Raw genomic sequence first — 60,948 nt, 5'->3', positions numbered from 1 at the left:
ATATATTAATTAACGTTCAATAGATATAATGCTTACCTCTTGTAGTGCAGATCGGTTGATTAGCTGCGGAAGAAACAAACCGTGACTCAGTGTCAGCAATCTAGATGAAGACTACACTAGAGGAGCAGTGACCGTAGTTCCCGAACCAAGAACACACACTGCAATAGGAGTGGGCAGCAGCTAGTGCAGGGAGAGAGGAGAGCTTTTGCCTTTTGGAGTTATTGGCAGTCTTTGTGTATTGTGAATATAGTATTAGGTTTAGCTCTCTTAACTATCTATTTATAGCTAGCCTAAACTGTAACTCATAAGATTACCGGCGGACTTATTAGATCTGTAAATGGGTCGAAGTCCGTTTACTCTATTAATTCCTACAATATATTTTTTTTTTAAAATTGACAATAATATAAACCGTATTTAATTACAAAATATATCGATATTATTTCAAGGGTGTAATTCAAATTAAAAAATGCCAACAAAAAATTTAAAGTGTCGTTAAGTAATTATAAAAAACGACACTTTTAATGTTTTAAAAGGAGACAAAAAAAAAATAAAAAAATAAATATTTTCAATTTACAAAATAGCAGACAGTGATCTACGGCAAAATCTGTATGGTCTTTAATTTCAAGTAATGTTATGCTTTGCTTTTACAAATTTGTGGTTAAATTAAAAAAAAAAAAAAAAAAAAAAAGTGTTGCTATGAGATTTCCAAGCGCCATACGAATATAAAAAATATGGCTGAATTTCTAAATATGAGAACAAAACTGTTTCACCGATATTTTAATTTGCGCAAATGTCGTAATTAATCTACTTAATTTGATCCAAATGGGTAAAATTAATGGAGTTAGGGACAATGAGGCAATTTAATTTAAATTGGCTTGGATTTGGTTTTATTTTGCCAATTGTATGTTTTTCGTCAAAATATGTAAGAAATTAGAAGTATTAGATCGATTTGGTAATTTACCAATTATTCTGACTGATTGGGTAATTAGCCAATTAAATCAATGAAGGAGCTGCACAAAAATCGTTGAAGTTGGAAAGTGGGGTAGTGGAGCTGAAACATGGGTTAGTGGGGAAAAAGCAGTTATGAAACTTCCTTGCTTTGCAGTTACAAAACTTCATTGCTGAAACGTGGAACTTTCTTGCTGGGCAGTTTCCAACATAATTTTTAAATTTACAACAAAAAGATATAATTCAGCAGCAAAAACAATTAGTAGATGAGATCAGTTACAGAACTTATTGGAACTTCCTTGATGAAACGTAGAAGTCAGATTTCCAATTTTTGTAAATTTTTCACAAAATTACTGGCATGCACCCAATATGATCCAATTCACTCAAAAAGGGCGTTAAACAATTTGGCACGTTCGGTGGGACCCAATTACGATGCCAACACTCAATCATGGATTCAATGGTGAATCTCAGTTTTATTGAGTCTTAGGATGCAGAATTTGTACCTAGTAATACAGGACAAAAATTTGATTCAATGGAGAGTTCTTTGGAGATTGTCACCGCTTTGCGCAATATGTAAAAAACGGTGGAAAACATGACCAAACTGCTCATTGATGGTTTTGTACAGAAGCAGATAAAGGAGACTCCAATAAGAACTAGGAGGGTTCAAGCGGAGCCAAACATGGTTATTTCTCCTACAAAAGGGAAGGAATATGTGGTGGTGCTTGATTCACCACAACAAAGGAAAGAGGTTACAGAAATTCATCTCAGTTCCCCATTGGAACGCTATCCCACTCTTTTACCAAAGAAAGAGCCGCATCGGAGAAAGCATGCTTGGGGTATCGATCTTGGTGCAAAAAACTGAACAAAAATTGACCCAAAAAAATCTCCCTAAGCAGAAGCAGAAAGATTCTATTAAGAAGAAGCCTAAGGATTTAATCGATTCGGGGGGGCATTCTTGAACCATTTGAACAAATGTGCATATTTTTGGTTCTAAGGTACTTCATTTATATTTCTGCTTATGATTATGTATCCATTTGAACTAGGCAAAGACCAATGGATATTTTATTATTTGAGGAGATCACTTAGAAGTGTTGTTGGGGAAGAAAGCAATAAAGAGCTAATAGTAGCTCTCTGTTAGTTATGTTAGTTCTTTTTTCTCAGTTTGACGAATTGAAATTAACTTTATTTAAGTGTCTGACCTAATCTATTTGACAGTTAAGAATAAGATTCGATGAACTAAACGCCGCAACCCACGCCGTCTAGGTTCCGCCGCCTGCTTCGGTTTCGGCCGTCACCATCGCCTCGGAATCGGCGTTCTCTATTGCTCACCTATTCTCCCGTGAAGCTTTTACTAAACACAATCAGCCACCTGCTTCAACCATTCCCACAGATTGCATCTCCCGGCTCTTCAGCATGGATTCTTTCTCCTCGGCTATGGCTTCACCGCCCCTTCCATCTCGGCCGCCTCCTTTCAAATCCTTCACCGCCGCTGTCACAGGGCCAGACGATTCAGTACCAGTGCTGGACAAGCCCATGATTTCAGAAGACGGGGGTTTTAAAGCTATAAAGATTCAGCAATCAATGTACAATGAACGGATTCAGGCTTGCCAGCATTCGGTAATCGGTAGAATCACCTTATCCAAGGAAGAGAAGCCTTGGAAACATCAGGATTTAAAGCTCAAATTGAAGCATATTTGGGGATTAGCGGTGGATTGGAAGCTCATTTCTCTGGGTCGCGGTTTCTATCATATTATAATGCTGAGGTTATCAGAACGATTTGGGGGCAGGGTGCAATTCCTTTATGCCCTAGTATCATGAGATTTATCCCCTGGTCACCCGGATTTGACCCGGAGGCTCACCAGTCCACATCAGCTCAGGTATGGGTTCGCTTTTGTAATCTTCCATGGGAGTTTTGGGATAAACGGATTATGACTAGCATAGCCAGAGCAGTTGGGGTACCTTTGAGATTTGATAGGAATACTATTGAAGGGGAATTAGGCCATTACGCTAGGATTCTTATTGATGTAGACCTTGCAAAGGAACTGCAATATAAGCTTAGAGTTGACACAGATTCCTCAAGGCAGTGGGTTACTTTGGAGTATGAAATATTGCCTAGTCTGTGCTCCATCTGTCGATCTATCGGACACTCGGCTATCAGTTATCGACGGAATCCGGGAAAGGAAGTTAATGAGGAACGGCAACAGAGAGAGGTAAGCAAAGGATGAATTCGCCAGTGAGGCGTGGTAGGTCCAAATCGAGGAGCGAGATGCCCTCAACTTCTTGGCGCCCAGTTAGCAAAGAGCCGGTCAATTCAAATCCATTAACAGGATCCATCCCAAGGAGGTGGGAAAACTACTCGGCCTCAGAGGCTGATTCAGACAGTGAGGAGGTGAATCTTGATGCACATCCGATTCAGGTTATTCAGAGGTGTCCACCAGCAGCTCATAATGTGCCATTGAATGGGGGTTGGCAATTTACAGTTCCTCTAGGCATAAATGATCCCATGGGAGTCTCGTTTAGCCCAATCATGATCCCCACGGCACAGCGGGAGGCTTCAGTTTTATTGATCACACAGGGTAAAGAGGGATGTAGTCAAGGAAATCCTACCATGTTGCTGGAGGAGCCGGCCACAGTTATTGGAGAAAAAGAAAATGAACAGTCTTGGTCCATTGTCAGTAGGAAAAAGCCTAAACAGATTAGAACTCGGAGCTTTCGCAGTAAGCGAGAGAGCCGCATGCCCTTCGTTATCAATGATCACACTATTTTGGAATTATAGAGGAATTTGGTACCCAAGAACTCAAAGAGCCTTAAAGCTTCTGTGTCAAACACATCGACCTGATCTTCTCTGCATCGCTGAGCCTATGGTTGACTTCTCTACGATCTCGGACGGATTCTGGTCCTCCATTGGTATGTATTTCATTGCAGGTAATATCCCTTCCTCACTATGGTTGCTTGCTAGGGACCCTAGCAATGTCTCTCTTCTCAGTTGCCATCGACAATTTCTTACGTTTTCCTTTCAATTTGGGAGCTCTCTTATGAAAATTGGTGCGATTTATGGTAGCACTTCTGCATATGAAAGATGTGATTTATGGGAGGGGCTTTCTCATATTGACAGTAATTCACCTTGGCTGATCATTGGGGATTTCAATGCCGTTACTAGAGCTCACGAGAAGTCTAGTAACCCTCCTTCTTCTCGTTCTTGCAGGGAATTTCGAAATTTTATTGATGACTGTAATTTGCTTGACATTGAGGCTGCGGGTCAGTTTTACACTTGGTCAAATGGACGTCGGGGTAACTCGCTCGTGGAATGCTGATTGGATAGGGCGCTGGGTAATTCTGAATTCATTGATCTTTGGAACTCGGTAAATTGTTGTGCGCTGGCCCGTTACAGATCTGATCATAGTCCGCTCCTCTTAGACTGTAAGACCCCGTCCCCGAGGATTACTAGATTCAGGTTCCACTCTATGTGGTTGTCACATACTACACTAAAGGAGGTAATCAAATCACATTGGGTCTCCTCCTCTCTCTCGTTACCCCCGGGGCAGCTGCTCTGTCATAAACTCCGTACTCTACGGCCTATCCTACGGAATTGGAATAAAATAGTATTCGGTAGGGTTGAACACAACATCAAACTCACGAAATCTAAGATTGCGGAGCTGCAGAAACAGATTTTAGATTCGGGTTGGTCGGTTGAACTCTCTGATCAGGAAACAACGGCTAGAGAAAACCTTGATGTTCAGTTTGCAGCATTAGGAATGTCTGTACCGTGAGAAAAGTCGTGCTAAGTGGTTAGCCGTAGGGGATCGCAACACTGCGTTATTTCACATGGCAGCCAAGGTAAGGAAAATTACATCCCACTGTAATTCCTTTATTATTTCTGGTGATCAGCCTACCTTCAATCAAGATGAAATTCTTGCGCATGCTGTGGATTTTTTCTCCTCTCTGTTCCGCAGTGATAGGCGTGAAAGTAACCTTTCACAGGTGTCTGAGGTCGTCCCGGCGGTTGTAACTAATGATGACAATGATTTCCTCACTGCTAAGCATAGCGCATAGGATATCAGAAACAAGGTTTTTAGTATGAGTGCGGATAGCGCTCCGGGTCCGGACGGATTTGGTGGCGCATTCTATCAGCATTTCTGGGATGTGATCGGCGAGGATGTCTGTAATATGGTCCAAGCTTTTTTCTCTAATGGTTATATCTTCCCTCGGCTTAACTCCAATTTAATGGCTCTTCTTCCAAAAATACAAGGGGCGAATAGAATTGAGAACTTCAGACCTATTGTGATGAGCAATTTCTCAACCAAGATTATTTCCAAAATTCTAGCGGATCAGCTAGCGGTGATTGCTGCTCGAATTATCTCCCCGAACCAATTCGGATTCATCAAAGACCACAGTATTCAGCAATGCATCGCGTCTACCTCGGAAGGTATAAACATGCTTGATAGGCGTGGCTATGGGGGTAATATGGCATTAAAAATTTGACATTCGGAAGGCAATTGACACCTTAGATTGGAATTTCTTATTAGTCGTGCTTGAAGCTTTTGGGTTTTCTTTACAGCTTAGAGATTGGATTCTAAATATTATATCCTCTTCGTGTATCTCAGTTTTAATTGGTGGCCAGGCTAAAGGGTACTTTGGCTGTTCGAGGGGGGTCAGGCAGGGGGATCCGCTCTCGCCTATTTTATTTGGGTTGGCAGAAGATTTTTTCTCACGCTGGATCACCAAAATAGAGGAGGTTGGTTGCTTCGCTCCAATGAATTACACCGGTAACACGCCCTTTCCCTCTCACTTACTCTATGCGGATGACATGTTGGTATTTTGCAAGCCTACTCTGAATAATGCTAAAGCCCTGAAGGAGATTTTCCGGTTCTATGGAGAGATTGCTGGTCAGGAGGTTAGTTGGGGAAAATCAAATGTCTATTTTGGGAAACAGGTCTCCCGTGTCAGGGGTAATAGGCTCGCCTCTTTCCTTGGAATCTGTAGGGATTGTCTACCCCTCCATTACCTCAGCGTCCTGCTATTCAAAGGAGCACCGAAGGCGCGCTATTTTTGCAGTATGGCCTATAAATTCATATCCAAATTCAACAATTGGAAAGAAAGTGCCCTCTCATTGGCAGGACGACTCTCATTGATCAACTCAGCGATAACGGGTTCCATTGTACACTCGTTTTTCGTCTATAAATGGCCTGCTAATGTCATTCATCGGATTAATAAGGCGGTGAGGAACTTTTTATGGACTGGCTGTATCGATAAAGGGAAAATGATTTGTGTTAAGTGGAAGGTCAGCTGTCTTCGAATGAAGGAATGTGGCCTTGGCGTGAAATTTTTTGGGAATTTTAATTCTACGCTGTTAGGGAAGGTGTGTTGGAGTTTGATCCAAGGGAATGGTTTTATGGTTGATCTACTGAAACGAAGATTCTTTACGGCTTCTGGCAATCCAAAAAATTGCATCTACCTTTCTTCCATTTGGTCTTCTTGCAGGATGATGTTTTCTATCATTAACAACAACACTCGTTGGTGGATTGGGAGCAGTTCGTCTCTGAAATTCTGGACGGATCGATGGATAATCCTGACAATCGCCGACCGGCTCTCCATCCCTACTGCAGAACAGCGGCATCTGGGTGATGTTGGTGTGCCCTAGTTCTTAGGCATTGGTTCATGTATATTGTATTATGCTTTTTGATTATTCTTGCATAGATACACTATTTGTGTTACATTAATAAAGGCATTAATCTAGTTCATTTATATCTTGTGCTATAATATGAATAGAGAATCCATTGATTGATAATCGTAAAACCATATCCCAAGTCCATTCTATCATGGGAATGATTAGGACCACGGACTTGTATATTCGACGATTGTATGGTAGTAATTGATACTAGCCATAGCACTTGATAAGTCAGTTGTGAATATGGGTACATGTTGTATACATGTGACTGGATCGATCCGCCCGAGAAAACTACATGGTGGTTGTGTCATTAGTTTTCTTAAGTAGGTCTCTAACTATCTTCAGACCAGATTTCATTATAATATCAATATGGGATCCGGTTCACTTTGACATACGCCTAACAGGTCTGTAACAAGATGCTAAATACGGGTATGATTGGGTGAACAGGTGAACACGTTGGTATTGATATTGAAGTGATGGAATTACCACTCATGTAATAGTGAGATGATATCACAGGCCACTTGATAAGTGAGATTGATAAGTGTGTGGCCACACCCTGATAAGTAGTTTACTTATCTGTTTCATCAATCTACTTAAGATCAAGAAATATCATAAACATCAGAGAGGATGACAGCCGCCATGCCTGTAGTTTATAATATCGATATCAAATGGTAAAAGAAGTTAAGAGATAACTACAGGGTCTCTGCATCTTTAGACTGCTGAAACTCTGTCTTGGTTAGGGGCAGTAATGGTTTGCTAGAACCCACTTACTGTCTGTGGACCGTGAGCCCACTGCTAGCTAAGGACAGTCTCATAGGATCGTGCACATCGAACATCTGAGTTAGAACTTATAGAACGGTACATTGGAGAGATGAAATTAATTAATTGATTGATAGTAAAATATCAAGGTAATTAATTGGTGGTTAATTAATCGATTAATTGATACTTTGTATCAAGGTAATTGATTAATGGTCTTAAGTGTTGAGTATTTAATTGATTAATTAGTTTACGGGGTGTAATTAATTAATTTGTAAATTAATGAAATTGCATTCGGTGAATAATTAATTAAACTAATACGTTAATTTATTAATTGGTGTTGTTTGTTTAATTGGGGTAATTAAATTTAATCTAATCATAATTAATTGCATAGAATAAATATTATTGATATTTATTTATGTAATTAGATTAGGATTGGATTAGTTTTGTAATTAACCAATTAACCCTAAACCAATTAGGTTTAGGAATACACTATATATATAAATTAAAACACTCTAAAACCCTAATTAACCTACACATATTCGGCCACCACTAATCTAGAGAAAAGTTTTTTCCGCCACTCATATGGAAAGTGGAGGAATTGTTTTGGAAAAATTCAAAAATCTCTCCCGTTCTTCGTTCGTTCTTCGGCTAGCACCGGTTCTAGCTCGATAGCTGTTCGTACACCTGACTACGGAGATCTTACTACCTTATGGATTCTTCAGCCGTCTCTAGAAGAGACAGTCCGGGTATGTTTATATCCTTAAACAGATCCAAAAGGTTTTATTCAATCAATGGTTAACGGACAAAGATCAAACTAAAAGGGATTAGAAATAAATTTTAAACCACAATTCCGCTGCGCTACAGTTGATTAACTGGCAATAATCCCTAACAGGTGAGTCGGTTGAGGATTACCTTTCCGACAATGCTTGGGAGAGGCTGGATCAGTTGCCCGCCGATATTCAATTTCAGATTGAATAGATACAGCAGGGACGCGACACGAACGATGTCTGCATTTGGGAGCCAAGCAAGAAAGGCCAGTTCACGGTCAAAAACCTATATGCTTCGATTAACAGCTCGATTTCGGGGAATGTCTGGACGCGGTTTATTTAGGGGAAGAATATTTCGCCCTCTCGATCAATAACCTGCTGGAGTGTATTGCAAGGCAGAATACCTACTCTTGACCGTCTTTAGAGCCGCGGGGTTCAGCTTGCACCGCGATGTGTGTTGTGTAGCTCGAGCTTGGAAACGATAGATCACCTATTTGTGACCTGCACTTTTTCTGCTAAGCTTTGGCGAAAGCTTTGCTGTCTGTTCCGGATAAACATGCCTAACAATGCAGATTTTCTCAACTTTTTCATTAACATTTGTGATATTAATTTTGGTTCGCAGGTAAGAAGCATTTTGCGAGTCGATGTGGTTAGTTGCATTTGGCTTATTTGGCGTACGAGAAACAGAGCCATCTTCGATTTTGAGCCCCCTTCAATCCAAAATTCATTCATTATGCTCCGTTTAGCTATTCGGGAAGCAAATATCGGGTTATCTGGGTTCTGTAGCACTAGCACTGATCACCTGGTCCTTGATCAACTTCAAATCACCCCACGGCCCCCGCTGGCTCCAAACATTATGGCTGTCCGTTGGAGATTCCCTCCCTACGGCTGGTTAAAGGTGAATACGGATGGCTCGGCACTTGGGAGTCCAGGTCTTGCAGGTGCAAGTGTCGTCTTTCGCACTCACAGGGGCTTCGCTAGAGGTTGTTTTGCCTTCTCAATCTCCGATTCATTTGCTTACATGGCAGAACTAAGAGCAATCATCTTTGCCGTTGACGTTGCGTGGGAAAAAGGGTAGTACTGCCTTTGGATTGAGTCAGACTCATCATATGCTGTCAATTTATTGCGGTCTCGTTCAACATCGTTTCCCTAGACCATTCGGCAAGATTGGCTGCAATTGCCTGTCTCAATGCTCGGGAATGATGATTTTCGTGTCTCACAGTCCCCGCCTCTGATGTCTGCTGGTGGCCCGCGGTGCCGGTTTTCTGTAATTCATTTATTCTGGACGACATTCACAATGTTTGTCAGTTTCGTGGTTCTTAGATCAACTTTTACCTTTTCTTTACATTCTTCTTGTATACTCTCTCCATTTTTTATTTAATTTATTCATTCGGGTTTGCTTGGTTAGCGGCTGGGGTACCAACCTAGTTGGGATGTCAGTCATAACCAGGTATCGTCCCCATCTTCATTCAAAAAAAAGTTATGTTAGTTCTATGTTTTTATTTATTTATTTTTTTATTTCCCTAAATAGAAAAGGCTGTAGAAAAGAGAGGGAAATTGAAATATTGATGAGATTTAATGGAGATTGTTTTGGGTGGAAGATAAGCAGAAGGTAAGAAAGACGAAGAAGAAGTGGCGTATGTGTTTGAGCCATTTTATGACAAAAATGCTAATCAACCACTTAAGTTTCTATTTTTTTTTGCATTTGATCAACATGTGTTTATTAATTTCATTAACGAAACACATGGGAGGTAATTGTTTCATCCATATTTTAATTTGGGCCAATTTCGTTATTAATCTACTTAATTTGATCCAAATTGGTAAAATTAATGGAGTTGGATACAATTAGGCAATTAGGTAATTTAATTTGGCTTCGATTTGGCTTTACTTTGCCAATTGTACATTTTTGTGAAAAATTAAAAGTATTGGACCGATTTGGTAATTTATCAATTATTCTGGCTGAATTGGATAATTAGCCAATTAAATCAATGATGGAGCTGTACAAAAATCGTTGCAGTTGGAAAGTGGGGTAGTGGAGCTGAAACATGGGTTAGTTAGCGAAATCAGTTGAAGTTCCTTGCTGAGTAGTCACAGAACTTTCTTGCTTAAACGTTGAACTTACTTGTTGAAACGTGGAACTTTCTTGCTGGACAGTTTCCAACATATTTTTTTCTAGCAGAAAAATATAATTTAGCAGCAAAATTAGTGGATGAGAGCAGTTACAAAACTTATTAGAACTTACTTGCTGAAACATGGAACTTACTTGATGGACAGTTACCTACTTTTTTTTAGAGCATAAATACAAGTTTTGGCAGCAGGAAAAGCTATACAACTCAACCAACAATAAAAAACCAAAGAACAACAAAACAACATAATGACTCAAAAGTCTTGAAAAAATCTCCACAACAATTGTTGTCAATTTCTTTCAATTTTCAATTGCGTTAAATTATACACTTTTTTTCAATTGTCAATTCCAAGTTTTTTCTATCTGTAATCCTTTCAATTTTAGAATCTCAATTTCGATTATTCAAGCATTCATTTTTCTTCTCAATTTCAAATTTGGCATCATTTCTTTCAATTAATCTCGATATCCGTAGACATAATTGACGAACTTTAAGCTTTTTATATCCTTTAAGCTTTCACACAATCTTTTGATTTAGAAGTCAGATTTCCAACTTTTGTAATTTTTCTACACAATTACTGGCACACTTGCAATCCGATTTACTCAAAAAAGGCGTTAAACAAAAACTAAATGGCGTTTTTAAGTTAAAAAAATTGGGACACTTTTTATCATTGTAATATCTAAACCACTTATTACTAAACAAATGTTGACGCTTTTTTCTAGATGTACAATTCAATTTTTGAAAAGAGAAAATTTCATCAAAAATCAGATTTAAGCTTTTATTTACAATTATGAAAATCGTTTTTATGTATTTTATTATTATATGATTCTTAAAATATCAAAATATTATAACTTTATTTTTGTTTTTCGTCAAATTTTCAGTTAATTAGTTGTATGGAAAAATAGAGTTTTAAAAAAAATCACACAATTTTTTTTTTTTTGGTAAGAAGGAAAGAAAAAAAAACAAACAAACAAAAACCTAACCCGGGATCAGTCTAGGAAGACTGACCCCAATCCTATCCTCAAGAAGAGAAGGTAACAGAAAAGAAGGAGGAACGGAAAGGGTAGAAACACCTAACATCCCCCCATGCCCAGCAGCTGCCAAGCGATCCGCCACGCGGTTTTGCTCCCTATAAATATGGGAGAAGGTAAGAGAATCGAAGGCAGGACGAAGCCTCAAGATGGCTTTAATGAGATTCTGACTCTTAAGACAAACAGTCTGTCTATCCGAAATCCTGTTGATAGCCTCCAAATTGTCAGACTCCACCGAAAGTCTTTTAACACCCATGCGAATGGCGAAAAAAAAAAAAAAAAAAAATCACACAATTTGATATTTAAATAAATTGTTTAAGAGTTTGAAAAACTTGTAAATAATTTGTCTAGTCAGATTATTGTGTAATTTACCCTTTCAAAAATGACAATAGGCAATTAAAAGTGTCATTAAGTGATTATAAAAAACTATAAAATTTAAAAAATGCGATCCGATTTTTAATTATGGGGATAAAAAAAAATATTCACTTGAAAAAATATCAAGATACATTTTCACGATGTAAATTGTTTTGAAAAGCGTGGGTTGTATTTTAAAATTTCACAAATAATATAAAGCGTTGGTAAGTGACAGTAAAAATCAACACAAATACAAAAGTACGATTACTTTGAAAAATATGGACAGACATACCAACCAATGTTGTAAAAAGTGTCATAATAGATATTTTTTTCTTTTTCTTCTTTTGGAGTAGTCAGATCTGATTAAGTCTCAATGATTATTTCAATGAGATAATCGTGATCTATCTAGGCTTGGCTGAATATAATACTGCTACATTAGTTCATAGCAAGAGAATGTTTGGCTTCTATAAATTATAAAAGCAATATAGAGTATATAGCAGCTTAGGGGCCCTTTTTTAGTAGGAGAGGTTTAGGTTTTAAGACATTTGGGACCATATCCAGCGTGAGACTAGTTAGTTAACTCTATGGATAGACTAAAGGTAAGAAAGCTTTAAATTAAAGTACATTTAAATTCCTCTCATTCATTTCTTTGAAGCTTTCATTGGCCTGGGATAAAAGATGCTCTTATACCCACATATTTTTAGTGCCGACATAATAATATTTATGTTTAATTAAATGGCTGATTGCTGAATTCAGCAGATTAATTTCAACTAGGTTGGTATCATTAGGGTGACAGTCCTGATATTCCAGAATCAAATTTATTAAAATAAATGAAAACTTGAATATTGTTAACAGAAAATTTAAAAAATGAAAGAATAAAATGGAAATTAAACAAGACAAAATTACTCTTTGCAAACCAAAATTATAAAAAATAAATCTCACCAAAAAGGTAGGTGTTAAATCCCTTAATAAATTTACATTGCTTAACTTAGGAAATACAATATTTGGAAAACTAAAATGACTTATAATTTGAAAAAAATACATTTTTTGAAATGACTTATATAATGACCCTTTTTGCTAAATAGTTGTTAGTTGATTATGTTAGTTGATTTGACTAGTTGATTGTTAAACTTGTTCGTAAAACTTAAGTGATTGTTAATAGATGTTTGCGTAAAATGATGAATAAAAAAATGGTAAAACATTTATTTAGGTTTAAAAGGTAGTAATTAGGGGTTAAAATGTCATTCAAAAGAAATTAAGTAATAAACTAATTGAAAAAACTTCAAAACCCAATTTTTTCAAAATTAGCTTTTTAAACCCTCTTGCAAATATCTATTCACCAAACACAATATTAAAGACTTTAGTTTTATAGTAGTTCATAACTCTAATTTTACTCGAAAAAAATCTTTCTAAATGACCAATAAAACTGAGGGAGTAGTTATTAACTGAACCCAATGAGTTTAGTTATATTATAATTCCTATATGTAACCCTAGATGTAGAGTGAACCCTTAACCCTTATATATAAATAAACACAATCAATTTAGTCTAGCATGCTTCATTCATTTTGCTCCTCTAAAAAATGTGCATTCTTCTATCATCACCAATTCTTAATTTATCTTTTCCCAAACTGAAGCATAAAACTACCAAACCTACTAAATCTAAAACACTATGCTCTCTTAATCCAAACACTTCCACTCAAAGTATGGTCAGACGCTCTGGAAATTTTAAACCTACCATTTGGGATTTTGATTTTGTTCATTCCTTGAGGAGTGAATTTGTGGTATTCACTTTCTTATTCTTCTTTCTTCTTTCTTTGACATTGTTTAGAAAATAATTATTAAGGCCAAAATTCATTTTCAAAGACAAATAAAGTAACAAAATTATCTTCGAGCATTGCAACAGATTTTTAAGTCGGTTCTTAAGTTAAAATTTGAGGATAGAGAATGAAAAATCAGCTCCAATACCCTCTTAGTCGCTACTCAAATCACTAAGAGCTTCTCAATCCTCTCTATTAATAGAGAGCCTCTCTCTCCACCACCTCCTAGAGTCTATTATTGAAGAGTCTCTCTCCCCATACTACTATTAGTAAATATAAAAACAATTAATAATTTTAATGGTAAAATAATAAATAAGGAGGGAATACAAGGAGTATTGCTCAAGATTATATTCTTACTCAATCTTAAATTACTAAAAGTCAATTTTTTATATTATTTTTAGAGAGTGCATTAAAGTCTTGTAGATGGTTTTAGTTGCAGCTTTCTTTCTTTTCCTACTGCCTGCTGCTCCGACCATAATTATATATAATGCAGGAAGAAAAGTATACAAATCGTATTAGAAAGCTCAAGGAAAAAGTGAAGACGATGCTCACCAAATCCATAACTCCTTTGGATCAACTTGAGCTGATTGACATCTTACAAAGACTTGGATTAGCATATCATTTCCAAGATCAAATAGATGGACTTCTGATGAATATTTTCAATAAAAGACAACATAGTGATAAATCAATCAAGAAAGATTTGCACACCACAGCTCTTGAATTTAGACTCTTGAGACAACATGGGTTTAACATATCTCAAGGTTGCATATATAAAAATTAAAAGGGAAAAGTATTGAAGAACATCACCGACTATGAATTTTCTAGAGTTTAGAAAGAGATTATTTTGTTGTGTTTCAACATTAAATGGAGAAGTATGGGTCAAATTGAAAAATGAGGCTTGAATGGGTAGGTGGAAGATGATTGTTGGAAATCAAGTAGACAAAAATAACATGTTTGGCCGACCAAATTGACTAATATTATAATAATAGTATCTAATACAATTTGTGGTGAGAATTGATTCAAGCACCGACCTAAAGGTTAATTGGCCATTAATGATCTGTATAAATGCTTAACATATACAAATATTGAAAAATTTACATCGTTCCTATGATTTCAGATGGGATGTGAATGAAATTGAACAACTTCCGGACTATATGAAGATATGTTTTGTATCTCTCCATAATACAATCAATGAAATAGGTTATGATGTGCTTAAGGAACATGGTTTTCATATCATTCCCTACTTGAAGAAAGCTGTAAGTATCAATTAATATAATTATTGTTCCTTAACTTGATCATTGGATTCATTAATTAATGGTTATATTGTTCAGTGGGTAGATCTATGTGAAGCCTACTTACTGGAGGCTAAATGGTACCAGATATACACCAACACTCGAAGAGTACACTCAAAATGCATGGATTTCTATTTCTGGCCCAGTTATATTAGTCCATGCATTTTTCCTCACACAGGATAAAATCACAATTGACAGCTTGAAATGTCTAAAGGAGTATCCCGAGATAGTGCGGTTGTCATCTATGGTTCTTCGACTAGCAAATGATCTAGCAACATCTTCTGTAAGTATGCATCTTCTACATCTTATCTTTATACATACAAAAAAATAATTGTGTATGAGTTATTAATCAGGATGAATTGAAGAGAGCCGATGTTCCAAAGTTAATACAAATGTTACATGAATGAAAGTGGAGGTTCAGAAGAAGAAGCACGTCAATATATTCGACTTTTAATTGGAGAGACATGGAAGAAGATGAACAAACAAGGGTGTATAGGTTCTCCTTTACTCTCCAAAGTGTTTATAGGCATAGCAATGGACCTAGCTCGGATGGCACAATGAGCATATCAATATGGAGATGGGTATACTATTCAGGATGGTGAGACCAAAGATTATGTTTTGTCGGTACTTGTTCAACCTATTCCAATTTAGACTACATTTAGAAAAGCTCGTTCAAGTGATACAGGAGAAAAGATATATGAAATAAACATGGTTGTGTCAAATCCATCTTATTTTGTATGTTATATATCATATATATTAATGAGCATGAATATGATTTAGAAGTGAGCATTTTAGCTTGTTCTGTAGTATTTGATATTTAAGAGTTTGGAACCAACATATATTTCTATTGAACTTCAGGAAATTTATACAGAAATACAGACATCAGTTACAACTGACTTCCATAACTTCTCCTTAATCTATGCAATAACTAAATAACTTCTCCTGAATTCAAAATAATTAAATAAAACATTATCTCATAATAAATTAACTAAGGCATATTTCCAACAAACTCCTCCTTGCCTTAGTATTTACAAAACCTTCTGGCTGCTCAACAAAAAATTTCTTCATGAAGATAGCCATTTAGAAACTTGACTACCCTTTATCAACTAGCCTCGCTTTGTGTTTGTTGTTTGTTGATAGAACCATCAGCATTGAGTTTGGTTCTGAAAACCCATTTAACTCCAATTTTCTTTCTATTTTGAGGCATGTCAACTAGCTTCCAAGTGTCATTCTTCTCAATCATACGAAGCTCCTCTTTCATGGCTTCTATCCATTTGTCATCCTTCTCAGCTTCTTTAAATTCTGAAGGCATAAAAACAGCAACATTACTTCTTTCATAGATATCATATAGAGATCTTGTGCCAGGAACAGGAACATCATCAATATTTTCATCAATAATCTGTAAATTAGTTGGTGATTGCATTTCAAATGACTCCTCCCAACTCCATTGTTTATCTTCCATGAACTTGACATCTGGGCTCACAATAATTTTCCCATTTTCTCTAGTGGGCAACCTGTTTTGTAGAAAAACTGCAGTACTCGTTGCTTCTGTCCAAAGATTTTTTGGCAATTCCTTTTCATGAAGCATGCATCTATCCATCTTCATGACACTCTGATTCTTTCTCTCACTTACACCGTTCTGTTGTGGTGTGTAAGGTGTTGTAAGTTGATTGCTAACATGACTTGCTGGTATTGCTTGCTTATCCTCCATCAAATTCAAGGCAAAACTTTTGGCTTTCATCTTCACTTTAAACACATCTTTGCCCCTTGTATCCTTGATGAAGCACCACTTGTCTTCAAAAATAACTTTGAAGCCCTTTTCAACAAGTTGTCCAACACTAAGCAAGTTTTTATCAATGTTAGGCACGTATAAAACATCAGTAATATGTTTTACACCTGCTAAGCTTTCAATGCCCACTGTTCCTTTTCCTTTCACTGAAATAAACTCACCATTTCCAATTTTGACTTTAGAAATGAGAGTTTTATCTATTTCTGTGAAAAGAGTTTGATCGTTGGTCATGTGATTTGTGCAACCACTATCTATCAACCACGCATCACTGGAGGTGTTGTTAATTGCAAAACACGTTGCCACAAAGAGTTGCTCTTCATCTTGTTCTTCTGCTTCAGTTTGTTGTGATCTGCAAACCTTTTCCATGTGGCCCATATTACCACATTTCCTGCACTTGATGTCAGGCCGCCACCAGCATCTTTTTGCCATATGATTCATCTTCTTGCAATATGGGCAAGGTGTGCTCACATCATTTTTGTTATCACTGCTAAACTTGTTATTCTTCTTCTCCATGTAATTTTTGTCTGTGCTGCCTCCTGAACTTTCAGTTTTGGCCTTGAAAGCACCCTCTACCATTTCTTCTTTTCTCATGATTCTCCTTTGCTCTTGAGCCTGTAAAGCATTAACTAATTCTGCCAAAGATATGTTTGACAGATCTTTAGACTCCTCCAAAGAAGAAATCTTAGACTCATATTTTTCTGGCAAAGTAACAAGGATTTTTTGGACAATTCTCTCATCAGAGAACTCCTTACCAAGTAGCCTGACTTTGTTAACAATGCCCAGCATCTTGTCAGAATAGTCTTTAATTGTTTCTGACTCCCTCATCTTCAGCATCTCAAATTCTCTAATCAAATTGAGAACCTGCATGTTCTTGGTTCTTTCATTTCCCTGGTACTCCTTCTTGATGTAGTCCCATATATCTTTTGCTGATTCCAGACTCATGATTCTCGTAAATATGGTGTTGGAAACAGAAGAAAAAAGACAGGCTTTAGCTTTTGACTTCCTTGTCTTTCTCTCCTTATGATTCTTTATCTGTGCCATTGTTGGATTTTGTGGAAGCGGAGCAACTTCATAATCTTCTTCTACAGCCTCCCAAAGATCCAATGCATCAAGATACACCTTCATTTTAATAGCCCAAACTTGATAATTCTGGCCATCAAAAACTGGTGCAGTAACATGATTAAAAGAAAGTGCATCTCCTTCCATTCTCACAGATCCCTCAAGATAATATGCTCTGATACCAATTTGGAACCAACATATATTTCTATTGAACTTCAGGAAATTTATACAGAAATACAGACATCAGTTACAACTGACTTCCATAACTTCTCCTTAATCTATGCAATAACTAAATAACTTCTCCTGAATTCAAAATAAATAAATAAAACATTATCTCATAATAAATTAACTAAGGCATATTTCCAACATGTTCAATGGTAACCCATTGATCATATATATTATTCATTTCCTACAAGTTAATCAAATCATGCAAACAAAGCAGGAAAAAACCATGTCAGATACACATACAATTAATTGTACATCAACATTATAATATAAGAATGGTAATTTTCCACAGATTCAGACTCAATATTCTGCAAATTGTTGATCAATATTCTGCAAGATTATAAATATATAGCGGACTGATGAGATATTGTTGGATCTGTGACTTAGAAATCTAGTTGTTAGAGTCACGATCTAACCTCTCCAAGACATGAAATTGATCGAGAATGGTTTGAATTTTCCTTATAGATGGACCAATTTGTGTCTCAATATCCATCAATCGCCCCCTAAGTTGATTAACCTCATTATAGATCCACATTCTAGCTTCAGCAACCATTTTGTTCAACCTCTAAGCTTTGATGGGAAAGTGAAGCATGAAAAAAATTAAATTGCAACAAAGCAGGAAATTAGTAAGGTAAACAAAAAAAGGCAGCATAAATTTTGTGACCTCAGAATCAATACACAACTACAAGTAATAGATATGTCATACAGTTGAAGCAGATTTGAATCAGTAATTTAAGTACAGGATATGAAATAGTAAAAAAGGTTAACAAATGTAGACGAAAATAGTTCCACATTTTAGCATTTTCTTAGTTTTGATTGTCATTTAGTGTTTCTACAAGTTTACCCCATATACCAATTAAATCGGACTGTACAAAGTCTCCCTACTTTTTTCATTTCTATTAAATGGATTGTACAGAGTCTCCAACTTTTTTCATTAAATCATATGTGAAATTGTCCCAATTATTCATTAAATTGATACTATAATTGATACTTGTTGGAATAGAAATAATTGAAGCATGTGCAATTATACTTTGTCCCAATTTTTCATTATAGTTGATACTTGTTGTTGGAATAGAAATAATTAGTTGATTGTATAAGATTAAAGCTTTGCACCATAGGAATCAGAATTAGCTCCCCTTTACAAAAATAAAATTAAATCATTAACTTAACAAGCTTAATTGATAATTTGTACCAGGTTTAGATCCTTTATTGACTGCATTAAAAGAAAAACATGTTATATACATATATATGTTAAGTTGAGGATCTACACGATGTGTTAAATGAGTGGTCTAAGAGGCCTTCAATAACTTGGCAATGATTCATTCTGTGTATAATTTGTTGGAACACAAGACTCAATTGGATTTTATTTTCCACTTAGAAGCATAAATTGACTATTAAGACAAAAATTTGCAAGATTAATTCATATATGGACCACCATCCAGACAAGGCCTTGTAAAGTGCATGTGAAGGCATCAAAGAACCATAATTTGAAACCATATATCAACATAGAATTTGGTGATGATGAGAAAAAGAGCAATAATTTTAATAATGTAGGGCAATGATTCAAGTTAATGCTTTTATGTGTTAAGTAACAATTGCAGCAGAAATAATGTAACAATTGTATTACAAAGGAAGGCAAAGCACGTGAGTGGTAGGCCAATTTAATTAGCATTACTTAAAGAGTAATTGTTTTCAAAATGAAACAGAATAGTTGTAATCTTATCCATTGCTATTAAGGCACAAAATAATAGGAAAAAAGTGAATGAAAGTGGTCCATTTACATCCTTTCTCTTTTTTAGGTTTGCCTCTGCTTTTCTTCTTTAGGCACTGCACATATATTTAAAAACTATTCAAAAGTTTACACTACATAAATTCCAACATTTTAATATTTTAAGTGGCAAAAGGTATAGTTGGAGAGGCGGATCTAAAACTTTGGTTTTTTTAACAAATATGTTTTCAAATGAAAATGGTTTATCACTATGCATTTCCAGAAATAAGAGATGATAGCATAGGAAGGTAGCTTCATTTACAATTTCAAGTTTTAGTTGCATTACAAAACCCAAGTTGGTTACATTCCATTGCAAATATTCTCTCAAGTATGTTTAATGAATATTTTCAAATAACAGATGTTTTTAAAAAACAATTACCAAAGAAACCAAAAGGAGCATAAACCAGATTCAAAGATTAACAAAGAAACACATGCTCAGCCCAAGTTGGTTACATTCCATTAAAATTTCAAATAACAAATGTTTTTAAAATTTCAAATAACAGATGTTTAAATTTGATTGAACTTTTCATATTAGTAAATCAGAAAAGTATTCATGTGACAAATTAACTCTAAAGGCCACGGCATGTATTTATGTGAATCAAATGGTTTTATTTCACTAATAGGAGCAACTTACTTGAAAAGGCAGCTTAACCCTTTTTTTTTTTTTTAAGTTAGCAACTAATTTCTCCTTTTTGCTACTCCAAAAACTCCTAAAAATGGTTTTATCCATCAATTTATTTATAGTGACTCCCCTGAATCTCCTTTCTATCATGAGGATCTTACTCATTCCCAAAGATTAAATTGGGTAGCCGAATTCTCAAATATCAGGGCAAATAATAGCTCGGAGTTACCAATTTCAGTTTTAATGTTGCTAATCCTCGAGATTAAAGTTTAATGTGCCTCAAAATTGTGTAAGCTATCTAGCTAAATTACATTTTGGCACTCCTAGCATACCTTTATATTTGATGTTAGACACTGGAGGCAACCTTGTTTGGACACAATGTGAACCTTGTACTTTGTAGATTTTGTCAGGCACCTCCATCTATAAGTTCCATCTGTAGTTACAAACAAGATTAACAAAATTAGCATGATAAATTATACACTAAATAATGAGAAGGAGACTTTAATCTAGCTCAATGACTACAAAAATGTCATCTCTAGCAATAAACAAGATAACAAATAAACCTAGCCTGGCAACTTATATACTAAGCAATGATGACTTGTATCTAATATGAATAACATATACACTAAATAATAGGCTAGAGTAAAGAGAGACTATCATATACATCAACTCTGCCCAAACAATGGAAGTAGAAAAGCTGTGTGCATCAAGATGGGGGAACATATTTTTTAAATATCATTCCCTTATATTTTTATATCATTTCTTTTTTTTAAGAAAAACTTGTGGTTTTTTTACACATAGTAATTAAACCTTTATCCTATCAATAATTATAAGTATTAAACATCGATGCACAGTGAGCCCTTAATCATATCTCAGCAAATATATAAACAAATCATAGCAATAGCTTTATGCATGCAGTGCTTCTTTCATTTTCCTCCTTTTCAAAATGGCCTTTCTTCTATCTTCCTCAATTTCTAATTTCTCTTTTCCCAAACTGAAACATAAAACTATTGATATTACTAAATCAAAAACTCAATGCTCTCTTAATTCAAATATTTCCACTCATGGTATCGTCAGACGCTCTGCAAACTACAAACCTACCATTTGGGATTCTGATTTTCTGCTTTCCTTGAGGAGTCCATATATGGTATATATATTTACATTATTTCTCACTTTCTTCTTTCTTTGACATTGTTTAGAAAATATTATTTGTTGCGCCTATTTAGTGAAAGATAAATAAACGAAAAAGGAAAAACCAAATACAGATTTTACTGGTTCACCAGCTTTAGAGTTTACATAAGAAAGTATTTATAATATTGAACCTATCCTAAACAGACTTGGACCTCAAGACATAGCTTCCAAGTAGAAAACCAAAAGCCCATACTAATTGAGCAAGTCCCTGTTGCTTCCTGTCATAGTGAGTAATACAGATTCCAGACATTACTACATTTAAGGCCAAAATTAGTTTGAAAGATTGGAATACAAAAAACTATCTTAATTGCATTTTTCTTTCACTTAATCTTTTATATATAATGCAGGAAGATAAGTATACAAATAGTATTAGAAAGCTCAAGGAAAAAATGAAGATGATGCTCACCAAATCCATAACTCCTTTGGATAAACTTGAGCTGATTGACATCTTACAAAGACTTGGATTAGCATATCATTTTCAAGATCAAATACATGGAATTCTCATGAGTATTTTCAATAAAAAACGTAGTGATAATAATGACTAATCAATGAAGAAAGATTTGCACTTCACAGCTCTTGAATTTAGACTCTTGAGACAGCATGGGTTTAAAATATCTCAAGGTAATTGCACATATAAATATACTTGATCTTAATTCACTTCCTATATTAAGAGACTATATATAAATTATCACACTCTCCAGTTTATAATGTTTGAATCAAATATTAATTAATCAATTAATGTTCAGATATATTTGGTGATTTTCAAGACGAGGTTGGGAACTTTAAAACAGATCTGTATGAGGACTATAAGGGCATGCTATCATTGTATGAGGCCTCATTCCTTTCAGAAGAAGGTGAGAATATGTTAGAAGCAGCAAGAGAATTTGCATACAATAATCTGAGAAAACTTATTCAGCAAAATCAAGTAATTGAGCCATATTATTCAAAGTTAATAAATCATGCTTTGGAGCTCCCACTTCATTGGAGAATGCTAAGGTTGGAAAGCAGGTGGTTCATAGATATGTATGAGGTTAAACAAGGCATGGATTCTCATATCCTAAAGCTTGCTAAATTGGATTTCAACAATGTCCAAGCCATATACCAGGCTGATCTTAAATACGCCTCATGGTTCGTAATTAATTAAATTATTCTCATCTAATTAATTATATATTCTTAATGATTAATGGTAGTACTAATTAATTTTTCTTCTCCGTAAAGCTGGTGGAAGAGTACATGTCTTGCTGAAAGGTTAAGCTTCATAAGGGACAGGTTAGTGGAGAACTTCTTATGGGCAGTAGGAGAAAGCTATGAGCCACAACTCGGATATTGCAGAAGAATGTGCACAAAAATCAATGCATTGATAACGACTATTGACGACATTTATGACGTTTATGGGACCTTGGACGAGCTTGAATTGTTTACTGATGCTGTTCAAAGGTTAATTGGCCACAAATGATCTGTATATATTCTCAACATATACAAATATTGAAAAATTTACATCGTTCCTATGATTTCAGATGGGATGTGAATCAAATTGAACAACTTCCAGATTATATGAAGATAGGTTTTGTATGTCTCCGTAATACAATCAACGAAATAGGTTATGATATGCTTAAGAAACATGGATTTCATATCATTCCCTACTTGAAGAAAGCTGTAAGTTTCAATATTAATATTGTTCCTTAACATGATTATTGGATTCATGAATTAATAATAACATTATATTCTGCAGTGGGGCGATCTATGTCAAGCATTCTTGTTAGAGGCTAAATGGTACCATAGCAGATACACGCCAACACTCGAAGAGTACAAAGAAAATGCATGGATTTCTGTTTCTGGTCCAGTTATACTAGTCCATGCATTTTTTCTTACACAGGATAAAATCACAATTGACAGCTTGAAATGTCTAAAGGATTATCCGGAGATAGTGCGGTTGTCATCTGTGGTTTTTCGACTAGCCAATGATCTAGTAACATCTTCTGTAAGCATGCATCTTCTACACCTTATTATCTATATATATACACATACGTAAAATAATTGTGTATGACACGCTAATGATCAGGATGAACTAAAGAGAGGTGATGTTCCAAAATCAATACAATGCTACATGAATGAAAGTGGAGCTTCAGAAAAACAAGCATGCCAACATATTCGATCTTTAATTAGAGAGACATGGAAGAAGATGAATAAACAACGGCGTGAGGATTCTCCATTATTCTCCAAAGCCTTTATTGCCGCAGCAATGGACCTAGCTCGGATGGCACAATGCATGTACCAATATGGAGATGGGCATGGGATTCAGGAGGGTGAGACCAAAGATCGTGTTTTGACACTACTTGTTCAACCTATTTCTATTTAGAATCTCACAAAAGAATATAGTGAATCCCACATTGTAAGTTAAAGGAAGTGATAAAGAGAAACGACTAAATAAATAGAAACCCTTAGGATTTTATGTTTTCTTAAGATTTATGATAAATTATGTCCTCGTTCATGTGTGATCCTCTTGTATCTTCTTTTTCATGTGTGGTCCTCGTTCATGTGTGGTCCGCTTGTATCTTCTATAATCCAAATGAACGTTCTTATGATTTTTTAATAGATGATAAAAAATCCATTAGTTCTTTTTCTCTTTGTATGATGCATGAGAAAAAAATATATGAAATAAATCTAGAGCAAATAATTTATTAGTCTCATGTAACATACTGTTTAGTTCGCTCTTTTGAAAAACACACTTCTATTAATATTTTATTATTTTTTACATATATCATTATTATTATAATTATCAATAATCTATAATAAAAATTAATTCGAGAGCTAATTAAAAATAATAAAAAATACCATAATAAGGTTATTAATTTTAAATTAATAATAATTCTAATTTAAATTTATTTAAATAATTATATAAAGTTAAATTTCTAGATTAGCTAAAATTAATATTGCAAAAGCCTAAAACAGAACCAAGATAATGAATTAAAACCATCATGGATTACATAATATAAGAAAATCAGCATACAAATAAAATGCTACTTAGCGTATATACTGAAAATAATACAACACAAGTACATAAAATGCATAAAAGTAATTGTTGAACCAACTCGATCGTTCTAATTCATCCAATCAGAATATACCTTCCAAAGATGCTCTATTAATTCATTGCGAAGATCAAAATATGCATCTTCATCTCTAATTTGTCGATGTCGCTGTAGGAAATCATGGAATTGAGTATCATGATTTATTGGACTTTCTAGATTTGAGGGTGCTGTAAGTGGATCCTGAATGGATAACGATAGATCACGTTCATCCTCAATTATCATATTGTGTAGGATAATGCACGTTCGCATAATATCATGAAGTATGTTTTTCCTCCAAAATCGTGGTCGGTTAGTAATAATGGCAAACCTCGCCTTTAAAACTCCAAAAGCACCCTCCACATCTTTTCTGCATGATTCATGTACCTTTGCAAAATGTCTCCAATTTGGACCTTGTGGATTACGAATCGTTTGAACTAGGGTAGACCATTTAGGATAAATACCATTAGCTAAATAATAACATGTATTGTATTCTTTTCCATTAATAGTATAGTGCGGTGGAAGTGCAATACCATTAGCAAGATCAGAGAATAGATTTAGATGAATCTAACACGTTAATATCGTTATTGGTTCCAGGCATACCAAAATATGCATGCCATATCCATAGATCATAATCTGCGACTGCTTCTAGAATAATTGTCGGTGAAGAACGTCCGCTATATTGTTTTTTCCAAGCTGTCAGATAATTCTTCCATTCACAATGCATGCAATCCAAACTACCCAACATACCAAGAAAACCACGAGATTCCCTGATATGAAACAATCTAGCAATATCATTTGCATTTGGCCTTCTAACATATTGCTCGCAGAAAATTTCCACAATGGCCCGACAAAAAACTTTCAAGCTCTCTATTGTTGTTGACTAGATAATTTTACAGTATTCATCAACAGCATCACCTGGAACTCCATATGCCAAAATTCGTAAGGCAGTTGTTTACTTTCTGTATAGATGACAATCCCATTCTACCAACAGCATCATAACGTTGTTGAAAGTAAACATCATGAGCTTTGACTGCATCTATGATACAGATACAAAGATCACGAGATATTCTGAACCTTCTTCGAAAAGTCTTAGCATCGAATCGTGGATTACTACTAAAGTATCCTCGTTTATATTTTCATCTGCTTCTTCACGGTAATGATACATAACTCGATGACCTTTGACTGAGCCAACATGAGATGAGCCGCTACTCTGACTACCATGTTCTTTATATTTTTATATCGAGATAATAACTTCATTGTGATTTCATGATCAATGCCATCGTATGAAGATGAATCATTGGTAAGAGATAAGCTCATTTCGAAATGGATCAAGTTTGAGTACAAATAAAATGTAATAAAGAAGTGTGAATAAAATGAGTTGAAGTACTGTCTAGTATTTATATACAATTAAAATAAGGTAAGTTCAGGAATATTATCTTTTGCTTTATGGAAAAAAGAAATAGGGGCACAATCATTACATTTTGGAAAGAAATATCCAAGAATGTCATCATTTGTTTTATTAAAAAATGGAGTGATGCACAATAAGTATATATTGAAAAAGACATGTCCACGAAAGATATTGAAAAGGATGTCAACATTTGCTTTATTGGGCAGAATTAGAATCTAGAGAAAATGAATATTTTTTCTTCTATGGAGCTTTGGGCACAGTTACTATATATCAAAAAGATTTGGGCATAGTTAGTACATCGGGAAGAGTTAGTATATTGGGAAAAGAAATTTTTTGTCTTCTATAAATACCTTAATCATTAGATCTAAATTGCATTCACTTCATTCAAAAGACTTATTCTTACATATAGTTTACATAATGACTCGTGTAGACGGATTCACTCATGTAGAAGACATGCTTTTATGCATCGATTATACGGAGATTACACAAGATCTGACTACGGGGACAAATCAAAATAGACAAAAAATGTGGAAACGAGTAGAAATTGCATACAATGGAAGGAAACAAATGAGTTGGGAGGAGAGAAACCGAAGATCATTAGAGTCCCGAGTAGGAAAAATTGAGAAGGCTATAAGAAAGTTCAAAGGATGCATCCAACAGAATGAAGGGATGAGGATAAGTGGTGCATCTCCTCAAGATATAGTTAGTAGGGTAAATTACACAATGATTATAATTAACAAATTATTTATAACTATGTCAGACTCTTAAACAAATTTATTTAAATGTCAAACAAATTTATTTAAATGTCATATTTGGTGGTTTTTTTAAAACTGTTTTTATTTCCTGCAACTGAATAACTGAAAATTTGACAAAAATAGAAATAAAATTATGATATTCTGATATTTTAAAATTTAAAATCATATAATGATAAAATACATAAAAGCGATTTTCATAATTGTAAATAGTTTTTAAAATAAATAGTTTTTAAAATATGAATTTATGTGTAATTTTCCCTTAGTATTTCTTATTTCTTTAATCTCGTTGCTTAAATTTGTAGGCATGATGAATCTTTCATAATAGTTTTTAATTTATTTCAAATGGAAAAAGCAAGAATACTAATGAAGACATATATCAAATGGAAAACGGGGTTCAAATTTGATCATGTTTGGACTATGATGAAAGATTTGCCAAAATTTAATGATAATGTCCAAAAGGGTAAAAAGAAATTGAGAAAGTCACAGTCTTTATTCTTATCGTCGGAGTCCGAGACTCCAACTTCTGAATTTCCAACACAACAATCACGAGGTTTGTCTGATTTTAGTATTAACATAAATGAAAATAATTCCACATCCGGATCGAAAGACCATTAGGAGTTAAAAAGGCAAAACTTAAAAAGAAAAATGAAACTTGATCAAAAGCAATAATAGAAAACACGAATGAAGAAGATCCAAAATTTTATGATTTGGTAGAAAGATCAATTCAATCTCGTGACAAAGCAAATCAAATTCGTGAAAAGAAAATGGAATTCTACATAATGTCTAAGGATATCAATGCCATTGAAGATCCAGTTGAAGGTGAATACTCGAAACTAGAAAAACAAAAATTTTTGCAAACTAGGATTGCAGAACAATCTCAACCATGTGAACCGTCTCCGCCATCCAATATGAACAACTTTAGTTATTTGAACAATCTTCAACCACCAATCCATGAGTTACCAGATTATAATTTTTTCATGGAATAGACTAGTGTTTTAATAGTCATGTCGTTATTTTATTTAAATTGTGTGTCTAGTATTATTGTTGTAACATGTTTCAACACTCATGTCATTTTGTTTTAATCGTGTCGTGTTTAGCTTGCTATTATTATTGTTGTTTTAAATTATTTGTTTGTAGTATTATCTTAATTAATGTTATTTCAAATTGAACGTTATCTTAATTATCGTAGTTTCACTATATGATTTTTAAATATATTATTTAATTATGGGTTAAGGTGCAAAAATACCCCTAAATTTTATGGGTTAAGAAGCAATTTTATTCCTAACGTCTAAAATGGTGCAATTTTACTCCTAAAGTTTGTAGCCACAGGCAAGTTTACCCCAACGTTGATGATTTGGGTCAATTTGAGAAATAATTTAATCCTAAATTATCAATTTTAGGGATAAAATTGCCCTTGGCTACAAACGTTAGACGTTAGAGCAAAATTGCTCCTTTAACTAAAACGTTAGGCGTATTTTTACACTTTAACCCTATAATTTTTAATAACATTTAACTAAAAAATCTTCAAAATTAAACCTAAATTCACAAAATATTGTTTGAGAAAAAGAAATTACTAATTTTCATCAAAACATAAAAATTACAGATTAAAAAAAATTAATAATAATAGAATGAAACAGCCAACTTCAACCAAAAATAATTGAAATTGGCACTCTACGCCTCATTGGTGTGGAGAATTGGCAGTGGTTGGAGTACCAACCACCGCCAATTAAGCAGCTCCAACCCTCATTTGGTGAGGGTTAGAGTTGCCCTAAGGTACATATACTTTATCAATATTCACTATTTGGTCCTTTTGTACTATGGTTGTCCTGATAGCTAAGATAGGTTAAAAATCTAAAAAAATAGACACAAGGACCAAAAGATTAATATTTACAAAACATAAAGACCTTATAATATGTTTTTTAAAATAAAAATATTAAACAGTGTGTTAGGTAAAAGCCACCGGCTAATAAATTATTTACCTTAATTCTATGATACAAAAATGTCTTGTAAAATTTATGAATCACCCTTATTTGTCTGTCGGGATTTCACTAATGGATGCATATTTTTTATTCATTTCCTACGAGTCATTCAAATCATGCAACCATGCCAGATACACATGAAATTAATTGTAAGGGCTAATTACTAATCTAGCCCATTTGAAGGGATCCATTAATATTTTTAACCCATTTTATTTTTATCTCACCAAATTAGACATTTTTATCCACTTTGGACAAGAATAGCCTTATTTCAATTCACCTTCTGCCTAAGACTCATAACGTCTTCTTCGTCATCCCAAACCGATAAAAGACGGTGGTTTATAGAGAGAAGAGATTATGTATCGTTCAACCTTTGAAGAATTAGTGTCTGTCGAAGAGAATTAGGATGGAAAGCTCAAAAAATGAGAAAGAAAAAAAGTCTAACAATTGAACTGTTGCGATGTCTCATTTGTGACGAAATGCGATAACTGTTGTCGCATTTGTGACGAAATGCGATAAATTTTGATCACAAATGCGACAACAATGGTGGAAAATGAAGAAAAATAGAGGAAATTGAAACGATACCGTTACAGATGAAGAAAGAGGCAAGAGCAGCGAAAATAGTAGGCGTATAAGCTAAAACAATACCATTTCTACGGGAAATTGAACATAATATTTCAATAATCTCAAAACCGCTAACGATTGGTATCAGAAATTGAAGATGAACCGAAGAAGAAGAAGAAGAAGAAGAAGAAGAAGAAGAAGAAGAACCAGAACCAGAAGAAGGAGAAGAAGAAGAAGCGGACAAAGCCGAAGAAGAAGAAGCGAGAGCAGGAGGAGCAGATGGATCGAATAGAACTAAGGATAATTTTGTCCAAAATGAATGAAAGTATCTAATTTGGTGAGATGGAAGCAAAGTGGTGAGATATTTAAATGGACCCCTTTAGTTGGGCTAGATTTATAGTTTCCCTAACTGTAATCAACATTATAAAATAAGAATGATAATTTTTCGGGGATGCAAACTCAAAATTCTGCAATTTGATGGTCATTTTTCTATCTATTAGGGCAATTTGATGCTATGAATTCAGATGGTAGCTGTTGTTGAATTATGTTAGGACGATTTGATGGTCATTTTTCTATTTGTTAGGGCAATTTGATGCTCAAACTATGGATTCAGATGATAGTTATATATTGTTGAATTATGTGAGGACGATTTAAGGAAGGGAAATCATTGTAATACACACCACTTAATTTTACACCATACAATTTTTTTTAGTTTACTCGTATTATTGAAGCAACAGACATGAACAAGCCATAAAGTTCTTGGCTGTTGAAGAAATACAGGGAAAATAAACGAAGAAGAAGAAGAAGCAAATGAGCCTTTTGGGATTCTGTCGAAGATCAAAAGAAGAAAATGGAGAGCCTTTGAAGTTACAAGTCCCAAGTACGAAGACTTAAGTGTGATAAATATCACAACAAGCAACCTTTCATTTACCAAGGACAACTTGGTCTTTTCACAGCCCCCAAGGGCATTTCAGTCTTTTCCGTAACAATGGAGCATTCCAGAAGATACCCACTCATTGAGTCATACACCCTACCACACTATAGTATTTACCAAATCAATCAACACCTTCCATCATAAGGGAACATGATCAATGGTTGAGATCTTGACACTTGTAATAGATATTTACTTGCTCATCACACCTAGCATTTATATAAAAATGTAATAGTTAGACCTTTATTTTTTAATGAGAATTACAGTAAAGTTCTTGAGAATTTTACCTCATTCATCTTCATATGGTATCAGAGAAACTCTGATTTTTCTTGCCTAAGTAAACTAAAATGGCTGTTTCTACCATTAGTGCTAGCAGCCCCTATCACCTCCCACCAAATGAGACCCCGACGTTGTCGCTCGTCTCCCAAATCCTTACTGGACCGAACTATCACCAATGGCCCCGTGCCGTCAAGGTAGCCCTCATGTCTAAGAACAAGTTCTCCTTCGTCGACGGCACCATCAAGGCTCCGGCTTTAGACGATGCAATGTATAACCAGTGGGAGCGATGCAATAACATGGTCATCTCCTGGATCAACCATGCCATCTCGCCTTCCATAGCTCGAAGTATTATGTGGCTGGATAAGGCGGACCAGATATGGGCGGGTCTGAAGGAACGTTTCGCCCAAACTGACTCCTTGAGAATACTGGAACTCCGTAGAGAGATCCATAGCCTGAAACAGGGAAATGGTAATGTCAGTGATTACTACACAAACTTGAAAATATTGTATGATGAACTGTTGAACCTGCGACCTATGCCCAAATATACCTGCCGGCAGACGTGTAGCTGTGGTGCCTTTAAGATCTTGCGAGATCAACAAGATGCGGATCAAGTCATCACCTTCTTGCAAGGACTAAATGAGTCCTACTCTACCATATGCTCATAGATCCTCCTCATGAAGCCTTTGCCCTCCATCAATAAGGTTTTCACCTTGTCCACTCAGCATGAGCGCCAGATAGGCCTTGCGCCTGTCAAAAATGGAGAAGGAAATAAAAGCAATCCATTCGCAGGCTACACAAATACGCAGGGCAAGCAAAACAATAATCGTGGGAACCCAAGGTATGCAAATCGCAAAAACAACAACAAAAGTTCATCTTTGTGTACTTTTGTGGAAATACAGGCCACACTGAAGACATTTGTTTCAAAAAGCACGGTTATCCCCCAAATTACGGAAACAGAAACAAAGGAAATCCTTTCAGAATGAATCAACCCAAGGCAAATTCAGCAATGAATCAAAGTAGAGACAGCGGGGACTCTGGGGAAGAAGACAACAGACAGGCAAACACAGAGCCATTCACTCTAACCAAGGACCAGTATCAAACGTCGGTTGCCCTATTGCCATTGAACCAATCAGGAAAAGCCCCGGCCTCGGGCAGCAACGTCAATACCTTTGTCAAGGGAGACAGCTCTGGTAATAGCCTAAACTCTAAATCTGTTTCATCTTGCTGGATAATAGACACGGGTGCCACCGATCATATTATTTGTGATATCAAGTTCTACAGTTCATACACAAGGATTAACGAGTGCTGGGTAAATTTACCAAATGGGAACAGAGTCAAGGTGGAGTTTACGGGCACTGTAACTCTAAGCCCCCAACTTATTTTACACAATGTCTTATGCCACTACAAAAAATATGAGTTTTGGGTACAAAAACTTAAGGACAAATTATAGTTTTTGTACTTAATTATAGTTTTAAAACTAATATAGAGGACAATTGTATTTTTTGTCTCCAATTATTTTTTATATTAGAAAAGGGGACCAAGTCAATTAATATATATTATAATTGGGGACAATTGAATTATATGGTCCTCAATGGTATTATAAAAATCATATTAAAAACACATTTCCAATACTCTCTGATGATAAAATAATAAAATTGGGGAAACTTTTAATTAACGTGTAGTTATATAATTTTTTTTTTTATCAACTCTCCTTATTCTCTTTTTTCCTTTCTTTTTCTTTATTTGTTCGTCTTTTTTCTCAGCTCTTTTATTCTTTTCTATGGTTCAGGGTGGCTGGAAATCGGTGGGAGGCGGTGACAGCAGCTTCACGACCTCGTCACGTTCCAGCACGGCACGATTATACACCAACAAATTGAGGTGATTTCTTTTTAAAAATTTAGGGTTTTAACTTTTGTTGGTTGATTTAGTTTATGAATTAGCTTTTGCAGAACTTCTATTAGTTCTTTTAGGTTTGGATGATTTGAATTGGTAAATTTCAGGTTTATTGATTAGTTCCAAGGCCTCTTCTCCACTCGATTTCAGCAACATTTAGATCAATTTTGAGGAATCGCTTTCGACACTCGTGACATATGTTATCCTCGTCGATTGCTTAGGTACGGTTCTTGCCATGGGCTTGTATACTCAGAATCTGGCTTTCTCTATTAGCTTCTCAGATGATTTTGAGAAACCTCAATAATTTTACAATCTAATTGGATCTTCTCTTTTTACTGCCCGAACATTTCCAGAAGCTATGATCTAACATTCATAGGCTTATGAAATATAATTTCCCCTTCTTTTTAAATTTCCCCATTTTCTTTGTAAACCTAAATAAAAACCTCAAGTAAAGAGAATGAGATTAATCTTACTTATGGTAGTGATGGAAATAGAGACTAAGCAACTTCCCTTTTAAGTTGATAGCTCTCTACTCTCCTTAATTTTTTTTTATTGTTTGTCTTTTCACTCTTTTCTTCATTTGGTTCACTTTGGTGTTTTTGAAATTAGCTAATTGATGAAGAAAGTTTCTTTATTTTTTTGGTTTTCTTTACAGATTGATGAATGGTCGATTATTTCTTTCAACAAGTGTCAAAGTTTGAAAGTGCATGTAACTATATAAATACTTAGAAAACAATAATTTTCTTGTTGGATATTGCCTATCAATTGAGGGCGAGCCTTGGCGCAACGGTAAAACGTTGTTGTCGTGTGACCAGTAATGCGATAGTGGATATCCTATTCTCGATTCCCCTGTTTATTGAACGTCGATTATTTTTATTCAGATATGTCTGCTACCACCTTGTACAATTAGAGAAAGTTCTTTTTGGTTCACCTAAGTTTTGTTGTTTTGAAGTTTGAAGGAAAACTGATTTCTTCTCCCTATGTGTGCCCTCCTTTGTTTAGTTTTTAGAGGTTTTTCTTATCGTATCCTCTGTTATATACAGCAATGGCAGTAGGGGTGGCGGCAGTGATTTTGTTGATGGTTTTCTTTTAGGAGGTGTTGTGTGTGGCAGTTTGGCTTATATATTTGCTCCACATGTGATTTAGATAACTTTTGTAACCATTTACATGTATTTTCTTTTTGTCAAATGATTACTTCAATTTCACGTCAAACGATCAAAATGTCATGACAGGCGAGTAGATGTTTGAAGCATAGAATTACTTCATTTAAATGTCATTCTAAAGGAATAGCTTTTCCAACACTGACTTGCAGAGCAACTATCTCCAACACAGCAGGTTTAGTGATGGAGATAGAGACTAAGCAACTTCCCTTTCTAGTTGATAGCTCTCTACTCTCCTTAATTTTTTTTTATTGTTTGTCTTTTCACTCTTTTCTTCATTTGGTTCACTTTGGTGTTTTTGAAATTAGCTAATTGATGAAGAAAGTTTCTTTATTTTTTGGGTTTTCTTTACAGATTGATGAATGTCCGATTATTTCTTTCAACAAGTGTCAAAGTTTGAATGTGCATGTAAGTATATCAATACTTAGAAAACAATAATTTTCTTGTTGGATATTGCCTATCAATTGTAGACTTTGCAATTTTGGAGAGAAAGTAGATTAAGAGGAAATGTATATAGTACCATGTATAATTAGATGAATTTTCTTTGTCTCTTTCATCATCTGTTTATGTATCTATATGATATTACAAACTAGGTAATTTTTTTTTCTATTCCCTTTCTTCAAACATAGGCTTGCACATTAATGTACTGATTCCATCTAGTTTTAGATTAACTCAGACTCAAAAGTGGATATCCTATTCTCGATTCCCCTGTTTACTGCCTGTATTTTGTTATTTTTTGACATTTTTCTTTGTGTATCATTCATGAGGGTCACTCATATTGATTTGTAAGGGCTCCTATGTTCCTTAGTGATTCTGAAAGGGTTCTATCATCTACTCATGGAAGAAGTGTGTGAGATTATGGGTGTTGAACTTCGATTATTTTTATTCAGATATGTCTGCTACCACCCTGTACAATTGGAGAAAGTTCTTTTTGGTTCACCTAAGTTTTGTTGTTTTGAAGTTTCTTTTTGGTTCACCTAAGTTTTGTTGTTTTGAAGTTTGAAGGAAAACTGATTTCTTCTCCCTATGTGTGCCCTTCTTTGTTTAGTTTTTAGATGTTTTTCTTATCGTATCCTCTGTTATATGCAGCCATGGCAGTAGGGGTGGCGGCAGTGATTTTGTTGCTGGTTTTCTTTTAGGAGGTGTTGTGTGTGGCAGTTTGGCTTATATATTTGCTCCGCAGGTGATTTAGATAACTTTTGTAACCATTTACATGTATTTTCTTTTTCTCAATGATTACTTCACTTTCACGTCAAACGATCAAAATGTCTTGACAGGCGAGTAGATGTTTGAAGCACATAATTGTTGGGAATTTTTCAGGATTGCGACAATTTAGCGGAAACGATAAAATAATTTTATTGAATTGTGAGGTTTACAAGAGGGTGTTACAATGAGATAAAAACAAAAATAGTACGCTCAGGTGTTTCCCAAAATACCGAATTAATTATCTTTACTATTTTGTCTTTCCCCAAAATAATTGAACTACCCTCTCTTAACAAATACACAATACTGCATATATAAATTACTCTCTTTCAATACTCACAATTCTCTCCTTACCACCTAAATTTCTAATCCCTCAAAATCCCAAAAATTAAGGAAGCATCTCCTTGGCTTTATAAGCCAAGGAGGGGATAAGGCCAGCAATAATTGCTGGCCTACCCAATTAATTAGGCAGCAGCAAATTGCTGCTGCCCATTATTTTGACTTGGACCACCAATTTCGGTGGTCCAACTTTCACATTTTTTTTTTTTATAATTTACAAATTACATGAAAAGATCTCTAATTAATACAAATTACATAAATGATCCCTCATTTATTGGGACTTCAAACTAATAATTCCTTAATTGTTTTAAATTAATAGTTAATTTTTTTCAACAATCTTTCCCTTAACTATTAATTTAAAACTTTTCATTTTTTTTTTATATATTTTATATGATGTACTTTCCCATCATCACCGGAGCACTTCTCTCCGCAAACAACTTCTCGGTGCACTTCTCACCGAATCAATGATGTACTTTCCCATCATCACCGGAGCACTTCTCTCCGCAAACAACTTCTCGGTGCACTTGTCTCCAAATTAAGCAAATTCTTCTTCGCCAACATGGTCTGTCATATTGACACTTTCTTTTCTCTTGTTTTTGCAATTCCGTTGCACGTGCCCAAACTTTTTGCACTTGAAACATTGAGGCTTCCCCTTGTACCAGCAGTCCTTCTCATCATGACCATGCTTTTTGCAATGACCACATTGAGGAATTTCCCTTTTTCCTTTTGAATCTTGGGTGAGGAAAACTCCCTCAACTGCTTCCTCATTTTTTCCATTTCTCATTGCTCTTCTTTGTTCTTGAGCTTGCAAAGAATTAATTAATTCGGATAAGGATAATTGACTTATATCTCTTGAATCTTCAAGAGATGAAAGTTTTGCCTCAAACCTTTCAGGCAAGCTCACGAACAATTTTTCAACAACTCTGCTATCAGGCAGATCTTCTCCCATTAGCCGGATTTTGTTCACAACCGCCATCAACCGGTCATAATACTCATGTACCGACTCATTTTCTTTCATTCTCAAAGTCTCAAAATCTCTTTTGAAATTCAAGACTTGCATCCTCTTTGTTCGTTCATTGCCTTCATAAAGTTCTTTCAACTTTTCCCAAGCTTCATTTCCTGTTTCACAAGTCATAATTCTCGTGAAAATTGACTCTGAGACAGCACCATGAATGATAGACAAAGCTCTTGGAGCTTTCGATGATTCCTCTTCATGAGCCCTTATTTGATTTAAAGTTGGATTGTCTCCAAGAGGTGTTACCTCCTTCTTAGATTCAACCCACTGCCATAAACCCAACCCTTTTAAATGAGTTTTCATTTTGATAGCCCAAATTTGATAATTTTCGCCATTGAAACTTGGAGGAGGAAAAACCGAGGATGATTGGTGGGCTGCCATTCTCCAAAACTCACTGATCCCTTAAGATCGTTGAAGCTCTGATACCAGTTGTTGGGAATTTTTCAGGATTGCGACAATTTAGCGGAAACGATAAAATAATTTTATTGAATTGTGAGGTTTACAAGAGGGTGTTACAATGAGATAAAAACAAAAATAGTACACTCAGGTGTTTCCCAAAATACCCGAATTAATTATCTTTACTATTTTATCTTTCCCCAAAATAATTGAACTACCCTCTCTTAACAAATACACAATACTGCATATATAAATTACTCTCTTTCAATACTCACAATTCTCTCCTTACCACCTAAATTTCTAATCCCTCAAAATCCAAAAATTAAGGAAGCATCTCATTGGCTTTATAAGCCAAGGAGGGGATAAGGCCAGCAATAATTGCTGGCCTACCCAATTAATTAGGCAGCAGCAAATTGCTGCTGCCCATTATTTTGACTTGGACCACCAATTTTCGGTGGTCCAACTTTCACATTTTTTTTTTTATAATTTACAAATTACATGAAAAGCTCTCTAATTAATACAAATTACATAAATGATCCCTCATTTATTGGGACTTCAAACTAACAATTCCTTAATTGTTTTAAATTAATAGTTAATTTTTTTCAACAATAATTACTTCAATTAAATGTCATTCTAAAGGAATAGCTTTTCCAACACTGACTTGCAGAGCAACTATCTCCAACACATCAGGTTTAGTCTTCCATATCTGAATCATGCAGATTGATGTCAGTGATTCTTTAACATGTCTGAATCATGCAAAATGAAGAACTGGTTACCTCTTATAATATCTTACTGCTATGAATTATTTTTAATGCTGAAATGTTGCTTGATAGCATCATCATCATTTTGCTAACAAGAATAGACTCATTCTGTTATTTTCATTTTGCTAACAAGAATAGACTCATTCTGTTCTATTCTTTTTTACATATGTTATTATTATTATAAATAATCTATAGTCAATAGAGAGGATTGTTGGTTCTGAAATACTTGTTTCTATTTTCTGGAGTATGGCTTCTATTTTTAAATAAGTAGGCATCCATGTATATATGCTGCTATACAGAACCAGCATTCGTAACTTAGAGATCTCAGAAGAAAAAATTATATTGCTGAAAATTACCAGGTGAGAGGGTCAGTATGTCAAATTTTATAATCATTTCATTCAATCAAATTTAACATAGTTTAAAGCTTTTCATTTTAAATGCTCATGTAAACGATATGCATTATTTATGGGTTAAACTTTTTGCTGAATTTGTGGTTTTGCTGATAACAATGAGTTGAAATTCATTTATATGTGCATTTGCAGATTAACAAGCACTTGAGCAGAATGAAACGATTTAATGGCCAGGAGGCATTTAATTTGAATATGGTCTGAATTATTGTGCAATTGGTATCATTTGAGCTTACGTGTAAGTTTAGTCATCATTTTTTAATATATGGCAATAATTAGTTTTTGGAATGTCAATTATGGTTTCATATATAAATGTGACTACCGTTTCAATTTTGCATATAATGTCTTATAATCTTGTCATATATAATTCCTCTCATTTACATTTTTTGTTAGTGTCATTGGTAATCTGAGAATCAGCCCTCATTTTTTATTAAATGATCCTACTCTTGTATTCATCTTTTTTCTTAACTGACTTTCTCACTTAATAATTGGCATATTATTTTTTTAGAGCGTGTGTCGTCCTTTATTGTAGGGAAAAAAATATGTTACTATTATATGGGGACTACAATTGTCCCTAAGAATGGGGACGACAGTCATCCCTATGAACGGGGATGACAGTCGTTCGTAAGAATGGGGATGAGATGTTGTCCCTAAGAACGGGGACGACAGTCGTCCGTAAGAATGGGGATGAGATGTTGTCCCTAAGAACGGGGACGACAGTCGTCCGTAAGAATGGGGATGAGATGTTGTCCCTAAGAATAGGGACGACAGTCGTCCCTCTTAACGGGGACGACAGTCGTCTCTAAGAATGGGGACGACAATCGTCTCTAAGAATGGAGACGACATCATGATTTTCGTCCCCTATAGAATCAAGGACGGAGGAAACAAGGACGAAAAATAGGGACAAAAAAATTGTTCCCGAAAGTATAGGGGACAAATTTATATGTTTTTGGGGACAAGTTTTGTCGTCTCTGAAAGTGCTTTTTTTTGTAGTGTGCATACCCACTTTTGATTACAATTTAATATCAACCAGCAAGTTGTTGGACACCAATCGATTATGCATCGTGATAACAGGCTCGACATGTATGATACAGGACACCAAAAGTTGGAGGAGGATTGGCTTGGCTAGAGAACACGAAGGATTATACTACCTAGAATATCCATTGCCTAGTGGATTTCATTCTGTTTTTTCAATTAAAGCTAATGTGTGGCATCTACGTTTTGGTCATCCCTCTTACGAGAGAATGAAAGGCCTCAACTTGTCTTGTAATGATTTCAATTCCTTTAAAGCAATACCATGTGATGTTTGCCAAAGAGCCAAGCAGAAAAGAATTCCTTTTCCACTAAGCCAAAACATAGCAAAAGGAAATTTCGATATGATACACATTGACATATGGGGTCTAACAACCGAGTCACATTCTAACCAAAGATACTTTCTAACTATAGCCGATGATCACAGCAGATACATATGGGTGACATTAATGCAAAATAAAGGGGAAACGAGCACAGTGGTGCAACAGTTCTGCACATACATCAACAGACAGTTCAACAAAGACGTAAAGACTATAAGGACAGATAATGGCCTCGAGTTCATCATGAAGGATTTCTACACGACCAATGGCATCTCACATTAAACATCTTGCCCAGAAACACCGCAACAGAATGGAAGAGTTGAAAGAAAGCATCAAGATATCATGAACAACACGAGGGCACTCATGTTCTAGAGCTCTTTACCCAAAATATACTGGCCAGAGGTAGTCAGTCATGCTGTCTACCTCATAAATAGATTACCATCAACGCCTATACAAGGGGAGACACCGTATGAATGCATATATGGGGAAAAGAGCAGTCATGAACAGTTAAAGGTTTTTGGGTGTCTGGCATATGCATCAACTCTGGATAGACACAAAACCAAGTTTACAGAAAGAGCTGTCAAATGTGTTTTTCTAGGCTACAAACATGGCACAAAGGGGTTTCGACTCCTAAATCTTAGCACTAATGTCTTTTTCTTTTCCAGGCATGTCAGATTTTTTGAAGATTATTTTCCTTTCTCAGAAAATAGCCAAGAGATACAGAAACCATTCTGCAGTGAGGAAGAACTTGACACACTACATATGGCATCGGCAAGTGATGATGATGACACACATTCAGACACAGAAACAAACGATGCATAACAAATTGACGACATTCAAACCACAGATGATGAGACAGACGGAAACACAACAAATATACCACCTGAACAAATCACAGAAAGACCACAGAGAACCAGAAATATCCCTACTTATCTCAGGGATTATCACCTGGCGCTCGTGCAAGGTTCGCCCCTGCCGTGTTTTTCAAATTCTCCTCATGCCCTCTCCAAACATTTGTCTTATGACAGGCTTTCATCCGCAAAGAAGGCCTTTTTCCTCAACATTACTTGTCACTCTGAACCTGCAACATACAAAGCGGCAGCGTTAGATGAAAGATGGAGACAAGCCATGACAAGTGAGTTAGCTGCACTAGACGCAAACCAAACATGGGATTTGGTTACATTACCTGCCGGAAAGAAGCCAATCGGATGCAGATCGGTATACAAGATAAAACACAGGGCAGACGGCAGTATCGCAAGGTTCAAAGCCAGGTTAGTGGCCAAGGGCTACACACAACGTGAATGGGTGGACTTTATTGCTACCTTCGCTCCTGTAGCAAAACTCACCACAGTCAGAGTCCTTTTGGCAATTGCAATATCAAAGAACTGGCATATTCATCAATTGGATATAGATAATGCATACTTACACGGGGATTTGAATGAGGACGTCTACATGACGCTACCGCCGGGACTAGTTGCAAGCCACACAAACCAAGTATGCAAACTCAACAAATACTTGTATGGACTCCGTCAAGCTGGCAGGCAGTGTAATGCAAAGCTAACAGCCACTGTAAGGGAGATGGGGTTCATTCAGTCCAAGGCAGACCCTTCCTTATTCACTAAACGGACAACAGGTCACACAACAAGTTTGTTGATTTATGTTGATGACGTTATCCTTGTGGGAAACGACATGGAAGCCATTTCAGTAGCCAAAAAGCACTTGGATGATAAATTCAGCACCAAGGACCTCGGACCAGTGCACTACTTCCTCGGATTTGAATTTTCCCGCAACAACCAGGGGCTCCACATGTCACAAAGGAAATATGCATTAGAACTATTACAAACAACGGGACTCATCGACTGTAAACAGCCTCCTCCCCAGCCTTACCAAATTATAAACCGAGCATGCAAGAAACCCTACTCCTAGAAATCACACCTTACAGACAACTCATAGGCAAGTTACTCTATTTAACACATACCAGACCCGACATCTCCTACATTGTGAATCAATTGTCACAACGCCTTACACAACCAACTACAGATGATCAAAATAGAGCTCAACGAGTTTTGCGTTACCTCAAGGGGACGATCGGGCTGGGCCTTTTCTTTCCTGCATGCAACAGTTTACAGCTTCAGGCCTTTACAGATTCCAATTGGGCCACTTGCCCTGAAACTAGGAAATCAGTCACCGGTTACGCCGTTTTCCTCGGATCTGCCCTCATCTCATAGCGATCCAAGAAACAGAACACCGTTTCTCGATCTTCCTCCGAGGCGGAATATCGCGCCATGGCTTCTACCTCTTGTGAACTCCACTGGCTCACGAACCTTCTCCATGATCTCGATCTACCACCACCGGCGGCCTCTCTCCTCTTTTGTGACAACCAATTGGCCATGCACATCGCACAGAACCACGTCTTTTATGAAAGAACGAAGCACATAGATATTGACTGTCATGTCATCCGCGAACGCGTCCAAAGAGGACTCATAAGACTTATACCGATTCCGTCTACCTTACAGTTAGCAGACCTCTTTACAAAGGCACAACACTCGCCGCAGCTTCGTTTCCTTTTGAGCAAACTCTGCTTGCGTAACTTATTCCAAGCCTAGTTTGAGGGAGGGTATTGAAGTAACAGACATGAACAAGCCATAAAGTTCTTGGCTGTTGAAGAAATACAGGGAAAATAAACGAAGAAGAAGAAGAAGCAAAGGAGCCTTTTGGGATTCTGTCGAAGATCAGAAGAAGAAAATGGAGAGCCTTTGAAGTTACAAGTCCCAAGTACGAAGACTTAAGTTTGATAAATATCACAAGAAGCAACCTTTCATTTACCAAGGACAACTTGGTCTTTTCACAGCCCCCAAAGGCATTTCAGTCTTTTCCGCAACAATGGAGCATTCCAGAAGATACCCACTCATTGAGTCATACACCCTACCACACTATAGTATTTACCAAATCAATCAACACCATCCATCATAAGGGAACATGATCAATGGTTGAGATCTTGACACTTGTAATAGATATTTACTTGCTCATCACACCTAGCATTTATATAAAAATGTAATAGTTAGACCTTTATTTTTTAATGAGAATTACAGTAAAGTTCTTGAGAATTTTACCTCATTCATCTTCATACGTATCAATGAGCAAATTTCCATAAATCATAAATGCAGAGAAAAGTTAAGTGCATAAAGAATGAGAGAAAAAGAGAGAAAGCTAATGGCTTTTTTTTTGTTATTGCTTCATACTAAGGAAAGCTGCATAATAACAGTACAAAAAGATCAAAGGAGAGACAAAATAGCAAAGATAACAAACAATAATAGAAAGATAAAATAGTAAGGTACTGTTTGGTTCGCGGAATGGAATGAAATATAATGGCTATTCTAAAGGATTAGAATAGAAAGAATGAAACACAAAATCTTAGGAATAACTATTCCTATGTTTCGTTGGTGGAATAAGACAGAATAAATATATAATTTTTTCATTCAAAAAACAATATTACCCTCAAATTTTTATTATAAATTGTTCAAATATTTAATATATATAAAAAAACAAAAAAAAGGAACATGAAAGACAGAAAAAAATATGAAAAACGAAAAAACACGAAAACCGGAAAATTTGTAAAAAACCAATGAAAACAAGAAAATATAAAAAAACATGAAAAACACAAAAAACGTGAAAATATGTAGAAAACACGAAAATGTGGAAAACGTTAACAACACGAAAATCTGAAAATATATGGAAAACAGAAAAATATGAAAAGCACACAAAATGTGAAAATTTGTTAAAAACATAAAAACACAAAAAGTGGGAAAATGCGAAAATCACGAAAGGTAAAAAATTTTAAAAACATGAAAATATAAAAAAGGTGGAAAACACGAAAATGTGAAAAAAAAGCGAAAAACACCAAAACGTGAAAAAACGTTACAAACAAAAAAAAATGTGACAAAACATTTATTTAAAAAACACGAAAATGTGAAATATACATTTATAATGTTTTTTTCATATTTTCGTGTTTTTGGCGATTATTCATATTTTCGTATTTTTCAAGTTCTTTAACGTTTTCGTGTTATTTTTACGTTTTAGTTTTTCGGGTTTTCCCTTTTCACGTTTTCGTTTTTTTCGCATTTTAGTATTTTTCACAATTTGTTACTTTTTTGTGTTATTCACGTTTTTCGTATTTTTTCACGTTTTCGTGTTTTATTTGCATTTTTACATTTTCATATTTTTCGTATTTTATTTGTTTTAGCATTTTTACGTTTTCGTGTTTTTCGTATTTTTTCACGTTTTTGTATATTTTATGTTTTGTCACTTTTTCGTATTGTTCATGTTTTGTGTTTTTTTTTCTTTTTTTTTTTGCGTTTTCATATTTTCGCGTTTGTTCACATTTTCATTTTTTGTGGGTTTTTTTCATATTCTCGTGTTTTGTAACGTTTTCAAGTAATTCACGTTTTTCGTGTGTATATTTTTCGTATTTTTTACATTTTTTAACATTTTTCCTATTTTTCACGTTTTTTATGATATAAATTATGGATTCGCCAAAATTTATATGATCTGAAAAATTGGCTAGAGAGAAGATTGAGAATTTAATGGAAGGTAATTTTATAAATTACAAAAATACAATGTTAGGAATAGCTATTCCTTGGATAAATTGAAGAATAGTTATTCCATGAAATTAAGGAATAAAGATTCCATGGAATAGCTATTCCATCAAAAAAAATTGAACCGAAGGTGCGAATGACTATTCTTTAGAAATAACTATTCTATTACCCTTCTATTCCGCGAACCAAACGAGCCTTTAATGATAAACATGATAAAGAAGAAGAGAAGAAGAATTTGTGTTTTGATTAAATCATTCTCTTACTGAATACAGCAGCAATGAACGCTTATATAGCGATATTCGGAAAAACAAAGAAACGTTACAGAGTAAAAAGGGGAAAGCAAAAGTGTGCACTGCCTAGCTGGCATAACAGAAAACAAAGAAATAATTAGCTACATGAGGGAACATAGTAGAAATAATAAACCGTAATAGCCTCCCTAAAGCTGCAGTGTGAATATTGTGAACACTAAGCTTGGAAACCAGATGATGAAACTGAGTTGAAGGCAGGGGCTTGGTGAAAACATCAGCTAATTGAGCTGTAGAAGAGATAGGCATAAGATGAAGAAGCCCAGCTAACAATTTTTCTCGCACAATGTGGCAATAAACTTCGATATGCTTCGTACGCTCATGAAAGACATGATTCTGTGCAATTTGAATTGCAGAAAGGTTATCACAAAACAACATAGCAGGTTTGAGCTGGTGAATCTGAAGATCAGTCAAAAGATACTTAAGCCATTGTAGTTCACAAGTAACAGTGGCCATAGCTCGATATTCCGACTCAGAAGAAGATCGAGAAACAGTGCTTTGCTTTTTACTTCGCCAGGAAACCAATGATTCACCAAGAAAAATACAGTAACCGGTGACAGAACGCCGAGTATCAGGGCAAGTAGCCCAATCAGAGTCACAAAAGGCTTTCAGATGTAAAGAGGAGGATGAAGAATAAAACAAGCCTTGAGAAGGTGCTGATTTTATATACCGAAGAACATGATAAGCGACACTTAAATGAACTGAAGTTGGTGAAGCGAGAAATTGACTTCACTGAGAAACAGCAAAGCTGATGTCAGGGCGTGTATTGGTGAGATACAATAAGCGACCTACAAGTCTCCTATACAAACCAGGATCAGTTAAAGAAACTCCACCAGATTGTGTCAATCTCATAGTTGAACTCATTAGGGTAACAGCAGGCCGACAACGAAGATAACTAGCATCTTCTAACACATCTAAGGCATATTTGCATTGACAAATGGAATCCCTTATGAACAACGAGCAATTTCCAACCCCAAAAAATACTTCAACATGCCAAGGTCTTTAATCTTAAAAGTAGCATGAAGATAAGATTTAACCAAATCTATTTCAGCCATATCATTACCACAAAGAACCACATCATCAACATAAACAAATAAGGTTGTGAAAGAGTTACCAGATTGTTTCAAAAACAAAGAATGATCAGCTGTAGAATGAGAGTATCCAAGACCAATAAGAGCAGAAGAGAGCTTAGCAAACCATTGACGACTTGCCTTCTTTAATCTATAAATGGATTTTTGTAACTTACAAACAAGATTAGGATCAGGTGAGTTGAAACCAGGAGGGAGTTGCATATATACGTCTTCAACTAGATCTCCATGCAAAAAGCGTTATTAACATCTAATTGAAACAAATGCCATCCTTGTATAGCAACGACCGCCAAAAGAAAACGCAGAGTTGTCATTTTTGCTACTGGACTGAAAGTATCTAGATAATCAACACCCTCCGTCTGAGTGTAACCTTCGGCCACTAAACGGGCCTTATAGCGTTCAAGACCTCCATCTGAGTTCAGTTTCACCTTGAAAACCCAGCGAGAACCAACTAAAGGTACATCAGGTACACGAGGAACTAAAATCCAAGTCTAATTTTCTTCCAAAGCTCTAATCTCATTATCCATTGCAGTTCGCCAACACTCATGTTTTGTAGCTTCTTGATAAGAACGAGGCTCAGGTATAACAAAAAGATTAAGGGCATAAACTTTATGAGGAGGAGCCAAATGATCATAAGAAATAACATTAGAAAGATCATAAATACCTGAGGCAGAAGATGATTGAGACTTGGTGTACAGCAGATTGTAATGATAGTTTCGCAGATAAGAGGGTTGTTTACGAGGTCGAGATGATTGACGGATAGGTAGAGGAGGAAGAGAAGAAGGAACATGTGGAGCAGCGGAAGTAGGAATGATAGAATTTACTGGAACAGGAGGTTCAAGAGGGGGAGTAATGTCAGAGACATGAGAATCCTGATGAGAAGGAAGTGAGACATCAAAAAGGTTGTCATCAAAATGAACATGAGAGGCCTCTTCATGGACAGAGGAAGAAGAGGCATTATGAAAAGGAAAAATGTGTTCGTGAAAAATTACATCACGAGAAACGACGATTTTATGAGTGGAAAAATCAAGCAACTTATACCCTTTGACATTGGGAATCTGTCCAAGATAAACACAAGGTGCAGCTCTAGGAGAAAACTTAGTTTTATGTGACCCTAAAATTGAAGCATAGGCCAATGAGCCAAAAACTTTGAGAAGATGATAAGGAGGAGAAGTTTTGAAAAGAAGCTCATAAGGTGAGCAGTTTTGTAACAAAGGAGTGGGAAGAGAGTTGATGAGGAGAGCAAAATGTAGAACACTATGCCCCCAAAAATGCAAAGGAAGTTTAGATTGAAACATTAAAGAGCGAGCCACATTTAAAAGATGTTGATGTTTGTGTTCAACAATGCTATTTTGTTGAGGACTATAGGGGCAAGATTTTTGGTGTAAAATACATTTAGAAGTATAAAAATCAATCGGATTCAGTTCAGGTGCATTGTCTGTACTGATGGATTTAATTGAAACAGAAAATTGAGTTTGTACATAAGCATAAAATTGCCTAATGACATTTGTTGCTTGAGATTTAGTGTTAATAAAAAAACAGCCACGTGTAACGACTAAAATCATCAATAAGGGTAACAAAATACTTAGCTCCATTAATAGTAGAAGTGGACATAGGTCCCCATGTTGGTCCCTTATAACGTAACAAGTTAGTTCCAAGGGGGGGGATAGGAACTATTTAAAATTTTAATACGTTAAGGCTGACTTCTTTTTCTTTCAAAAAGGATTACACAGCGCGCTGAGTAAATTAAGACACTAGCTTAGTCAACTGGTGACTAAGTCAGCTTCTTTCTTTGAGTCAGGAGATAGCACTTGAGTCTATTCCTAAACTCAGAATACTCAATGCAACACAACTCAGCGTGACCTCTTTACTTGGTCAGTTTTGTTTAAGCAAGCAATATATATATTAAGGAGTTTAAGGTTAGAAAGATGTTACTCAGCAGATTTATCCAGGTTCGGCCTCTAAGCCTACGTCCTATCCCCGGAACACGTTCCGAGCTTTCGAATTCTCTACTGAGCTCTTTAACGGTAGAGCATCAAACCTTTTACAACTTAGAAGCTGAGTATAACAAGAGTACCTTCCTCTATACCTCTACTCACTCCTAATCTCTCGCTGAGTACTATAACCGAGTACTCAGCCTCTCCTTTCTAATCTCTAGAAATGATAAAGATTTGTCCTAAACAACAATTGCTAAGACACCTTAGATGATTGAATAATCACTCTAGACTTTTACACGAAAGATATAGAATTTGGTGTAAGTATTTGCTTTGCTTTTTCTCATAGAACTTTGAGTAGAATTTTGGTCAGCATAATGGCTTGATAAAGTTCTGTATTAAAATGAAGCAACTGAAGGGCCCTATTTATAGAGACGTCTGAGGCATCAGTCATTTCGAATTTCGAAATAACCGTTGGAGGGAAACGGCTTCCTGTCGTTGTCACTCAGTCCTGCTCAGTGCTCTTAGCCAATCAGATTCAAGTATCTTCTGTCTTCGGTCAGTGCTGAGCAGCTTTTAGTCAGTCCAACAGAATGTCTCTCCATTCATGGTAAGGTCAACTAGACAACTTTCTGTGTCTTCTGAACTTTACCCAAAGTAGAAATACTTTGTCTGGAAGTTGTTCTTGCTCAGCTGCTGTCTTGTACTCTTTGTCGATACAACTCAGCAGCTTCGTTCCGAAGTTGTTCAACGAAGGTCTTCTCGATCCTTCTTTTGCTGAGCTGCGTTTTGTACACAACGGCAGCGTTTTGCATACGCGGGCCGAGTGGTCTTGATCTGTTTGACTTGGGCTTTGACTTCCGTATTGGGCTTTAAGCCTTTTAGTCTTTATGTCTTATAAGCAATTTAACTCAACATTGAACAAACACATTAGTATAATAAATCAAAGCATTTTAAACTTAGTGTGTTTAGAATATATTTAATTTTACTTAAATAATTTTGTCAAATCAAAATCATGTGGAAAGGTGTTTCAACAAACTCCCCCATTTTGATGTTGGAAAAACTATTCAGCGAGGAACTCAGTGTTGAGCTCCCCCATGATAGTTGACCTAATATTACTTAGCAGACTCCCCCGTAAGGGTTGAGCTACTGACTTAGTTTTACTTAAACATTTTAAGGTTTAATCGAGTAAGTCAGTTTTCAGATATAGGCCAGCTCATGGAATATATTCTATTTTACTCAGTGTTAAGCGGAAGATTTAACATTCTGAGAGCGCTGAGTATTTTATTGTTCAATGGGTCTTATGAGACAGTGTTTAATAAGCATACAAGATGATGTCAATCATTTTATCAACATAGCATACAATCAACAAGTATTATAAACAGTAAACACAGTTGATGTATTTGAAGATACATAATAACATAATACTCAGCATCATATAAAATAACTCAAGTTTGGATAAAAGATGCAAGTATTGTATTGAAATAAAGTAGTCAGCATATACAGCAAAAAAGGATAAGCAAAAGGTACAAAGTAAATAGCAAGACTAAGTTAGCCTATTTCTAAGTTAGCCTATTTCTATTTCTTCTTCTTATGCTTAGACTGACTACTTCTAGCAGCCTCCTGCTGAGTTCTAGCTTGTTCTTTCTCCCCCGTTTTGTCAGCATCGGAAGGAGGAGGAATTCTAAAGGAGTCAGTTAAGACCGCGTTGGTCAGTGTGCTGGACAACTCCTTAAGCTTGTCGGCGCTTTCATTGATGCCGTCAAAGACAACAACGCCTTCATCCAAGACCTCTTGAGGTATACCGAGTTCAGCTGCGGTGAGCATGCTCAGTATATAGGCTTGAGACTTACCCACCCAAGTAATTGTATCTAACAGTGTAGCAAAAACTTGATGAAATATCTTCAGCAAGGTTGAGTCATAATATTGACGCTGGATATTATAGTGACGCACATGGGTGAAGGTCTTTTAGGTAGTGACCAGTATCTCATTTTGCTTCATCTGGTCAGTGTCCATCTCTTGCTTATTCAAGTTCAGCAAACGAACGGCTTCGTTAATTTGCTCCACCGAGCATTGAGAGTAGGAAGCCAGCTGATGGTTGGTCTTGTTTTGCTCAGTGTGAAGCTGGGCAAAGAGCATCTTAACTTCAGCAGAAGTGGCATATTGATTGTTCGAAGTTGACAAGGTTTGGAATTGCTCTTGAAGAGTGTTTAGATGTTGAGCCATTGTCAGTTGGATCTCAGCCAGCTTCGTTATTGAGTCCTGCTTGGGCTGTTGTGTTTGAATGGAGATCATAATACTTAGCAGATCCTTCAGTCCTTTAACTTCATTTAGAAGCTGAGTGACTTGGGACAGCTGAGTTGACTCATTGTTGGTAGACCCAGCAGTAGGTTCAACATGATGAAGATCCTTGATTAACGTCTTCACCGAGTTGATGAGTTGACTACCAGACTCGGTGGCATGCAGATAGCTGAATGATGCTTCATCAGGTTGCCGAGTTTCCTCAGTGTGACCAGTTGATGGAGGAGTAGGATTTTTCTCAGGGACGACATGGTCAGTGACTGGAAGGGGGTTGTCAATCTGCATTTGGTTGTCTTGTAGAGATGATGGATCGGCAGGGATGATTGTTGTTGCAGAAGTAGGCTGAATGGGTTCAGTGCTGACAGGAGCAGGAATTTCCTTAGTCAGCACAGTGCTTGGAGCATCAGCATTAGCAAGAACATGCTCGGTTTGGCTTGAAGGGTTGGTAGAAGCATTCAAGTCGGCTTGTTCCTTTGGTGAAGAAACAGAGACTTGCTTTTCAAGAGAAGCTGTTTGAGAAGAAGAAGTTTGTTTACTGAAAAACTTTAGCTTAAGTGTAGAAGGATCTTTGGTCGGCTTTGGAGCAGGAAGGTCAATGACAGTTGTCTGACTTGCCTTTACTAGTATTCGTCTTCGTGGAGGAGGAGTATTGTCAGCTGGGATAGACTCTACTAAGTGAGGAGGAGAAGTTTCTTCTTGTTCAGCATTGAGCTGATCAGCTTGTTCTTGTTCTTCATCTGCAGCCAACTCAGTATTAGTTGGGTCAGCAGCTTCCTCTTCACTAACTGTCTCCTCAGTGTCATCCTGACCACTGTCTTCTCCTTGTTCTGCTTCTTCATCATCCTGATCTTTGTTATCTAATTCTTCTTCCACCTGAGTGATGAAGTGATCATCCAGTTGCACATCGTCTTCTTGATGCACAGCTTCAGTTCCCTGACATTGTGTGAAGTGAGAATCACTAGGAACAATGATGTCAGTGGGGATAGCATCAATAGGGGTGAGCTCTGAAGACTTCTTCTTCTTCAGAGGTTGCTTATCAGCATCCACTCTTTCTTCTGTATCAGGCTCATCTTGCCTGCTTCTCTTCTCAGCTGACTTAGGTCTCTCCTGACCTTTTTGAGCAGGTGACTTCAGCTTCTTGGCCGGAGACTCAGCATCTTTTAAAGGAGTCCCAACAGCTTTCCTTTTGCGGGCAGCTGGAGCCTTTGTTCTTATGTCCTTCTTTGGGACATTCTCCTCAGCAGGCTGATCACCACCTTTAGCGTTTTTAACCGGTTGGTTAAACTTCAAGGCACGCAGCGCAGCAACTGTTATCTCAGAGCCTTGGGCCTGAGTTTCCTCGAATAGGTCAATCTGATGGTCTATGAGGATTCTGGTTATGAGTGAGCCCAGCCTTAAAGTGCCAGTGCTCCTTTGGAAGCCAGCAATCAAGAAAACTGGCATATTGATGGGCTTGTAGGTCAGCATATGCCATATGAAGCATTGCTCAAATTTTGTCGCTGAGCTGGTGCAATTAATCTTGGTGTAGATGTAATTGGTCAGCAGGTAGTGTGCCATCTTTTGGTGCTGGCCCATTGAGGAACTGGAGATTTCTCCAGAATGGCCAGGGGGCTTGCAGAAGGTGGCTAAGTACCCAGTTCCTTCATGATCACCAGTTCTCCTTAGTTTTGTCCCTTCATTCTTTAACTTTAGCAAGTTGGCAAGGTAGGTAGGGTTGATAAAGATTGTTTTCTCTTTTACCACAGTTGCTAGGTAGTCCTGGTTATCGCCAGCAACCCACAGATTATGGTAGAATTCCCTTACTAAGTCAGGGTAAGTTGGATCTCTGATAGAGAACAGCTCCGTCCATCCATTTTTCGATATCCATTCATAGAATGGTTGCTCAGTTTCTATGAAAGCCTCAGAGAACCATCTTGAGAAGTCTATCTTCCATTCTCGAACGTCTTCGAAGACCTTAGAATAGGTTCTGACTTTGGTCGGTTTTCCTTTAGAGGAGGTGGCTTGGCCAACTTTGCCTTTGCTCGGTGTAGTGGCCTTAGTCGTTTCAGGCAGAGTAGTATGCTTGGAAGGTTCATCGGAACTAGTCTTAGGGTGACCGGTGTTGGGCCCATGAGTTCACCAACAGCTCCACCATTAGTATGATATTGTCTGCTTTGGGCCAAGCCCGCACGGATTTGTTTTTGGGCTCCTTCCCAAAAGGCCTCATACTAATGTAGTTGGTGAACTTCTTTATAAACTATGCATCTCCATTGTATCTTTCCGATGTGGGACTTGGGATGTATACCCAACAATCCTCCCCTCAGACCAAGGACCACAAGCCTCCCCTTCAGCGATAATCTGTCTAATCATCTTGTACCGCTGCCAACCCGCGAAACACGCCGCCTGACCACCACAATGTCAGGAAGACTTTCGACACAAGGCACCAAGCACAGATTTCCCATCGCGAGGTCACACTGAGAGCCTCCCACATCTCCTTAGATCTCATGCACATTCTCCCAGCCGAACCATCGGCTCTGATACCATTTGTTGGGAATAATTGAAATTACGATAAACGAAAATAAGCAAACACACACGAATTGTTTACCCAGTTCGCCACTCAATATGAATGACTACATCTGGGGGCACTACCAAGCCAGGATATTTACTATAATAAATGAGATACGGATTACAGAGAAAGAGGTTACATTTATACGCCTGAAACCCTAACCGTCTGAAACCCTAATCGCCCAAAAAAGAGGATATTTACCTAGTTGGATCGCTGCAGTTGGGCCCATTGCTTCAGTTGGGCCTATATATTTTAGTCTCCATAAGCCCAACAATCTCCCACATGGAGACTAAATCTGTCATCTGATGGTAGTGCCATGCCTTTAACTTAATTACCAAGGCCAGCTGAAGCCATACATAGCTTCAGCTTCTCTAAGGTTACAACCTTAGTCAACATATCTGCAGGATTCTCTGTGCCTGGAATCTTCATCAACTGCAATATCTTCCTATCCAAGAGATATCGTATGTAGTGATACTTCAACTCTATGTGCTTTGTTCTTGAGTGAAAGGCGGGATTCTTTGCCAAGTGAATGGCACTCTGACTGTCGCTGTACAGAACATGATCCTTCTGCTTCTTTCCCAACTCACGCAAGAAATTCTGCAACCATACCATCTCCTTACTAGCCTCAGTCACTGCAACATACTCAGCTTCTGCAGTAGACAAAGCCACCACCTTCTGCAGCTTTGAAGCCCAAGAGACAGCAGTACCACCCAATGTGAAGACATATCCGGTTGTACTTCTTCTCTTGTCAAGGTCACTAGATGCCAAATCTGCATCCACATATCCTGTCAACATAACTTTCTTGCCCTCAAAACATAGGGCCTGTTCAGTGGTTCCATTCAGGTATCTCAAAATCCACTTTACTGCTTCCCAATGCTTCTTACCAGGGTCTCCCATGAAACGACTAACAACTCCCACAGCATGTGCAATATCCGGCCTTGTGCACACCATTGCATACATCAAGCTGCCAATTGCTGAGGCATACAGAGATCTCTCCATCTGGACTCGCTCTTCTCTACTCTTGGGTGAGTCATGTTTAGATAGCTTGGAATGGCTACCCAAAGGAACCGTAGCTGGCTTGGCATCTTGCATGCCGAATCTAATCAAGACCTTCTTGATATACTCAGCTTGTGAGAGATACAACTTTCCAGCCTTCCTATCTCTTTCAATCCTTATGCCCAGAATCTGCTTAGCTTCTCCGAGATCTTTCATAGCAAACTGCTCAGATAACTGCTTCTTCAGTTTTCTCACTTCTCGAGCACTCGACCCTGCAATCAGCATATCATCAACATATAACAATAAAATTATGTAGCCTTCATTCAATTTCCTGAAGTAACAACAATGATCAGCTTCACTCCTCACGAACTCAATTTCGTGCATGAATCCGTCAAATTTCTTGTACCACTGTCTTGGAGCTTGTTTCAGACCATACAAGCTCTTGTTCAACTTTTACACAAGCTTAGCATTATCAGACTCATAGCCCTAAGGTTGCTTCATATAGATGTCTTCATCTAAGTCCCCATGAAGAAATGCTGTTTTTACATCCATTTGTTGCAACTCCAAATCTTCTGCAGCAACCATACTCAACACTAAACGAATAGTAGTCAGCTTCACCACTGGAGTAAAAACGTCAGTATAATCTATGCCATACCTCTACTGAAAGCCTTTCACGACCAGCCTTGCCTTGTAGCGTTTGCTACCATCAGCCTCTTCTTTGATTCTGAAAATCCACCTGTTTTGTAGAGCCTTCTTACCCTTTGGAAGCTCAACAAGTTCCCAGGTTCCATTGGTCATCAAGGAATCCATCTCATCATCTATTGCAAGCTTCCACTTGCTCGCATCCTCTCCACGAGATGCCTCCAAGTAGCTTTCTGGTTCACCACTATCTGTCAGCAGCATGTAGTTGCTTGTAGGCGTGTACCTGTCAGGTGCTCTACGCTCTCTGGTGGATCTGCGTAGTGTAACCGGTGGAGTTTGGGGTTCTCCTACCTCCTCCACAACTACCTCCTCCACAGTTGCCTCCTCCACAACTACCTCTTTGCTCCCACCAGAATTCGTGATGTCTAGGTCCACGACCTCTGGTTCTGAATCAGCAGTATCAGATGCTCCCAGTCTATCCTTGTACATCATCTGCTCATTGAAAACAACATCCCGACTGCGGATAATCTTCCTGTTCTGACTATCCTAGAACCGATATCCGAAATCATCACCACCGTATCCAATGAACGTACATTTAACAGACTTCGCATCTAACTTACTTCTCTCAAGGGGAGCAATATGAACATATGAATCACATCCAAATACTCGCAGAAAGGATAGATTTACCTGTTTTCCACTCCAAGCCTCTTCAGGAATGCCACTCTCCAAAGGACTCGATGGCCCTCTATTGATCAAGAATGCTGCAGTGTTAACTGCTTCTGCCCAGAACGTCTTCGGAAGTCCGCACTTCAACCTCATGCTTCTAGCACGCTCACACAGAGTTCTGTTCATTCGTTCTGCAACTCCGTTCTCCTGAGGAGTTCCTTTCAGAGTCTTCTCCATGCGAATTCCATTCTCAGCACAGAATTCCTTGAATTCCCTAAGCTCATACTCTCCACCATTGTCAGACCACAAACACTTTACCTTCAAACCCGTCTCATTCTCAACCAGGGCCTTCCATTTTCGAAAGGAATCAAAAGCATCAGATTTCTTTCTCAGAAAATAGATCCACACTTTCCTAGTGGAGTCGTCAATGAGGGTCATGTAATACAAAGCTCCGCCAAGAGATTTCACAGGTGCAGGACCCCATAGATCGCTGTGAACTAGCTCCAACTTCTCTTTCTTCAAAGTTCTGCCACCCTTAGAGAAACTGACCCTTTTCTGCTTCCCAAAGATGCAATCCTCACATAGCCCAAGATCAGCAGATTTCAGACCCGGCAACAGACCCTTTGAATACAGCACTTTCATCCCCTTTTAACTCATGTGACCAAGACGACAGTGCCACAAATCTGCATTGACATTCTCCCTCACGACATCAATGCTATTGAAAATGTTGTCTGTTAAGTACAACGATCCAACCTTCTCACCACGGCCAACCACCATGGCTCCTTTGGTCATTTTCCAAGCACCACCTGCAAAGATTACACAATAACCTTCATCATCCATTTGCCCAATTGACAACAGATTTCTCTTTAGGCCAGGAACATGCTTTACTCCAGACAGCTTTATCACAGATCCATTCGGAGATTTGATCGAAACATCTCCCTTCCCTACAATCTCCAAAGGCTCGTCATCAGCAAGATAAACCTTTCCGAATTTCCCAGGGGTATAGTTTTCCATCAAATTTGCACTACTACATGAATGAAACGAAGCTCCTGAGTCTAATACCCAAGACTCCAGAGGACTTTTTACACTCAATACCAGGGCTTCTGCTGCTGTTTCTGTGGTTGAATGACTCAGAATCAACGCATCACCAAAATCCTCGCTGGCTGAATTCACTGACTTTTCCTTCTGCGGTGCCTTACATTCACTCTTGTAATGCCCATTCTCATTACAATTCCAGCACTTGATGTGGCTCTTGTCCTTCACAGGTTTCCCTCGCCCTTTGGACTTAGACCTGCCACGATTCTGCTTTGACCTGCGATCTGACCTACCCCGATTCTCTGTATTCAAGGCTGATCCAGATGTGGAACCTGACTCTTTCCTGCGAATCTCCTCGCTTATAATCAAGTCTCTGACATCATCAAACCTAAGTTTTTCTTTCCCTGCTGAAGCACTTAGGGCAGTAACCGTGCCGCTCCAACTCTCTGGTAAAGAAGATAACAGAATTAGGGCTAATACCTCTTCGTCGAAATCAATATCTACAGAACTTAATTGAGTGATTGTCATATTAAAATCATTCAGGTGCGTCGCCACTGCTATATTCTCCATCATCTGCAGATTAAACAGTCGCCGCATCAGATGAACTTTGTTTGCCGCGGAAGGCTTCTCGTACAATGAACTCAAGATCTCTAACATCTCCTTCGTGGTCTTTGCCTTCACCGTGTGATGCGCCATGTTTCTGCACAGCGACAGGCGAATCACGCTCATCGCTTTTCTGTCCAACAGCTTCCACTCTTCATCATATATATCCTCCGGTTGCTCACCCAGAGGCTGGTACAGATATTTACCGTACAGGTAATCCTCGCTCTGATACCATTTGTTAGGCCCATGAGTTCACCAACAGCTCAACCATTAGTATGATATTATCCGCTTTGGGCCAAGCCCGCACGGATTTGTTTTTGGGCTCCTTCCCAAAAGGCCTCATACTAATGCAGTTGGTGAACTTCTTTATAAACTATGCATCTCCCTTGTCTCTTTCCGATGTGGGACTTGGGATGTATACCCAACAACCGGCACCGGAGATGTTCACGAAGACCTTAGTCATAGTTTCAGAGAGGGATTTGGAAGTTTTGAGAGTTTTTAGAGAGAATGTGCTTATGCCAGAGAATTCGGTAAGTGTAAAGAGATAAAAATGGGGATTTACCCATTATTTATAGCGGTGTGAGGTGGATCTTATCGAATCCATGTGTCAGTTTAGCCTTGGGATTGTCAACCGACAATGATCCTGGCACTTATGACACATTCGGCGCATACGTCATCCTAGGTGGCTATTCGCGTGCTTTAGCATTAAATGCAACGGATCTTATACTCAGCGTTTAGAATTCTAAACGTTCTATATTCTGAGTAGTCAGTTTTATACAAACGGATGGTTCAAGTAGTTGGTTGCTCAGTTTGAGATAACTACCCAGTGCTCATATTTGCTCAGTATGTGATGTTCATTCATTTAGCATTAAACACTCAGCATAAATCAATTCACTCAGCAAATAATATCATAAGTCATTCAGCATGGTAATTCACTCAGCATGTTAATTCACTCATCATGAATATATATTAAAAAGCTGGAATTTACTGAAGAGGATTAAACATACCAATGGCTTCTCTCAGTGTGCTGAACTGCTCACGAGCCAGTGGCTTCGTGAAGATATCCGCAAGCTGCTCATCCGTTGGGACATAGGTCAGCTTTATGTCACCCTTGAGTACATGGTCTCTAATGAAGTGATGTCTGATGCTGACATGCTTCATCCTGCTGTGCTGAATTGGGTTCTTTGATAGATCAATTGCACTTTTACCTTTGGTTAGCCCTTGAGGGAATGACTCAGCGGCTGGATCTTGATCAGCGGATACTGAGTGTGGATCATCCTCGGTCAGCGGCCGATATCTTCCTGCAGGGTTAGTTTCGTCGAACTCAACATGTACTGACTCTTCTAAAACCTGAGTTCGTTTATTGAAAACTCTGTATGCTTTGCTGTTTGTTGAGTAGCCTAAAAAGATAGCGTCATCAGCTTTTGAGTCAAACTTAGCTAAGCTATCTTTGGTGTTTAAAATAAAACATTTACAGCCAAAGGCTCGAAAGTATCCAATGTTGGGCTTTCGTCCTTTCCAAAGTTCGTAGGGGGTTTTCTTTAGTATAGGTCTAACAAGAGCCCTATTAAGAATATAGCACGCTGTGTTAACAGCTTCTCCCCAAAAGTACTTTGGAAGCCTAGGCTCACTCAGCATTGTCCTGGCTATTTCAACCAAGGTTCTGTTCTTCCTTTCAACAACCCCATTTTGTTGAGGCTTTCTAGGAGCAGAAAAATTATGGTCAATGCCGCTGGCTTCACAGAATTCAACAAACTGTTGGTTTTTGAATTCTCCACCATTATCACTTCGGATGTGAGCCAATTTTAGGTCTTTATCATTTTCAAGTTTTCTAACCAAATTTGAAAATGTCTCAAAGGTCTCATCCTTGCTACTCAGCAAGATGATCCAAGTGTACCGAGAAAAGTCATCTACAATGACCAAGGAAAATCTTCTTCCACCCAAACTCAGCGGCTGGACTGGACCGAAGAGATCCAAGTGTAGTAACTCTAACGGACGCTTAGTTGAGACAATATTTTTACTATGAAAAGATTGTTTGGTTTGTTTTTCAACTTGGCAAGCGTGGCATAGTTGATCTTTTTCAAATTTAAGTTCAGGCAGTCCCTCAACCAATTGCTTTCTTGCTAATTTGGCCAGGAGGTCCATGCTTACATGACCAAGTCTCCTGTGCCATAGCCAGGAATTTTCTTCCTTTTATACTAAGCATACAGTTTTTGAAAACTTTTTCTCTAAGTTCAGCATGAAGACATTATCAATGCGAGGGGCTTAACTCATTAGTTTTACCCTCGAATATTTTACATCCAGTGTCATCAAATATAACTTTTCTCCCATTGTCACATAGCTGAGCTACGCTGAGTAAGTTATATTTGAGTCCGCTGACTAGGAAGACAGACTCAATAGTAGGATTACCTCCAACGGTTCCTGACCCTACTATCTTACCCTTTTTGTTGTCTGCAAAACTTACACTTCCTCCTCGTTTACGCTCGAATGTGATGAACTGAGTTTCATCACCAGTCATATGCCTTGAGCATGCGCTGTCAATATACCACATCTTTGACTTCTCAGCACATCTCAGGCTTACCTGCAATGTAACTAGTTACTTTTAGGTACCCAATTCTTTTTGGGTCCTTGCTTGTTAGGTTCAACAGGTAAAGCATCATGTTTAATTTTATGGCGGCATACTTGGACAGTATGGCCATTCTTTCCACAGAAGTCACAGCTGACCTTCCGTTTAGGATGTCTCACTGACTGGTCAGCACCCCAGTGCTGAGCGTGCCAGCACACCTTTGTGGTGTGTCCTTTCTTCCCGCAGAAGTCACACTGGACATTCCACTGAGGATTCCATCTCTGTTGACCAGTACTTCGGTACTGAGTATTCAGAGGAATATTTCTTTTGTTTGGAACCTTTAGTTGGTTCTGGATAGTTGTGACGTCCTTTCTCAGTTTTTTAGAATCTGATTGGACTTTAGAGACAGACTTATGTATGATCTCCATGTTATCATGCAAAGTTGAGTTGTCCTGAAGAAGGAATCTGAGGTCACTCAACTTGACCTCTTCAACCTCGTCACAGCGCTTGCTGAGTGCTCTAACTTTCTTATTACACTTTTTGACAAGTGTGTAGAGGTCACTCAGGGCATTAACCATTTCATTTCTGAGTTGGGGAAGTGATATTACCTCATTTGATTGCTCCTCATCGTCAGATGCAATGGAGGGATCAGCATGCTCAGAGACGCACGGCTCAACAAGTTCGTCAGCCATAAAACAGATCTTTGCTGACTCAGTGGCATCAGCTTCTGATGATGAAGACTCATCACTGTCGCTCCATATTGCCACCATTGCCTTTTTGCCGTTCTTCCTTTCTTTCCTCAGCGTGGGGCAACTTGACTTGATATGGCCAGTTTGATGACATTCAAAGCATGTAATGGGCTTTGAGTTGTCCTTCTTGTATTTGCTGTCGCTGGACTCAACTTTATACTTATCAAACTTTCTGTAAGGCTTCTTAGAATATTTGTCATTCTTTCTGAACAGCCTTTTCATCTTCCTGGTGAACATAGCCATCTCCTCATCATCTGTTGAGCTCCCATCAGTGGAGTCAGCTTTCATGACAAGAGATTTTTGCTTCTTGTCTTCAGACTTTTCCTTCACCTCGAAATTCTTCATTGAGATCTCATGGGTCAGCAGTGAGCCGATGAGTTCATCATATTTGTAGGTGGTTAAGTCTTGAGCTTCCTCAACATCAGTCTTCTTTGCTTGCCAGTTTTTAGGAAGACTCCTAAGAATCTTCTTGACTTGTTCTTCCTCAGTGAAGATCTTCCCAAGTCTCTTGAGCTCGTTGATGATGTTTGTGAACCTTGCATTCATGTCAGAGATTCCCTCATCATCGTTCATTTCGAACAGCTCGTATAGTCTCATCTGCTGGTTCACCTTGGATTCCTTTACTTTGTTGGTTCCTTCGTAGGTGACCTCCAGCTTCTTCCAGATCTCTTGCGCTGACTCACAACCTGATATTTTGTTATATTCTGCAGCATCCAGCGCACAGTGAAGCATGTTTATAGCCGAAGCGTGATTTTGTAGCTTCTTGAGATCATCCTCTGTCCATTTGACCTCATCTTTAACAACTATTTGGCCAGCCACAACTTCAACAGGAACAAATGGGCCTTGGACTATTGAAAGCCATGCACTCATATTTGTTGCCTGAATAAAGTTTTTCATCCTATTCTTCCAGAAGGTGTAGTTAGACCCGAAGAATAGGGGAGGCCGAGTAATGGACAGCCCCTCAGGTAAGATCTGAGTTGTCTGGTTTCCTGGGAGAAACCGAGTGCTGTTTTCAGCCATAGTGGGGATCAGCTCAAGGTAGTTAAACCTTTCACATTGAGCTTTTAAGCTCTGATACCACTTGTTGGTCCCTTATAACGTAACAAGTTAGTTCTAAGGGGGGGGGGGATAAGAACTATTTAAAATTTTAATACGTTAAGGCTGACTTCTTTTTCTTTCAAAAAGGATTACACAGCGCGCTGAGTAAATTAAGACACTAGCTTAGTCAACTGGTGACTAAGTCAGCTTCTTTCTTTGAGTCAAGAGATAACACTTGAGTCTATTCCTGAACTCAGATACTCAATGCAACACAACTCAGCGTGACCTCTTTACTTGGTCAGTTTTGTTTAAGCAAGTAATATATATATTAAGGAGTTTAAGGTTAGAAAGATGTTACTCAGCAGATTTATCCAGGTTCGGCCTCTAAGCCTACGTCCTATCCCCGGAACACGTTCCGAGCTTTCGAATTCTCTACTGAGCTCTTTAATGGTAGAGCATCAAACCTTTTACAACTTAGAAGCTGAGTATAACAAGAGTACCTTCCTCTATACCTCTACTCACTCCTAATCTCTCGCTGAGTACTATAACCGAGTACTCAGCCTCTCCTTTCTAATCTCTAGAAATGATAAAGATTTGTCCTAAACAACAATTGCTAAGACACCTTAGATGATTGAATAATCACTCTAGACTTTTACACGAAAGATATAGAATTTGGTGTGAGTATTTGCTTTGCTTTTTCTCACAGAACTTTGAGTAGAATTTTGGTCAGCGTAATGGCTTGATAAAGTTCTGTATTAAAATGAAGCAACTGAAGGGCCCTATTTATAGAGACGTCTGAGGCATCAGTCATTTCGAATTTCGAAATAACCGTTGGAGGGAAACGGCTTCCTGTCGTTGTCACTCAGTCCTGCTCAGTGCTCTTGGCCAATCAGATTCAAGTATCTTCTGTCTTCGGTCAGTGCTGAGCAGCTTTTAGTCAGTCCAGCAGAATGTCTCTCCATTCA

At 37.2% G+C, this 60,948-nt stretch overlaps 2 long non-coding RNA genes and 2 pseudogenes across 2 annotated transcripts; 3 read left to right on the top strand and 1 right to left on the bottom strand.

The window, feature by feature from the left end:
* The first annotated feature begins 14,573 nt into the window (after window positions 1–14,573).
* Window positions 14,574–15,585, top strand: LOC136229880 (terpene synthase 10-like; annotated as a pseudogene).
* A 2,362-nt stretch (window positions 15,586–17,947) lies between these two features.
* On the bottom strand, window positions 17,948–20,928 carry LOC136231230 (uncharacterized). Its single transcript, XR_010689733.1, has 3 exons — window positions 20,887–20,928; window positions 20,555–20,655; window positions 17,948–18,402 (listed from the first exon to the last, which is right to left on the bottom strand). It is a non-coding gene; the product is annotated as an uncharacterized lncRNA (long non-coding RNA).
* Window positions 20,929–21,161: 233 nt separating this feature from the next.
* Window positions 21,162–23,979, top strand: LOC136228644 (terpene synthase 10-like; annotated as a pseudogene).
* Window positions 23,980–32,065: 8,086 nt separating this feature from the next.
* LOC136230438 (uncharacterized) lies at window positions 32,066–33,849 on the top strand. The gene is made up of 3 exons (XR_010689380.1): window positions 32,066–32,272; window positions 32,395–32,508; window positions 33,331–33,849. It is a non-coding gene; the product is annotated as an uncharacterized lncRNA (long non-coding RNA).
* Window positions 33,850–60,948: the final 27,099 nt, after the last annotated feature.

The sequence above is a fragment of the Euphorbia lathyris genome, chromosome 5 (genome assembly GCF_963576675.1).
Source record: "Euphorbia lathyris chromosome 5, ddEupLath1.1, whole genome shotgun sequence".
Taxonomy (NCBI): domain Eukaryota; kingdom Viridiplantae; phylum Streptophyta; class Magnoliopsida; order Malpighiales; family Euphorbiaceae; genus Euphorbia; species Euphorbia lathyris.
This window is presented reverse-complemented; position numbering and strand designations above follow the sequence as displayed.